This window comes from Triticum aestivum, chromosome 1A, assembly GCF_018294505.1.
Source record: "Triticum aestivum cultivar Chinese Spring chromosome 1A, IWGSC CS RefSeq v2.1, whole genome shotgun sequence".
Lineage (NCBI taxonomy): Eukaryota > Viridiplantae > Streptophyta > Magnoliopsida > Poales > Poaceae > Triticum > Triticum aestivum.
The window spans coordinates 441,539,917-441,612,005 of record NC_057794.1 but is presented as its reverse complement, the minus strand read 5'-3'; the positions used below and the strand labels follow the sequence as shown (position 1 = coordinate 441,612,005).

Genomic DNA, 72,089 nt, shown 5'->3' with positions numbered 1-72,089 from the left:
TGATGCTATCTTCGTCGTCATCGACAAGCTCATTAAAGTGGCTCATTTTCTTCCTATCAAAGAATCTATCATAGCAGCTCAGTTGGCAGAGCTATATACCTCCAGGATTGTCTCTTTGCACGGCATTCCGCAGTTGATATCTTCAAATCGTGGAAGCATCTTTACTTCTAAGTTCTGGGATTCCTTCCAGAAGGCTATGGGCACCAACATTCGCTTCAGCACAACCTTTCATCCTCAAACTAGTGGACAAGTCGAGTGAGTCAATCAAATTCTTGAAGATATGCTCAGGGCATGTGTCATTTCTTTCGGTACGAAGTGGGAAGATTGTCTTCCATATGTCGAGTTCTCCTACAACAACAGCTTCCAAGTGAGTTTGGGCAAGGCCCCATTCGAGATTCTCTATGGCAGAAAGTGTCGTACTCCTCTTAACTGGTCAGAGACTGGTGAATACCAACTTCTTGGCAATGACTTGATCACAGAGGCTGAAGAAATGTGCAAAGTCATTTGTGAAAATCTCAAAGCCGCGCAATCGCGCCAGAAGAGTTACTATGATAGCAAGCATCGTGACTTGGCTTTCGAGATCGGAGACCATGTCTACCTCCACGTCTCTCCAATGAAAGGTACTCGTCGCTTCGGTATCAAAGGGAAGCTTGCCCCTAGATACGTGGGTCCTTTCAAGATCATTGGCAAAAGAGGCGATCTCGCCTATCAACTTGAGCTTCCATCCAACTTTGCAAACGTGCACGACGTGTTTCACGTGTCTCAGCTTCGCAAGTGTTTCAAGACTCCTGACCGCACCATCAACTTCGAAGAGATTGATCTCCAAGAAGACCTGTCTTATCATGAGCATCCCGTTGCTATTCTTGAAGAAACTGAGCGCAAGACTCGCAACAAGTCTATCAAATTCCTGAAAGTGAAGTGGTCACATCATTCCGACCGTGAAGCCACCTGGGAACGCGAGGACCACCTCCGTTCCGAATATCCGGAGTTTTTCCAGTCCTAGATCTCGGGACGAGATCCTTTCGTAGCGGTGGAGTGTTGTAACGCCCCGTATGTAACTTGCCATATTTGTAGTCCAACTCTTGCCATTTTCGGCACTAAGTTATGATATTCCCTCGTGGTTGGGTTTTGTCTTCGTTTTGCATTTTGTCCATGTCATGCATCTCATATCATGTCATCATGTGCATCGCATTTGCATACGTGTTCGTCTCATGCATCCGAGCATTTTCCCCGTTGTCCGTTTTGCATTCCGGCACTCCTACGTCCTCCGGTGTCCCCTTTTGCCTCTTTTCGTGTGCGGGTGTTAAACGTTCTCGGATTGGACCGAGACTTGCCAAGCGGCCTTGGTTCACTACCGGTAGACCGCCTGTCAAGTTTCGTGCCATTTGGAGTTCGTTTGATACTCCAACGGTTAACCGAGGAACCGTAAAGGCCTCGTGTGTGTTGCAGCCCAACACCCCTCCAAAGTGGCCCAAAACCCATCCAAACCCCTCCATCCTCTCGGTCGTTCGATCATGATCGCGTGGCCGAAAACCGCACTCATTTGGACTCTCCTAGCTCCTCTAGTATAAATAGGCCTCCCCTCTCGAAATTCGATCCGAAACCCTAGCCCCCTCTCCGCCCGCCGGACACGTCTGCCGTTGGCCGAACGCGTCTGCCGCCCTCAGCAACCGTTTGCCGCCACATGGCTCCTCCCCGTTCCCGCGCCGCCGGCCCCGCTCGGCCCGCTCTCGGCCCCGCGGCATGGAGCCGCCGCCGCCGCCGGTCTCCGCGCGCTCAGCCCCGTCGCCTCACCTCGCCGCGCCGCCGCTCTCTCTCCTCCAGGCCGCCGTGCGCCTCCCCGCGCCTTGCCTCTTCCTCCCTCTGCCGCCTGAGTCCCCGGTGTCGGCCGTCGCCTCGTGGCGCCGCCCGCGCCTGCCTCCACCGGCGCCGGCCGCGCCTCCGCCGCCTGACCGCGCGCCGCCCGGCATCGCCAATGCCGGCGAGCCCGAGCTCGCTCTGGCCGCCCTCTGCTTCGTCTCCGGCGAGATCCACCGCGGCCTCGGTTCGTGCGCCAGATCTAAGAAACCCTAGGTCTATTTTCACTAAGTCCTCGTCCCTGTTCATTTTTTTATGCATTCTTCTTCATGCCATATCTCATCATCCATAGCTCCGTTTTGCGCGTGTGATACATCAATTTGTTCGTCTGGATGTGCTCTTCATTTCATTACATTGCATCATGATTGTTTGAGTCCATCTTGATGCCATAAATGCTATTGCAAGAGTGTATAAAATGTTAGTTTCTGTTTCTTAACAGATTATGGACATGTCATTTTTGCCATGTTTAATGTGTGCCTCCTATGAACTTGAGCCCTACATGTGTTTTGGGCTATGCCATGCCATCTTTACAGGGTGTATGCCATGTATTTTTGATTCATATGTGGTGACTAGCACAAGCATGCAAAGTAGCTCTCGTGATGTTGCTGATTTCAGGGACTTCGAATTCTTCCAAGTCATTTCCCTGATGTTATTTTTATGCCATGTATTCATGATGCTACAGAGTGATCCATGCCTCTTTTGAGCATGTTTAGTAAGGATGATTTTGAGATATTGTTATGTTCTATCCATCCATGTCTTTGTTTGCAATTATGGAGTACCCTAGCATGACTCAATCTTGCTCTACTTTTGCTATAAAATGTTCCTGGCAGATTGTTTACATGTTATTCAATTTTGCCAAGGTTGTTGTAGTTGATCCATGCATGCTATGAGATTGTTCTTGCCATGGTTAGCTTCTTGATCATGTCTTCTTGCTGGGTGTATGCTTAGTTTGTCATGCAATGCCTTGTGGTGAGTGCATCGAGCTCGCAAACATGCCTACGTAACTCTGTTTTTGCCATGTCCAGTTTTCTGCTAAGTCTGAATCTGTTAACGAAACTTGCTATGTTTACATGGGTGCCATCATATTTTCTGATCCTTTTTGGCTTATGGTCAGTAAGGGACTTTTGTTATATGCTTTGAGTAGTTTCATGCCATGCCTTGCTTTGCCATGATATGTTCCTGTAGCATGTTGTTATCTTGCTCTAAACATTGCTTCCTGATGTTAATTCCTGGCATGTTGTTATTTTCACCAAGTCTGTGAACCTGATATCTTTTGCACTTTTGCCATGCTTGTTTGAACCTGCTATTGTGTGATTTAGCCGTAGCTCAGTGTTCATCTTTTGTCAAGCATCTTGAGTGGATCACTGCCATGTGCTTTGTTGGTATGTTAGAGTGCAGTAGCTTAGTTTCTTGTTGCATTTTAGATGGCATCGTGCTGTTAATCGCAGAATAGTGCCATTATTGTTTTGCTTGCCATTTGCAAATCGTGCATCCGATTCCGGTGATCTTTATATCGATTTCGACCGAAATTGACTCATCTTTCCAGCGGCACTCTTGGTTTGCCAAGTTGAGGCCTGGTTCAATCTTTCCTTTCCGAAGCACGCATATGCATTGCATATTACATCCCGCATATCATGCCATGTTTTGCATCATGTTGCTTGCGCATTGCACCGTGGTTGATTGTGGTTCCCTTTGCTTGTGTTCTTGCTTTGGGTAGAGCCAGGAGACGAGTACGTGATCGAGGAACCCGTTGAGTACGCTTACGAGGATCAAGCTTACGTCAACTCGGAGAACTTTGCAGGCAAGATGACCATACCCTCGAAATCACTTCTATCTTTGCTTGCTAGTTGCTCGCTCTATTGCTATGCCTATGCCGCGATACCTACCACATGCTTTATCATGCCTCCCATATTGCCATGTCAAACCTCTAACCCACCTTGTCCTAGCAAACCGTTGTTTGGCTATGTTACCGCTTTGCTCAGCCCCTCTTATAGCATTGCTAGTTGCAGGTGAAGATTGGAGTTTATTCCTTGTTGGAACATGTTTATTGTTGGGATATCATTATTATATCTTGTTTACTTTAATGCACCTATACACTTGGTAAAGGGTGGAAGGCTCGGCCTTATGCCTGGTGTTTTGTTCCACTCTTGCCGCCCTAGTTTCCGTCATACCGGTGTTATGTTCCTTGATTTTGCGTTCCTTACGCGGTTGGGTTATAATGGGAACCCCTTGACAGTTCTCCTTGAATAAAACTCCTCCAGCAAGGCCCAACCTCGGTTTTACCATTTGCCACCTAAGCCTTTTCCCTTGGGTTCCGCGGACTCAAGGGTCATCTTTATTTTAAACCCCCCGGGCCAGTGCTCCTCTGAGTGTTGGTCCAACTGTCAGCCTGCCGGTGGCCACCAGGGGCAACTCTGGGTTGGCCTACCAGAAGTTTGGACAATCCGGTGTGCCCTGAGAACGAGATATGTGCAGCTCCTATCGGGATTTGTCGGCACATTCGGGTGGCTTTGCTGGTCTTGTTTTACCATTGTCGAGATGTCTTGTAACCGGGATTCCGAGTCTGATCGGGTCGTCCTGGGAGAAGGAATATCCTTCGTTGACCGTGAGAGCTTGTGATGGGCTAAGTTGGGACACCCCTGCAGGGATTTGAACTTTCGAAAGCCGTGCCCGCGGTTATGGGCAGATGGGAATTTGTTAATGTCCGGTTGTAGAAAACTTGTCACTTAACTTAATTAAAATGGATCAACAGCGTGTGTAGCCGTGATGGTCTCTTTTCGGCGGAGTCCGGGAAGAGAACACGGTCTCGTGTTATGCTTGAACGTAAGTAGTTCTAGGATCACTTCTTGATCATAGATTCTCGACCGTGCTTTGCCTTCTCTTCTCGCTCTCATTTGCGTAAGTTAGCCACCATATATGCTAGTGCTTGCTGCAGCTCCACCTCATACCTTTTCCTACCCATAAGCTTAAATAGTCTTGATCGCGAGGGTGTGAGATTGCTGAGTCCCCGTGACTCACAGATTACTTCCAAAACCAGATGCAGGTGTCGATGATGCCATTCCAGGAGATGCGACTGAACTCAAGTGGGAGTTAGATGAGGACTCAGGACGTTACTACGTTTCCTTTCCAGACGATCAGTAGTGGAGCCCAGTTGGGGCGATCGGGGATCTTTCACATTTGGGGTTGTCTTTATTTTGGTTCCGTAGTCGGACCTTGATTGTATCTCAATGATGTAATGCTATATTTATGTATTGTGTGAAGTGGCAATTGTAAGCCAACTCTGTACCTCTTTCTTATTCAGTACATGGGATGTGTGAAGATTACCCCTCTTGCGACATGCCTACAATGCGGTTATGCCTCTAAGTCATGCTCCGACACGTGGGAGATATAGCCGCATCGTGGGTGTTACACCTACGTACCCCGAAACCATCCAGGAGCACCACGAAAACCTAATTCCACCGCCACAACCTTCTGTACCCGTGAGATCCCATCTTGGGGCCTTTTCCGGAGCTCCACCGGAGGGGGCATCGAGCACGGAGGGCCTCTACATCAACTCCATGGCCTCTCCGATGATGTGTGAGTAGTTTACTTCAGACCTTCGGGTCCATAGTTATTAGCTAGATGGCTTCTTCTCTCTCTTTGGATCTCAATACAAAGTTCTCCTTGATTCTCTTGGAGATCTATTTGATGTAATCTTCTTTTGCGGTGTGTTTGTCGAGATTCGATGAATTGTGGGTTTATGATCAAGTTTATCTATGAACAATATTCGAATCTTCTCTGAATTCTTTTATGTATGATTGGTTATCTTTGCAAGTCTCTTCGAATTATCAGTTTGGTTTGGCCTACTAGATTGATCTTTCTTGCAATGGGAGAAGTGCTTAGCTTTGGGTTCAATATTGCGGTGCTCGATCCCAGTGATAGAAAGGGAAACTACACGTATTGTATTGTTGCCATCGAGGATAAAAAGATGGGGTTTATATCATATTGCATGAGTTTATCCCTCTACATCATGTCATCTTGCCTAATGCGTTACTCTGTTCTTATGAACTTAATACTCTAGATGCATGCTGGATAGTGGTCAATGTGTGGAGTAATAGTAGTAGATGCAGGTAGGAGTCGGTCTACTTGTCACGGACATGATGCCTATATACATGATCATACCTAGATATTCTCATAACTATACTCAATTCTATCAATTGCTCGACAGTAATTTGTTCACCCACCATAATACTTATGCTCTCGAGAGAAGCCACTAGTGAAACCTATGCCCCCCAGGTCTATTCTGCATCATATTAATCTACTGTTATTTCTATTACTGTTTATTTTACAATCTTTACTTTTTATCTTTATCATAAAAATACCAAAAATATTATCTTATCATATCTATCAGATCTCACTCTCGTAAGTAACCGTGAAGGGATTGACAACCCCTTTATCGCGTTGGTTGCGAGGTTCTTATTTGTTTGTGTAGGTACGAGGGACTTGCGTGTGGCCTCCTACTGGATCGATATACCTTGGTTCTCAAAAACTGAGGGAAATACTTACGCTACTTTGTTGCATCACCCTTTCCTCTTCAAGGGAAAACCAACGCAGTGCTCAAGAGGTAGCACTTAGTAGCTAAAGAATTTGGATGAAAAGATCTCAACTTCCTTGCATATTGCAAACCACTGATGATTGCAGTTAAAGCCAAGAACATTCTTTCTGTTCCTGGGCATTGGAGCATCAAACCTCACTCTAGCAGATTTCTTTCTTGCTTCTTCATCCTTGTCGAGCTTTAAAGTTACCCATATCCCTAGAACGCTTAATATAATTTTCCATTCTCTTTCTAAAAGGGCATTAAAAAATAGAGCGGTTACCAGTTGTGTTTATCTTTGCAACGAAGAATCAAGATGTAACTCAAAAAAGGCTTCTGAAGTCGTCAACCTCCCTAAGGGGAGGCTGTTATCTGTATATTGTTTGGGATTTTTAACAAAACATGCTAGCCCTTCCTGGAGGGATCCAGTTTGATAAAAAAGCTAATTGTGGCCAAGTCCAATGATACGAGGGCTTGCAAATTCTGTTGGCCGATGGAGTGTTGTAAAAACACCCAAAAGAAATAACATTAAAGCGAGTATATGACGAGAAGGGAAGCTCTGTGCCACAAGGGGATATGCTATTCACCTTTAACTCTGTCGTTAAGGCTTTGCTCCTGGCTTGGATCTGTCAATGATGGCTGCATGACCTCGATGCAGGAATGTCTCTATTGTCATTCCTCCCTTCTTCGGCTTGCAGAAGAGGTCAACATCACATGTCGGTGTCAGCCATTGCCAACTCCATCTCACGCATCGGCCATGCACATCTCGCTCGTCTGATCTTAACATGTTCGACAACTTGCCCCAATATTTACCAAAGTCTGTTCATGTTTACTAGCCTAGCTCCTCATAGATACATGTATATGACATAGGATTTATAATTTGAGTTGGTAGATTTTTTTGATGATTCATCATTATCTTCGGACAACTTCGATAATGATTTCTTGGATGATGAATAGTAGGAGATTTCGTTGATGGTTGTTCAATGAATTATGAGAACCATACGAAGAAGAAGTGTGCAGGATCACAAGCCCGTTATTCGATGTATCATCAAAATATAGTAAGCCCTGCAGAATCTTCATAGTTAAGACTATTTTATGTCGAATCCTACATAACTTGCTCATCCATTCAGGTGACGCTTCATCTTGTCACATCAACTTTTCATTGCATTGCTAAGAACATGGAAGCCAATGGAACCATGCTTCATGCAACGGATGAATATCGTCGATCTATTAGGTTTTCATTCTTGTCATAAGGTAACGCGACACTTTACATGATCATATATGACACTCATGCAGATATAACAACAACCAGGAATATACGAATGGCAGAAGATACAATCTTAGAATGCATGAAGGGTTTGACAATGTTGTGATAAGGATTTATGGAGCTTAATATCTCTGGACACCCAACATCGAGGGCACATCAAGGCTTTTGATGCAAGAGGTTGTCCAAGGATACTTGAGAGTGTTGAATGTATGCATTATAGGTTAATGAAGCGGTAAGTATACAACAGTATAGACATGTCTGCCTCCTTAATGTTAGTTTTAAAATCTTCACAAAAGTTGAGATGATTAGGCTAAAGTCAGGTGGTTGGCCATGTGGTTCGCCCTTCTCAGACTGCTTTCATGCAAGGTAGAAACATCCTAGATGGGGTGGTAATCCTTCATGAAACGGTTCACGGACTATTTCAGAAGAAGTTGAAAGGGGTAGTCCTCAAAATTGATTTTGAGGAAGGTAATGATAAAGTCAAGTGGTCTTTTACAGACTTTCAGAATGAAAGCTAGGCTTCTCTGCAGAGTGGCATGCTCTGATCCATAGCTTCATTTTTGGAGGTAGTGTGAGCATTAAAGTCAATGATGATGTTGGCCGCTACTTCCAAATGAAGAAAGGATTAAGACAAGGTGACTCATTATCGCCCATGCTATTTAATATAGTGGTTGATATGTTAGCTGTCATGATTGAGCTAAAGGAAATATGCCCTGGAGGCAATAATAAAGTTGTTATTTATATTTCCTTATATCATGATAAATGTTTATTATTCATGCTAGAATTGTATTAACCGGAAACTTAGTACATGTGTGAATACATAGATAAACAGAGTATCCCTAGTATGCCTCTACTTGACTAGCTCGTTAACCAAAGATGGTTAAGTTTCCTGACCGTAGACATGTGTTGTCATTTGATGAACGGGATCACATCATTAGAGAATGATGTGATGGACAAGACCCATCCGTTAGTTTAGCATTATGACCGTTCAGTTTTATTGCTATTGCTTTCTTCATGACTTATTCATATTCCTCTGACTATGAGATTATGCAACTCCCGAATACCGGAGGAACACTTTGTGTGCTATCAAACGTCACAATGTTACTGGGTGATTATAAAGATGCTCTACAGGTGTATCCAAAGGTGTTTGTTGAGTTGGCATAGATCAAGATTAGGATTTGTCACTCCGTGTATCGGAGAGGTATCTCTGGGCCCTCTCGGTAATGCTCATCACTAGAAGCCTTGCAAGCAATGTGACTAATGAGTTAGTTGCGGGATGATGCATTACGGAATGAGTAAAGAGACTTGCCAGTAATGAGATTGAACTAGGTATGAGGATACCAACGATCGAATCTCGGGCAAGTAACATACCGATGACAAAGGGAATGACGTGTGTTGTTATGCGGTTTGACCGATAAAGATCTTCACAGAATATGTAGGAGCCAATATGAGCATCCATGTTCCGCTATTGGTTATTGACCAGAGATGTGTCTCGGTCATGTCCACATAGTTCTCGAACCCGTAGGATCCACACACTTAATGTTCGATGATGATTTGTATTATGAGTTATGTGATTTGATGACCGAAGTTTGTTCAGAGTCCCAGATGAGATCACGGACATGACATGAGTATCAAAATGGCCGAGAGGTAAAGATTCATATATTGAAAGGTTATATTCAGACGTCGGAATGGTTCTAAGTGATCCGGGTATTTTTTAGGAGTACGGAGGGGTTACCGAAACCCCCGGGGAAGTTAATGGGCCTTGGTGGGCTTTAGTGGAGAGTGGGAATAAGGGCCACGAGGTGGCGTGCGCCTCCCCCTGCCCAAACCGAATTGGACAAGGGGTGGGGGGGCGGCCCCCTCCTTCCTTCTCCTTCTCCCCTCCTTCCTTTCCCTCCAGTGGAAGAAAGGAAAAGGGGGGAATCCTACTTGGACTAGGAGTCCAAGTAGGACTCCTCCCCTGACACGCCTCCTCCTAGGCTGGCCTCCTCCTCCCCCTCCTTTATATACATGGGCAGAGGGGCACCCAAAAGCACAACACACAATCTCTTAGCCGTGTGCGGTGCCCCCCTCCATAGTTTAACACCTCGGTCATATCGTCGTAGTTCTTAGGTGAAGCCTTGTGCCGGTAACTTCATCATCACCGTCGCCACACCGTCATGCTGACGGAACTCTCCCTCATCCTCAACTGGATCAAGAGCTCAAGGGACGTCATCGTGCTGAACGTGTGCTGAACATGGAGGTGCCGTGCGTTCGGTACTTGGATCGGTTCAATCATGAAGACGTTTGACTACATCAACCATGTTACTAAACGCTTCCGCTTTCGGTGTACGAGGGTACGTGGACACAGTCTCCCGTCTCGTTGCTATGCATCTCCTAGATAGATCTTGCGTGATCATAGGAAATTTTTGAAATACTGCGTTCCCCAACATGAGCGTGCAAATGTCGATGGTCATTGGCGGGGTAATTAATCATCTTGTTGATGGTGGACTTTCTATCATTCAATATGCCAACAATATGATTCTCTTTATGGACCATGACCTAGAGAAAGCGAGGAATCTGAAATTAATTTTATCAGCATTCGAGCACCTGCCGGGTCTTAAGATAAACTTTCATAAAAGTGAATTATTTTGTTTTGTCAAGGCCCAATGTCGTGGTTCTAACTCTGACAGTGATGTAGGGGGGTGAATATGGAGAGGCTAGATCTTAGCTATTGGGAAGTTGTTACACGCGAGGTTTACGAGTTCAGGCCCTTCTCGAAGGAAGTAATAGCCCTACGTCTCGGAGCCCGGAGGCGGTCGACTGGATTATGCGTGTATGGATTACAGGGGTGCGAACCCTTCATACTGAGGAGGGGGGTGGCTTATATAGAGTTCGACGGCCCCCTCCTGCCCTCAGTAATGCAAGGTTTAAGGTACATTTAAGATTGGGCGTTACTAGTAACGCTTCTAATAAAGTGCTATAGTGACCAGGAAGACTACTTAACAGCTGACCGTTTGCCTACGGAGTGACTGTAGGCCTCCTGGCAGTCGAGTGATTAGCTTCATGGTCGAGTGGTAGCTTCTTGGTCGAGTGGTAGTTTCTTGGTCGAGTGTCTTGAACCTGTCGAGTGGAACACCTCCAAGTCGATTGATAGGTGATTTCTTCTAGGGATGTCTTTGGGGAGGGCTCTTTGGACGGGTCCGTGCCCCTACCCTAGGTACATAGCTTCCCGAATGGATCGAGGTTAGAGTGGGGAAAGAGTTGGGGATCCTTTCCGACTGGTTCTTTGGGGCTGCATGAGTGCCTCGTTTAGGGTCAGTCGTCACGAATGACGCCATCAACCTCTTTCAGTCGCCTTGATCCATTCCAGGCCTTTCGTCGAGTGAATATCTTTGCTTGCGACATGCCGAGTGTTGGTGCGAGCGGGATACTCTGTTTTTGGCAAGTGGTTCTGTGGTCCGCGGATCTCACGGGATTCGGATTTTGGGAAGCGCGCGGGACGGGAGCAGCTGCAGTAATCGGAAGTGATAAAGCGGAAACTCCTCGATCCTCGTGTCGCCTTTTTCGCCACATATTGCGTGCGCGTCTGCTGCGGGATTTGACTGGACTGCCTGGGCCTACCAGTCAGCCACTCGGGAGTGGCCCCTTATAAGTTGCCGGCTCGGGGTTTCCAAGCCGCGCGCTTCTCTTCTTCTTCCTTCTTCCTCTCTCCCTTCGCCAGCCCTCCCGTGACCTTCAGCCGTACCCTAGCGCCGTTAGCCCGTGTGAGACCTCGCCGGCGACGATGGTGAAGGGCAAGACCACTGATTTGGAGCGCGCGAAGAAGGTGGCGGCGGCGGGGAAAGGAAAGAGGTCCGCACGAGGCGGATCTTCCTCCCGGACCGCCCTGCCCAAGGGTTGGATTCAGGGCGACTGGATGCCATCGGTGCTCTGGCTGGAAGATCTCGACGACATGGTCGAGGGAGGAGCCATTCCCCACGAGGCTGCGCGTCTCCCGGGGAGGGAGATCGAACCTCAACCCCGCGACGGTGAGTGCGTGCTCCTCGCCACCCACATCGACCGAGGGTTTTCTCTGCCTCCCCATCCATTCTTCTGGAGCTTCTTGAATTTCTTCGGAGCGCAGCTCCATCACTTTACCCCCAACTCCATAGTCTATCTTGTCGCGTTCATTTCCATGTGCGAGGCCTTCCTGGGTTGCCATCCGCATTGGGGGCTTTTCAAGCATATTTTTACTTGCCGCTCTCAGTCGGTTAAAAAGGCCAAGTCGAGTGATGAGAAGACGCAAGTGATCCAGCTGTGCGGGGGCCTGGCGATCCAGACAAGGGGGAAGAGCTGTTTCCCCTCTATCACCTTCCCGGAGTCGGTCCGCGGCTGGCAGTCGACCTAGTTCTACTGCCAGGACCAGGCGACCCCCGGACAGTCGACTGGTCTTCCTCCTTTTTCCCTCGACCGAGCCGAGAAACCTGTCTCTCTGAAAGTCACGCCGGAGGAAAGGGCCCAAGTCAAGATATTGGCGGGTCGAGTGGTTGAGCTTGTCCGTGAGGGGTGACTGGGATGGACCTATTAGAGGTCTTTCTCCAGAGGCGCATCCAACCGCTCCAGGTGCGAGACCACCCGATCTGGCTGTATTCTGGCCTTGACGACACCACTCGGATCCACCCGGAGGAGGTCACCGACGAGATGCTGGAGGGGTGGCTGTCAAGCATCACGGGGAACAAAGACAACCCCCGAGGAGCCAGAAGGGTAATTCCACTCGACAACTCATATGAAGTGGATCAGGTATGTCTTTGCGTCGGATATCTGACCTTCTGTATTGGTCTTCTTTGGGTAAGTCGACTGACTTTCGTCCTGTCTGTTGTCTTCCAGGCGACCACTGAGATGTACTCGATGCCCAACGGGGCACAAGGACCGACTGAGGAAGGTGAGGGGAGCAGAGGCGAGAGCGGGGACGACCAAGGCGAGTGGGAGTCCGACGGTGAGGGAGAGGAAGGCGACGACATCTTCTCCAGCGAAGAGGAGGAGGAGGCTGAACCCTCCCGCCCGGAGGGGCGATCCAAGCTCACCCACGATCCAGCGCAGGAACGTGGCAAGGCGACTGCTCCTGTTGGGTAGTCGTCGAAACGCCCTCGGACTTCTTCTCCTCCACCGACCGGGAAGGCTCCCAAGCACCCACGAGCGACGCCATCCAAGCCGCCCAAGGCCTTGCCCAAGATGAAGATAGTTGTTCCCACCATTTCCGGGTAACAATAACACTTGCTTTCCTTTGTCGACTGTGGACGGATCCTTGGTCGATTCACTGGGCCAACTGACTAACTTTCAAGATTTGCAGTGGTGCAACTTCTGAGGTCTCCGCCAGGAACAACGACCAAGAGATGGAGGACGCTGTCACCTCCAACCCTGGTACGATCACTGACGTCCTGCTTTCGAGTCGACTGAAACTTTATTGCGACTCTGGTCAATTGAATGTTTTCCTTGCAGCTCCTCCTCATGTTATTGACCTCCCGGACGATGACGACAACGAACCACTAAGGGTGAAGAGGAAGAAGAAGGCGTTGGCTGGCAAGACTCCGCAATCCACTCCGGCGCCTGAGGCCGTAGTTCGGGACGATGGCGAACCCACTCGGGCTTCCGTGACTTTCGCTGTTCCTCTGATGAGTGTGTGGCCTTCAGCGTCGACTGCGGATCCGTCTTTGCTTTTTGCTGCGTACCCCGTCCCTGAGGACCAAGCGGCTGCTGCGAAGGAGGCTGTACGCCAGGCTGGAATCATGATGGAATAGGTGAAAGTGGCTCGGGAGGCTTGCCAGGCGGCTTATGACGCAAGCTCGGCTCTTCAGAGCAATGTCCAGGTCAGTCGACTTCAACACTTGGTCTGTTTTGATGTCCTTTGAAAAATCTCTTTTCCGAAGATCTTAAGTTTGTACACCCACTGGGTGTGTTTGCCAATTCTTGGACGAGTGGGGGCACGCTAGGTGCACCCACTGGGTGTAGTCCCCGAGACTACGGTGGACTGCTGGCAGTCGACTGTAGTCTTTAGATTGAGTCGTTGTAGTTGAGTTTCTTCGCTCTGTCTGATCGGGTCACATCGAATGGAATGGTATCCTGTCGACTGCTGGCAGTCGACGTCTTTCTCTTTTTTTTTACTGTGGGGGCACGCTGAGTGCACCCACTGGGTGTAGTCCCCGAGGCTACTGTCGAATGTTTCGCTTCGGCTGTAGTCTTAGAAACTCCATTATTGTCTCTTAGCTGCTCGGAAGCAACTTGTCTTGTGCTCGACTTCAGGGGTCGGTCGGGTGGGATAGGAACCAGTGGGGGCACGCTAAGTGCACCCACTGGGTGTAGTCCCCGAGACTATGGTGGACTGCTGGCAGTCGACCGTAGTCTTAATATTTATTGCCTTTGTTGCTTTTTTTTACTGAAATTGTAACTCCTCCCCTTTGACTTCAAAGATCTTGTGATCTTGGAACCCGCTTGGCTGACTTGGAGAAGCAGCAAATTCAAATGAACCTTGATCTGGAGCTGGCCAGGACAGAGCTGCAGAAGGTCAGAGACGGCGCCGCAGGTAAGACGCCTTTGTCGACTGGTTAGTTTTTAGGCTTGAGTATCTTTTCGCTTTCTCCGACTCAATCATCATTTTTTTGCAGAAAAACTGAAAGAAGCTCTGGCGAAGAAGGATCAGGACTTGGCTGCTGCCAGTAAGGAGGCTGATGACAAGACTGCTCTGGCCACACAGAAGCTGGCTTCGATCGACCAATTGGAAAAAGAGAATACCAGGTTGCAGACCGCTCTGAATGAAGCCAACAGGTTGACTGCAAATTGGAAGAAGGAGAACCTCCTCTTGGGCGAGAAGATGGAAGGCATCGCTCGTAGGAGGGACGACCTGGAGGGCTACTTGAGGAGTTTTGCCAAGAAGTTGTACACCAAGCTCGAAGGTGCACATTCAGTTCCAACTGTTTTTTTTGTGTCGACTCAGTTTTACGAAATTTGACTTATCCTTGGGTCGTGTATGCAGAACTTTGCCAGAACTTTGAAGAGGAGAATGGGTGGATCGAAACAGGTTTGGATCCAATCAACTCTCCGGTGAAAGATGAAGCTGCCATGAACCTGCTCCGACTGGAATCTCGTGTTGACGGCGTCGTGGATTACTTGGCTCGACTGAAGGTTGCCATGACGCGGATCGACCCGACGCTTTGGCCAGAGTCTACGCTCCAGAATGATCTCGAGTCTCTGATGACTCGACTCAACGGAATCCCTGACCGAGTGCAGGAGTGGAAGAAGTCTTCAGCTCGGTGTGGCGCTGACATGGCTCTGTCTCTGGTCCGCGTCCATTGCAAGGAGGTGCGGGAGGAGAAGCTGGCCGCCATCCAAGTCGCCAACATGAGGAAGCACAACTTCCAGGACTTCATGGAGACATTTATTGCTGCTGCTACCCGTATCGCAGACGGGATCGACTTGGATGAGTTTGTCGCCCCTGCCAGTCCTCCTCCTCCTGAGGAATGAAAAAACATGCCTCGGAATGCCGAGTGTATTTTGTAATCCGTTAAACTCTGCATTAAATTTGCCTCGGGATGCCGAGTGGACTTGTAACAGTTGAACTTTGCCGAGCCACGGGCTCGAGTACTTTGAGGTCTGGGACCTTTTAGGCTTTATTCGAAATCGATTTCTCGTTGGGCATCTTCATGATTTGATTCGTCGAGTGAAACTTGATCTTCACTCGGAATGACCTTAGGTGAGCACTGGGCTGCAGCTAAGCCCCCGAGTGGGAGGTTTGCTCTCCACTTCGTAGGATTTTTAAACACTTATGCGAGTGCTGGACTGCAGCTAAGCCCCCGAGTGGGAGGTTTGCTCTCCACTCGGTAGGATTTTTAAACACTTAGGCGAGCACTGGGCTGCAGCTAAGCCCCCGAGTGAGAGGTTTGCTCTTCACTCGGTAGGATTTTTTCAAACTTAGGTGAGCGCCGGACTGCAGCTAAGTCTCTAGGTAAGAGGACTTAGGCGAGTGCTGGACTGCAGCTAAGCCTCCAAGTGGGAGGATCGCTCTCCACTCGGTAGGATTTTTAAACACTTAGGCGAGCACTGGGCTGCAGCTAAGCCCCCGAGCGGGAGGTTTGCTCTTCACTCGGTAGGATTTTTAAACACTTAGGCGAGCACTGGGCTGCAGCTAAGCCCCCCGAGTGGGAGGTTTGCTCCTCACTCGGTAGGATTTTTTCAAACTTAGGCGAGTGCCGGACCGCAGCTAAGTCTCTAAGTAAGAGGACTTAGGCGAGTGCTGGACTGCAGCTAAGCCTCCGAGTGGGAGGATCGCTCTCCACTCGGTAGGATTTTTAAACACTTAGGCGAGCACTGGGCTGCAGCTAAGCCTCCGAGTGGGAGGATCGCTCTCCACTCGGTAGGATTTTTAAACACTTAGGCGAGCACTAGGCTGCAGCTAAGCCCCCGAGTGGGAGGTTTGCTCTTCACTCGGTAGGATTTTTTCAAACTTAGGCGAGCGCCGGACTGCAGCTAAGTCTCTAAGTAAGAGGACTTAGGCGAGTGCTGGACTGCAGCTAAGCCTCCGAGTGGGAGGATCGCTCTCCACTCGGTAGGATTTTTAAACACTTAGGAGAGCACTGGGCTGCAGCTAAGCCCCCGAGTGGGAGGTTTGCTCTTCACTCGGTAGGATTTTTTCAAACTTAGGCGAGCGCCGGACTGCAGCTAAGTCTCTAAGTAAGAGGACTTAGGTGAGTGCTGGACTGTAGCTAAGCCTCCGAGTGGGAGGATCGCTCTCCACTCGGTAGGATTTTTTCAAACTTAGGCGAGCGCCGGACTGCAGCTAAGTCTCTAAGTAAGAGGACTTAGGCGAGTGCTGGACTGCAGCTAAGCCTCCGAGTGGGAGGATCGCTCTCCACTCGGTAGGATTTTTTCAAACTTAGGCGAGTGCCGGACTGCAGCTAAGTCTCTAAGTGAGAGAACTTAGGTGAGTGCTGGACTGTAGCTAAGCCCCCGAGTGGGAGGATCGCTCTCCCCTCAGTAGGATTTTTAAACACTTAGGCGAGCACTGGGCTGCAGCTAAGCCTCCGAGTGGGAGGTTTGCTCTTCACTCGGTAGGATTTTTTCAAACTTAGGCGAAACGGATTCACAGCTAAGTCACCCACTGGGGGATTTTGTATGTAAACAAAAGTGACAACAATTAATGGAACACTCTTGCCTTTGATAAAAACGAACTGCAAGAACTTTTCTTATTACAACTCGTCCAAGGGAGAGCTCAAGTGTAAAAGGGGCGGAGTAGTTCCGCATTCCAAGCTCGAGGCTCGTCGATCTGGCGATCAACGTTGTAGAGGTGATACGCTCCATTGTGGAGGACTCTGGTGATGATGAAGGGGCCTTCCCAAGTAGGAGCAAGCTTGTGTGGTTTCTGTTGATCCACTCGGAGGACCAAATCTCCTTCTTGGAAGGCTCGACTCTTCACATTCCGGGCGTGGAATCGACGCAAGTCTTGCTGATAAATGGTTGATCTGATCATGGCCATCTCCCTCTCTTCTTCTAGGAGGTCGAGTGCGTCTTGCCGGGCCCGTTCTGCTTCATCTTCGGTGTAAAGCTCGACTCGGGGCGCGTTGTGAAGAAGATCACTTGGCAGAACCGCTTCGGCTCCATAAACTAGAAAGAATGGAGTTCTTCCAGTCGACCGGTTAGGGGTGGTCCTCAATCCCCACAGAACTGACGGAAGCTCGTCGACCCAAGCACCTGCCGCGTGCTTGAGATCACGCATCAGCCGAGGCTTCAGTCCTTTGAGAATCAAACCATTTGCTCTTTCAGCTTGTCCATTCGACTGAGGATGCGCGACCGACGCGTAGTCGACTCGTGTGCCTTGAGAGGCGCAAAAAGCTCTGAACTAGTCCGAATCGAAGTTTGACCCATTGTCAGTGATGATGCTATGAGGGACTCCATATCTGAATGTTAGTCCTCTGACGAAACTGATAGCGGTGCCAGCGTCGAGGTTCTTGATAGGTTTGGCTTCAATCCATTTGGTGAACTTGTCGACTGCCACAAGCACATGCGTGAATCCGCTCCTGCCTGCTCTCAGTGGACCAACCATGTCTAGTCCCCGGACAGCAAAGGGCCAGACGAGTGGAATGGTCTTCAGGGCTGATGCAGGCTTGTGTGACATGTTGGAGTAGAACTGGCAGCCTCCACACTTGTCGACTATTTCTTTCGCCATCTCATTTGCTCTAGGCCAGTAAAATCCCGCTCGGTATGCTTTAGCCACAATGGTCCGAGAGGACGCGTGGTGGCCATAGGTCCCTGAGTGGATATCATCAAGGATCATCCGACCTTCTTCTGGTGTTATGCATTTCTGACCGATTCCAGTCGCGCTTTCTCTATACAACTGCCCCTTTATGACTGTGAAGGCCTTGGACCGGCGGATGATCTGTCGAGCCTCTTCTTCGTCCTCTGGGAGCTCTTTCCTTAGGATATATGCGATGTACGGTATCGTCCAGTCAGGAGTGATTGCCAAGACTTCCATGATCAGGTCGACCACAACAGGAACTTCGACTTTAGTCGGATCTGTAGCACTTTTCGGTTGTGGGGCTTCTTCTGTGAAAGGATCCTCCTGGACTGACGGTGAGCGGATGTGCTCCAGAAACACATTGCTGGGAATGGCTTCTCTCTTGGAGCCTATCTTTGCCAGATCATCAGCTGCTTGATTTTTCAGTCGGGGGATGTGATGAAGCTCTAACCCCTTGAATTTCTTTTCTAGCTTTCTCACTGCATTGCAATAACCAGTCATAGCCGGACTTCTGACGTCCCACTCCTTCATCACCTGATTAACCACCAAATCTGAGTCGCCATAGACCATGAGGCGACGAACGCCGAGTGAAATGGCCATGCGCAACCCATACAGAAGTGCTTCATACTCTGCTTCATTGTTGGAGGAATCGAAGTGAATCTGGAGAACGTATCTGAGCTTATCTCCTCGGAGGGAGACTAGAAATACCCCAGCACCGGAACCATTCAGCATCTTAGATCCATCGAAGAACATGGTCCAGTGCTCCGAGTGAACTTGAGTCGGAAGTTGCTGTTCAATCCACTCGGCGATGAAATCTGCAATTGCTTGGGACTTGATAGCCTTCTTTGCTTCAAACTTGATACCTAAGGGAAGGAGTTCAATCGCCCACTTGGCCACTCGACCGGTTGCATCTCTGTTATGCAGAATCTCTGACAATGGGGTGTCGCTGACGACTGTAATGGAGTGGTCAGAGAAGTAATGCGCAACCTTCTTCGTGGTCATGTAAATCCCATATACAAGCTTCTGGTAGTGAGGGTATCTTTGTTTTGAAGGGGTCAAAACTTCAGACAGATAATAGACTGGGCGCTGAACTCTGAAGGCCTTTCCTTCTTCTTCCCGCTCGACCGTGAGTACTGTACTGACAACTTGTTCCGTGGCCGCAATGTACAGCAGCAGAGGCTCTTTGTTGATTGGGGCAGCAAGCACCGGCTGGGTGGAGAGCAGAGCTTTGAGTTCTGCAAACGCTGCGTCAGCTTCTGGAGTCCACTCGAACTTATCAGACTTCTTCATCAGTCGGTAAAGAGGCAACGCTTTCTCACCAAGTCGAGAAATGAATCGACTTAGAGCGGCCAAGCAAGCTGTGAGCTTCTGGACATCGTGTATACGCACGGGGCGCTTCATCCGGAGTATGGTGCCAACTTTTTCGGGGTTAGCGTCGATTCCTCGTTCGGAAACGAGAAAACCGAGTAACTTTCCACCTGGAACTCCGAATGTGCATTTTGATGGATTGAGCTTGATATCATATCTCCTGAGGTTAGCAAAGGTTTCGGCAAGGTCAGTCAGTAGGTCGGAACCTTTCCGTGACTTAACCACAATATCATCCATATATGCTCCTACGTTCCAACTGATCTGAGTGAGCAAACACTTCCGAATCATCCTCATGAACGTGGCTCCAGCATTCTTGAGGCCGAAAGGCATGGTGACGAATCAGAAGCACCCAAATGGGGTGATGAAAGCCGTTTTGATCTCGTCAGGTCCATACATACGGATCTGATGGTACCCTAAATAAGCATCTAGAAAAGACAAACGCTCACATCCCGCGGTCGAGTCCACTATCTGGTCGATGCGGGGGAGAGGGAAATGATCTTTCGGGCAGGCCCGATTGATATGTTTGAAATCAATGCACATGCAAAGTGACTTGTCCTTTTTGGGGACCATGACTACATTGGCGAGCCACTCAGAGTGGTAAATCTCTCGGATGAACTCCGCTGCTAAGAATCGAGCCACCTCCTCGCCAATGGCTTTCCTCTTCCGGACGGCGGACCGTCGAAGAAATCCACTCGGCGATGAAATCTGCAATTGCTTGGGACTTGATAGCCTTCTTTGCTTCAAACTTGATATCTAAGGGAAGGAGTTCAATCGCCCACTTGGCCACTCGACCGGTTGCATCTCTGTTATGCAGAATCTCTGACAATGGGGTGTCGCTGACGACTGTAATGGAGTGGTCAGAGAAGTAATGCGCAACCTTCTTCGTGGTCATGTAAATCCCATATACAAGCTTCTGGTAGTGAGGGTATGTTTGTTTTGAAGGGGTCAAAACTTCAGACAGATAATAGACTGGGCGCTGAACTCTGAAGGCCTTTCCTTCTTCTTCCCGCTCGACCGTGAGTACTGTACTGACAACTTGTCCCGTGGCCGCAATGTACAGCAGCAGAGGCTCTTTGCTGATTGGGGCAGCAAGCATCGGCGAGTCCAAGCCTGACACTTGGCTCGAAGATTACCGAGTGGCCGTACAGATTGGCGGTGGCAATGATGAGGTGGCCATGAAGCATTTGCCTCTTATGTTGGAGGGCTCAGCCAGAGCATGGTTGAATCAGTTGGTGATGGGGTTATGTACCTAGGGTAGGGTCATGGACTTGATCCAAGTAACTTACCCTAGGACATCCTTAGAAGAGGTCGCCTTCCAGTCGACCAACGAGGATTCACTCGACTGGCCTGAAGGACTCGACCACGAAGACCCACTCGACCACCAGGAGGTCAAGAGGCACTCTGCACTGCAACAGCCTGTAATCAAGTAGACTTTATGATAGTAAAGGCCTTTATGTGGGGGCGTTACCAGTAACGCCCCAGACTTAACTCACCTTAAACCCTCTCCTACGTGGGCTGGCTGGGGTCCTGGCGCACTCTATATAAGCCACCCCCCTCCACAGGCAGAAGGGTTCGGCACCTTGTAGTTCATACACTCATAATCCACTCGACCGCCTCCGGGCTCCGAGACGTAGGGCTGTTACTTCTTCCGAGAAGGGCCTGAACTCGTACATCCTTTGTGCTTACAACCTCTCCATAGCTAGGACCTTGTCTCTCCATACCTACTCCCCACTCTACTGTCAGGCTTAGAACCATGACAGTTGGCGCCCACCTTGGGGCCGGTGTTTTAGCGATTTTGTGGAGAAGTTGCGATTCTTCCGAGTACTTTCATCATGGTGTCTGCTGGAGTTTTGGTCGAGGGTCAAGAGATCCGTCTCGGCACTCTCACCTTCATCGCGACGACTCCGCATGGCTCCAGGAGGCTCCACTCGACGTAGATGCGCTCCCCGTCCGCGGCGCGACGCATTTTCGCGCATGTGTCCGCGGCGTTCTGCTGCGGCAACCGTCGACCCAGTATCGGTTGGCTCCTCCATCGTCCACCCTCCCGGTCTCCCGCCAGCGCAAGCGCTCAGGCCGGTCGAGGCTTCAGCGATGGGTGAGTCACGCGGTGGCTCGCCAATCGGCCACTACCCAAGTTGCGGCAATCGAGCCCAACGAATCTCTCTACGGCTTGTTCGATCAGTCGACTGGCTCCGTAGAGACTGCATCCGAGTGCGGAAGCAGTGATCCAGCAGCGGAAATCTTGATGGTCGACGGGCCCCACAGCCCTCCTGGCTTCGCCCGTGGTGGTGGAGCAGGTGACGGCGGCGACCCTGCACGAGGCTACGAAGAGTACCAGCCCGAGCCACTCTACTCTCTGCAAAGAGAGGAACTTCGCCGCAGGAACGAGGATCCCCTGCGTATTCCCATCGCAGGAGAAACCCCCGAGGCTCGTGCCTTGGAGGAGGCGCGTCTGGCCAATTTGGCCGAGCGCACTCGACTGGAGAACCTTCAGCGAGCACTCGACGAGCGCGCGCGGCAACGAGTTCCCGACACCAGTCGACGTCAACTCTTCCCGCCGACTCAGGTATATCGAACCCCAATTCAGAATTTAGCAGCTGCGGCCCGTATAGCAGAGTCCATCCAGCCTTCGCAGTCGGAAGCTGGCAGAGGTTTGCTGCAGATCAGGGATCTGCTCCGGGCAGCAGGAGATCAGAATTCAGCCGTGTCTCAGTCGCGCAACAGAATTCACAGTCGATCCGTCACTGTGAATACGGTTCAGTCGGCTCACAGCCCCAGATCGCCTCCGCGGCACGAAGGGCGCGAGAATCGGCGAGATCAATATGGCGACAGATTCGACCGAGATGATAGGCGTCGAGTGCCCTATTCCCCTCCGAGGGGTGGGTCTTACGCTCCTCGGCAGCCAGATGATAGGTGTCAATACAGTACAGGACGTAGGGTTCCAGTTGACCCTAGAGAACCAGGCTTCGACGCGCGGTCCATTATCGTGCAAGGGTTGGTCGACCGGAACAGAGCCCATCGAGGCGCACTCGACAGAGATGTACCCACAAGCAGTCGAGTGCATGTTTCTGGTCCTGAATGTTTCAGCAGAGCTATCAGAGCCGCAGTTATCCCCCCCAATTTCAGGTTGGCAACAGGAGTCAGCAAGTTCACTGGTGAGTCTAAGCCTGAAACTTGGCTTGAAGACTACCGAGTGGCAGTTCAGATTGGTGGTGGGAACGACGAGGTGGCCATGAAGCATTTGCCCCTCATGTTGGAAGGTTCTGCCAGGGCATGGTTGACTCAATTACCTCCTAGCAGCATTTACACTTGGGAAGATCTGTCCCGAGTGTTCGTCAGAACGTTTGAAGGGACTTGCAAGCGACCAGCTGGATTGACAGAGTTGCAAGTCTGCATGCAGAAAGCTAATGAGACTCTCAGAGAGTATATTCAGAGGTGGATCACTTTGCACCACACTGTAGAGAATGTGTCCGATCATCAGGCAGTCTGCGCCTTCAAAGACGGCGTCAAGAACAGAGAACTGAGTTTGAAATTTGGTCGAACCGGTGACATGACCTTGAGTCGGATGATGGAGATTGCTACCAAGTACGCCAATGGCGAAGAAGAAGACCGACTCCGAAGCGGCAAGCACAAGCCGAGTCAGTCGGAAAAGGGAAACACCAGTCGGAAACAGAAGCGGAAGGCTGAACCGGCAGCTCCTGGAGAGGCTCTGGCCGTGACTCAAGGAAAGTTTAAGGGGAAACCAAAAGGATCCTGGAACCCCAAGAAGGTAAAGGATAAAGAAGGGAACGACGTGTTGGATATGCCATGTCACATTCACACGAAGAAAGACGAAGAGGGGAATATCATTTACCCAAAGCACACCACTCGCCAATGTCGACTCCTGATCCAGCAGTTTCAGGGAAAACAGTCTAAGGACAAGGAGAAGGAGTCGGACAAGGCCGAAGACAAAGAGGACAGTGAGGGAGGATATCCGCATATCAACTCCACTCTGATGATCTTTGCAGATGTGGAAAGCAGAAGTCGACTGAAAGTGATTAACCGAGAGGTGAACATGGTTGCCCCAGCAAAGGCAAATTATCTGAAGTGGTCTCAAACACCCATCACATTCGACCAATCTGATCACCCGACTCATATTGCCACCCCTGGGAGGCAAGCTTTGGTGGTCGATCCAGTTGTCGAAGGCACTCGACTGACAAAGGTGCTGATGGATGGTGGAAGTGGGCTGAATCTGTTATATGCAGACACATTGAAAGGTATGGGCATTCCGATGTCCCGACTGAGCACTAGTAACATGAGCTTTCATGGAGTTATACCAGGGAAGAAGGCCGAGTCACTCGGCCAGATAGCTTTGGACGTAGTGTTTGGTGATTCGAAGCATTTTCGCAAAGAAAAGTTGACGTTTGAGGTCGTGGATTTTCAAAGTGCACATCATGCCATTTTGGGGAGACCAGCCTATGCACGGTTCATGGCTCGACCATGTTACGTGTACCTCAAATTGAAGATGCCCGGTCCCAAAGGTGTGATCACTGTCACCGGTGATAGGAAAAAGGCAGAGGAGTGCTTTCAGAAGGGCTCCAAGATTGCTGATTCCCAAGTGACAGCGGTCGAGTTCGAAGAATACAAGCAAAACGCAGATTCGAGTGACTTGCTGCGATCCAAGAAGCCCGCCACAGAGTCTGCATTCCAGTCGTCCGGTGAGACGAAGCCTGTTCACATTCACCCGACCGACCCCGAAGCAGCTCCAACCCGCATCTCCACAACACTCGACCCAAAATAGGAAGAAGCGCTCATCCAGTTCCTCCGTGAGAACTGGGACATTTTTGCATGGAAGCCCGCTGACATGCCAGGTGTTCCCAAGGGACTGGCTGAGCATCGCCTAAGAGTCGACTCATCTGCAAAACCAGTCAAAGAGCATCTTCGGCGGTCCGCCGTCCAGAAGAGAAAGGCCATCGGTGAAGAAGTGGCTCGACTGTTGGCGGCAGGATTTATCCGAGAGATATACCACTCCGAGTGGCTCGCTAATGCCGTCATGGTTCCTAAGAAGGACAAGTCGCTCCGAATGTGCATTGATTTCAAGCACATCAACCGGGCCTGCCCGAAAGATCACTTTCCTCTCCCTCGCATAGATCAAATTGTTGACTCGACCGCGGGATGCGAGAGGTTGTCTTTTTTAGATGCTTACTCCGGGTACCACCAGATCCGTCTGTACGGGCCCGATGAGGTAAAAACAGCTTTCATCACTCCATTCGGGTGCTTCTGCTATATCACCATGCCATTCGGCCTCAAGAATGCCGGAGCCACATTTATGCGAATGATTCAGAAGTGTCTACTCACTCAAATCAGTCGGAATGTGGAAGCTTATATGGATGATATTGTTGTCAAGTCACGAAAAGGTTCCGACCTGCTCGCTGACCTCGCCGAAACATTTGCCAACCTCAGAAGGTATGATATCAAGCTCAATCCATCAAAGTGCACATTTGGAGTTCCTGGTGGCAAGTTACTCGGTTTTCTCGTTTCCGAACGGGGAATCGACGCTAACCCAGAGAAGATTGGCACTATTCTCCGAATGAAACACCCTGTGCGAGTGCACGATGTCCAGAAGCTTACTGGATGCTTGGCCACATTAAGTCGATTCATCTCACGACTCGGTGAAAAGGCACTGCCTCTTTACCGACTGATGAAGAAGGCTGACAAGTTCGAGTGGACTCCAGAAGCTGATGCAGCGTTTGCCGAGCTAAAAGCTCTGCTCTCCACCCAGCCGGTGCTTGCTGCTCCAATCAGCAAAGAGCCTCTGTTGCTCTACATCGCAGCCACAGGACAAGTCGTCAGTACTGTGCTAACGGTCGAGCGGGAAGAAGAAGGAAAAGCTCTCAAAGTTCAGCGCCCAGTGTATTATTTGTCTGAAGTCTTGACTCCATCCAAGCAGAGATATCCTCATTATCAGAAGCTTGTGTATGGAATATACATGACCACAAAGAAGGTTGCTCATTATTTCTCTGACCATTCCATCACAGTCGTCAGCGATGCTCCACTATCAGAGATTTTGCACAACAGAGATGCAACTGGTCGAGTGGCCAAATGGGCGATTGAACTTCTTCCCCTTGATATCAAGTTTGAGGCAAAGAAAGCCATTAAGTCCCAGGCGATAGCAGATTTCCTCGCCGAGTGGATTGAACAACAACAGCCGACTGAAGTTCACTCAGAGCATTGGACCATGTTTTTTGATGGCTCTAAGATGTTGAATGGTTCCGGTGCTGGGGTTGTCCTGGTTTCCCCCAGAGGAGATAAGCTCAGATATGTGCTCCAGATTCACTTTGATTCCTCCAACAATGAGGCAGAATATGAGGCCCTCCTATATGGGTTGTGCATGGCCATTTCACTCGGCGTCCGTCGCCTAATGGTCTATGGTGACTCGGATTTAGTGGTCAATCAGGTGATGAAAGAGTGGGACGTGAGAAGCCCAGCCATGACTAGATACTGCAGTGCAGTGAGGAAGCTGGAAAAGAAGTTCGAGGGGTTGGAGCTCCATCATATACCCCGACTGAAAAATCAAGCAGCTGATGATCTAGCAAAGATAGGTTCCAAGAGAGAAGCCATTCCGAGTGGTGTGTTCTTGGAGCATATACACACTCCGTCAGTCAAAGAAGATCCTTTCACCGAAGAAACTCCGCAGCCCAAGAGCGCCACAGATCCGACTGAAGTTGAAATCCCAGCGGTGGTCGACTTGATCATGGAGGTTTTGGTGGTCATTCCCGACTGGACGATTCCGTATGTCGCATATATCTTGAGGAAAGAGCTTCCGGAGGATGAGGAAGAGGCTCAACAGATCGTCCGTCGATCTAAGGCCTTTACCGTAATCAAAGGACAATTATACAGAGAAAGCGCGTCTGGAGTCGGTCAGAAGTGCATAACACCAGAAGAAGGTCCACTCATCCTCAATGATATTCACTCGGGGACCTGTGGTCATCATGCTTCCTCTCGGACCATCGTGGCCAAAGCATACCGAGCCGGATTTTACTGGCCCAAGGCGAATGAGATGGCAAAAGAGATAGTGGATAAGTGCGAGGGATGTCAGTTCTACTCGAATGTGTCGCACAAGCCTGCGTCAGCTTTGAAGACCATCCCACTCGTCTGGCCTTTTGCAGTTTGGGGGCTGGACATGGTCGGTCCTTTGAGAACAGGACGAAGCGGTTTCACGCATGTACTGGTGGCAGTCGACAAGTTCACCAAGTGGATCGAGGCTAAACCAAGCCTTGACACCGGTACTGCTGTTAGCTTCATCAGGGAACTAATATTCAGATATGGAGTCCCGCACAGCATCATTACGGATAATGGGTCGAACTTTGACTCAGAGGAATTCAGAGCTTTCTGCGACTCCCAGGGCACACGGGTCGACTACGCTTCAGTCGCCCATCCGCAGTCGAATGGACAAGCAGAACGAGCTAATGGACTGATTCTTAAGGGATTGAAGCCTCGACTGATGCGTGATCTCAAACACGCGGCTGGAGCTTGGGTCGATGAACTTCCCTCTGTACTCTGGGGACTGCGGACCACACCTAATCGGTCGACCGGAAGAACTCCATTCTTCTTGGTCTACGGAGCCGAAGCGGTCTTACCAAGTGATCTTCTGCATAATGCTCCCCGAGTCGAAATCTACAACGAAGCAGAAGCTGAACAAGCGTGGCAGGACGCAGTCGACCTTTTAGAGGAAGAAAGGGAGATGGCTCTGATTCGGTCGACCATCTACCAACAAGATCTGCGCCGTTTCCACGCCCGAAATGTGAGAGGTCGAGCCTTCCAGGAAGGAGATTTGGTTCTCCGAGTGGATCAGCACAAACCACACAAGCTTGCTCCTTCTTGGGAAGGCCCCTTCATAGTCACCAAGGTCCTCCACAATGGGGCGTACCGTCTTTACAATGTCGAGCATAATTTCGACGAGCCCCGAGCTTGGAACGCGGAGCTACTCCGCCCATTCTACACTTAAGTTTTATCATTCGGATGAGTTGCAATAAAGTACTTTTGTAGTTCATGGACCTCAAAATAATAGTGTCATAGTTCCTCCATAATATCTGTCACTTTTTATTTTTGTCCAATGAAATTCCCCTCAGTGGATGACTTAGCTGCGAATCCGTTTCGCCTAAGTTTGTAAAAATCCTACCGAGTGGTGAGCCAGACTCCCACTCGGAGGCTTAGCTGCGAATCCATTTCGCCTAAGTTATCAAAATCCTACCGAGTGGTAAGCCAGCCTTCCACTCGGAGGCTTAGCTGCAGCCTCGTGCTCGCCTAAGTTATAAAAATCCTACCGAGTGGTAAGCCAGCCTTCCACTCGGAGGCTTAGCTGCAGCCTCGTGCTCGCCTAAGTTATAAAAATCCTACCGAGTGAAGAGCAACCCTCTCACTCAGGGGCTTAGCTGCAGTCCAAGCACTCGCCTAAGTTATAAAAATCCTACCGAGTGAAGAGCAACCCTCTCACTCGGAGGCTTAGCTGCAGCCTCGTGCTCGCCTAAGTTATAAAAATCCTACCAAGTGAAGAGCAACCCTCTCACTCGGGGGCTTAGCTGCAGTCCAAGCACTCGCCTAAGTTATAAAAATCCTACCGAGTGAAGAGCAACCCTCTCACTCGGAGGCTTAGCTGCAGCCTCGTGCTCGCCTAAGTTATAAAAATCCTACCAAGTGAAGAGCAACCCTCTCACTCGGGGGCTTAGCTGCAGTCCAAGCACTCGCCTAAGTTATAAAAATCCTACCGAATGAAGAGCAACCCTCTCACTCGGAGGCTTAGCTGCAGCCTCGTGCTCGCCTAAGTTATCAAAATCCTACCGAATGAAGAGCAACCCTCTCACTCGGAGGCTTAGCTGCAGCCTCGTGCTCGCCTAAGTTATCAAAATCCTACCGAGTGAAGAGCAATCCTCTCACTCGGGGGCTTAGCTGCAGCCATGTGCTCGCCTAAGTTTATCAAAATCCTACCGAGTGGTAAGCCAACCCTCTCACTCGGAGGCTTAGCTGCAGCCCTGTGCTCGCCTAAGGTATAAAAATCCTACCGAGTGAAGAGCAACCCTCTCACTCGAGGGCTTAACTGTAGCCCAGTGCTCGCCTAAGTGGACTAAAGAATAAGTCGATTGCAGTACAGGCACCTTGCTTTGAACCTACAAAAGACATTCCGAGCCGAAGGCAATCGTATTCAAGCACCAAATCCAAGTTTGAATCGACATCGAAAGGAACCGAAAATGCTCAGGCGTCAAGCCTGTTAAGGTTTGTCGGTTACAATTCCACTCGGCATACCGAGGCAAATTTAAAGCGTCGAGCCAGAAGAAGTTTTTTACCCCTCCTGTGGAGGGCTGGAAGGTGCAACAAATTCATCAAGGTCAATCCCGTCGGCGATCCGAGTGGCAGCTGCAAGGAAAGTTTCCATAAAGGACCTGAAGTCGTGCTTCTTGGTATTGGCCACCCGAAGGGCCGCCAGCTTCTCTTCTCGCGCATCTTTGCAGTGGACTCGGGCCAGACACAGAGCGACATCTGCACCACATCGAGCCGAGGACTTCTTCCACTCCTGCACTCGACCAGGGATCGTGTTCAAGCGGGCCATCAGAGACTCAAGGTCATTCTGAAGTGTCTCCTCAGGCCAGAGCGTCGAGTCGATGCGAGATGTGGCGGCCTTCAACCTTGCGAGATAGTCCACGATAGCTGCAACACGAGACTCCAGTCGGAAAACATCCATGGCAACTTCGTCGTTCACCGGAGAATTGACGGGGTCGAGGTTTGGCTCCAGTCGGCTGGTTTCTTCTTCAAAGTTTTGACAAAATTCTGCAAGGATGATCACTAAGTCAAGGGGATAGTCGAATGGAAAAAGCCACAATTGGAAATATTTGCCAAACGTGGAGGTTTACCTTCAAGCATAAGAAACAGCTTCTTGGCAAGGCCACTCAGGAAGACCTCCAGTTCAGTTTTCTTCTCAGTCAATTTGCTGACTTGGTCGGTCAGGGCAGCTTTATCAGTTTTCAGTCGACTGACCTCCTTGTTGGCAATCCCAAGAGCAGCTTTCAGATTGGTATTGTCTTGTTCGAGCTTGGTGACTGAAGTTAACTTCTCATCAGCAAGCTTGATCTTCTCAGCTAGCTCAAGGTCTTTCTTCTGCTGGGCCTCCCTTACCTTACCTGTAAGTTACAGCAAGATCAGATTTTGAAACAAGCAAGGGGAAAAGCAGTCGTCAGGGTCTCACCAAACATACCTTCGATCTCCTCCTTTGCCTTTGTCAGTTTCTCTTGAACCAGCTTCAAGCTCAGCTCGACTTGAGTATGTTTTTGTTCCAGCTCTGAGTAGCGAGCCACAAGATCACAAGAGTTCTGCGAAGAACCAATCGACTAAATGTCAAAAATAATTCACTTCCGAGTGAAAAAGCGAAAAACACACGTTTCTAAGACTACAGCCGAATACAAGCATTCGACCGTAGTCTCGGGGACTACACCCAGTGGGTGCACTCAGCGTGCCCCCACTAATCCCGATGAAGACAAAGTCGACCAGTCGACCCCAAAAAAAAAGTGCGAGGTGCATTCTCTAAGACTGTGATCAACTGCAAGCAGTCGACCACAGTCTCGGGGACTACACCCAGTGGGTGCACTCAGCGTGCCCCCACCGGTTTGTGAAATCCAGTCGACCAGTCGACTGACAGAAAGATCGACATCATAAAGCCTAAGGCCGACTGCCAGCAGTCGACCTTAGCCTTGGGGACTACACCCAGCGGGTGCACTCAGCGTGCCCCCGCTAACACGGAGTTTATTCGACACACCCAGTGGGTGACTACTATGAATTCCGGAAAAGAAAAGTTTTCGGTAGCATATCCAACAGAACAAACAGCGGTCGACTGACCTGGACATTGCTTTGGAGGGCAGAACTGGCGTCATAAGCTGCCTGGCTCGCGTCCCGGATGGTCTTCAGCTGCTCCATCATGAGTCCCGCCTGGCGTATTGCCTCCTTCGCTGCGCCAGCTTGGTCCTCTGGGACGTGGTGCGTCGTGAAGAGAGAGGGCTGCTGGGCACTCGTCAGTGGATTTGCGAAGGACACCGTGTGTCAAGTGGTGTTCTCTTCCTCCACAGTCAGAATCTCAGGCGCCGTCACATCCTGAAGCACCTTACTGGCGGACGCTTTCCGACTCCTCCTGCGTGCCAGTGGTTCTTCATCCTCGTCGTCGTCAGGGAGATTGATAACAGTGTTGGGTGGAGCTGCGGAGAAGAATCAGGATCAGAGATCGCGAGTCAGTCGACTAAGAACGGTGTTAAGAATACAGTACCTGGGTTCGAAGTTGCTGCATCCTCCATCTCGTGGTCATCAGCCCGGGCCGAGGTCTCAGAAGTAGCAGCACTGCAACTCCAAAGGATCAGTTGACTAACTTCAGCGTCGACCAGAGATAAAGTTCACACAAAATGAGAAGACTCAAATGACACAATTACCCTGATATGGTGGGGATGGACACCTTCATCTTCGGCAGGAGCTTGGTCGGCTTTGGCGGAGCCCCCCTAGGCTGCTTTGGCGCCTTTTCAGTCGGCGCTGGAGAAGTGGTCCTAGGGCGCTTGGTCGACTGCGTCGCAACCCCCTTGCCACGTTCAGTCGAAGGGTCGTGGACGAGCTTCGACCGCCTTTCCGAGCGCGGTGGCACGACCTCCTCCTCTTCCTGCTCGTCTTCGGCGTCATCATCATCGCCGTCGTCATCATCATCGTCGTCGTCGTCCCCTGCAACGTCCGAGTCCCATTCCTCCTCGTCCTGGCTCTCGCCCCCACTCGCCTCACCCTCCTCAGTCGGAGTTTGTGCCCCATTGGGCATCGAGTACAGCTCGGTGAGGGCCTAGCAGATATCAAGACAATGATCAGTCGACCAGTCGGCAGAGTAGACAGAGATGAATGCGACAAGAATGCAGTGGAGAGCAGGGCAAGTGTACCTTATTTGGATCACTATTGTGGTCGAGTGGAGGAATCCTTCTGGCTCCGCGTGGGTTGTCCTTGTTTCCGGTGACGGCTGCCATCCATCTTTCCAGAGTGACATCGTCGACTGCTTCTGGATGGACTCTAGTCTCGTCTTCGGTCCCACAGTACAACCACATGCAGTGGCTCCGGAACTGGAGGGGATGGATGCGACGCCTGAGGAAGACCTCCAGGAGATCCATGCCCGTCACTCCCTCCCGAACCAACTGCACCACGCGCTCCATCAACATCTTCACATCAGCTTTCTCCTCCGGGATCAACTTCAGAGAGGAGGGCTTGTTCACTCGGTCCATGGTAAACTGTGGGAGTCCACTCGACTGTCCCAGCGTCGACTGGTCCCGGCAGTAGAACCAGGTCGACTGCCAGCCTCTGACTGACTCGGGAAAGGTCATGGGCGGAAAGGTGCTCTTGTTCCTCACCTGGATGCCCAAACCCCCACACATTTGGACGACTCGGGTCTTTTCGTCGCCTGGACTCGCCTTCTTCACGGTCTGAGAGCGACACGTGAATATATGCTTGAACAAACCCCAGTGCGGTCGACAGCCCAAGAAACCCTCACACATGGACACGAACGCAGCAAGATAGGCAATGGAGTTTGGGGTAAAATGGTGGAGCTGCGCTCCGAAGAAATTCAAGAAGCCACGAAAGAAAACACTCGGCGGCAAGGAAAACCCACGATCCACATGGGTGGCCAAAAGCACACACTCACCCTCTTCTGGCTGAGGCTGCCACTCCTTCCCCGGAAGCCTCGCAGCTCCGTGGGGGATCAAGCCCTCGTTGGCCATGTCGAGAATGTCATTCTCAGTGATGGTCGACTGGATCCAGTCTCCTTGGACCCAGCCTTTCGTCAGGCGGGATCTGGACGAGGACCCTCCGCGGCTGGTGGATCTCCCCTTCGCCTTCTCCGACGCCGACGCCTTCTTTGCACGCTCCAGCGCCGCCGTCTTTTCCTTGGCCATGGTCGCCGGCGAGATGCGCGAAGGGAAGTGGTGCGGGGGCGAGAGCGAGCACGCTGAGCAGGGAGGAAGGAAGCAGAGAGAGGGGGAGAATGCTAAGGCGCAGCACAGAAACCCTCGCCGGGCACATTTATAAGGTCCCTTCCGAGTGGATGACAGGTAGGCCCGGTCGATCTAATCATATCTGGAACAGTTATGCAGACGGGATACGTGGCGAAAAAGGCGGCGCGGAGATCGAGGCGTCCATGCCCCGTCCCATCCGAACGCCGCGGTCCGCCCCGCTTCGCGCGCGCCCCAAAATTTCGCATCCCGCGGAATCCGCGAGCAACAAATCAGTCTGTCAGGCGCGGTGTTTCCGGCGATCCGTCGCTCGGAGATCGTCGAAGCCTGAAAGATCACTCGACGCAAAAACAGAATGGATCAAGTCGACTGAAGGCAAGTTGTTTCCTGTCGACAAAGGGATTCTTTGGTCCAGAACAGCGCACAACCGGAGCGCAAAGGTTAATCGGAAACGACATCAACTCCTTCTTCACTCGAAGCCTCAATCCATTCGGGGGCTAATGATGGGGTTATGTACCTAGGGTAGGGTCATGGACTTGATCCAAGTAACTTACCCTAGGACATCCTTAGAAGAGGTCGCCTTCCAGTCGACCAACGAGGATTCACTCGACTGGCCTGAAGGACTCGACCACGAAGACCCACTCGACCACCAGGAGGTCAAGAGGCACTCTGCACTGCAACAGCCTGTAATCAAGTAGACTTTATGATAGTAAAGGCCTTTATGTGGGGCGTTACCAGTAACACCCCAGACTTAACTCACCTTAAACCCTCTCCTACGTGGGCTGGCTGGGGTCCTGGCGGACTCTATATAAGCCACCCCCCTCCACAGGCAGAAGGGTTCGGCACCTTGTAGTTCATACACTCATAATCCACTCGACCGCCTCCGGGCTCCGAGACGTAGGGCTGTTACTTCTTCCGAGAAGGGCCTGAACTCGTACATCCTTTGTGCTTACAACCTCTCCATAGCTAGGACCTTGTCTCTCCATACCTACCCCCCACTCTACTGTCAGGCTTAGAACCACGACAGTTGGCACCTAGCAGCATTTACACCTGGGAGGACCTCTCCCAAGTGTTTGTCACGACCTTTGAAGGAACATGCAAACGACCTGCAGGCCTCACAGAGTTACAGTCTTGCGTGCAGAAGCCGAATGAAACACTGAGGGATTACATCCAGAGGTGGATCACGCTGCACCACACAGTTGAGAACATGCCAGACCATCAAGCAGTTTGTGCTTTCAAAGAGGGCGTTAAATACAGAGAGTTGAATCTGAAGTTCGGTCGAACTGGAGAGATGTCTCTGAATCGGATGATGGAGATCACCACCAAGTACGCTAATGGTGAAGACGAAGACCGACTCCGAAGCGGCAAGCTCAAAGCAGTCGCCCAAGAAACTGGAGGAAACTCTACTCGGAAACAGAAGCGGAAGGCCGAGCCAGCTGCTCCCGGGGAGGCCCTGGCCGTTGCCCAGGGAAACTTCAAGGGGAAACCCAAGGGCACCTGGAAGCCCAAGAAGGTCAAAGATCAAGACGGGAATGATGTTTTGGACTTACCTTGTCACATCCACACCAAGAAAGACGAAGAGGGTAATATTATTTACCCAAAGCATACCACTCTACAGTGCCGGCTCCTGATCCAGCAGTTCCAGGGAAAGCAGCCCAAAGATAAGGAAAAAGAGCCAGACAGGATTGAAGACAAAGAAGACAGTGACGATGGATACCCCCAGATCAATTCCACCCTGATGATTTTTGCTGATGTTGAGAGCAAGAGTCGACTGAAAGTCATTAACCGTAAGGTGAACAAGGTTGCCCCGGCAACACCCAATTACCTGAAGTGGTCGCAGACTGCCATCACATTCGACCAGTCGGATCACCCGACGCACATTGCCACCCCTGGGAGGCAAGCCTTGGTGGTCGACCCAGTTGTTGAAGGCACTCGACTGACCAAAGTATTGATGGACGGCGGCAGTGGCCTGAACATACTGTACTCTGAGACTTTGAAAGGGATGGGCATTCCGATGTCCAGACTTAGTACCAGTAACATGAGTTTCCACGGAGTCATCCCTGGGAAGAAAGCCCAATCACTCGGCCAGATCGCTCTTGATGTGGTTTTCGGTGATTCAAAGAATTACCGCAAGGAAAAGTTGACATTCGAGGTTGTGGACTTCCAAAGTGCTTATCACGCCATTTTGGGCAGGCCAGCTTACGCACGCTTCATGGCCCGACCGTGTTACGTGTATCTCAAACTGAAGATGCCTGGACCCAAAGGGGTAATCACTGTTACAGGCAATCGGAAGAAGGCAGAAGAGTGCTTTCAGAAAGGCTCAAAGATTGCAGATGCTCAGATGGCAGTGGTCGAGCTGCAAGAGTACCAAAAGACTGCCGATCCGAGTGAATTGCTACGGGCCAAGAAGCCTGCTTCAGAGTCAGCTTTTCAGTCGACCGGTGAAACAAAGACGGCTCACATTCACCCGACCGACCCCGACGCCGCTCTGACTCACATCTCGACGACGCTCGACTCCAAATAGGGAGAAGCGCTCATCCAGTTCCTCCGTGAGAACTGGGACGTCTTCGCATGGAAGCCTTCTGACATGCCTGGAGTTCCCAGGGGGCTGGCTGAGCACCGTCTGCGAGTTGACCCAAAGTTCAAGCCTGTGAAAGAACATCTTCGACGGTCCGCCGTCCGGAAGAGGAAAGCCATTGGCGAGGAGGTGGCTCGACTCTTAGCAGCGGAGTTCATCCGAGAGATTTACCACTCTGAGTGGCTCGCCAATGTAGTCATGGTCCCCAAAAAGGACAAGTCACTTCGCATGTGCATTGATTTCAAACATATCAATCGGGCCTGCCAGAAAGATCATTTCCCTCTCCCCCGCATCGACCAGATAGTGGACTCGACCGCGGGATGTGAGCGTTTGTCTTTTCTAGATGCTTATTTAGGGTACCATCAGATCCGTCTGTATGGACCTGACGAGATCAAAACGGCTTTCATCACCCCATTTGGGTGCTTCTGATTCGTCACCATGCCTTTCGGCCTCAAGAATGCTGGAGCCACGTTCATGAGGATGATTCAGAAGTGTTTGCTCACTCAGATCAGTTGGAACGTAGGAGCATACATGGATGATATTGTCGTTAAGTCACGGAAAGGTTCCGACCTACTGCCTGACCTTGCTGAAACCTTTGCTAACCTCAGGAGATATGATATCAAGCTCAATCCATCAAAATGCACATTCGGAGTTCCAGGTGGAAAGTTACTCGGTTTTCTCGTTTCCGAACGAGGAATCGACGCTAACCTCGAAAAAGTTGGCACCATACTCCGGATGAAGCGCCCCGTGCGTATACACGATGTCCAGAAGCTCACAGCTTGCTTGGCCGCTCTAAGTCGATTCATTTCTCGACTTGGTGAGAAAGCGTTGCCTCTTTACCGACTGATGAAGAAGTCTGATAAGTTCGAGTGGACTCCAGAAGCTGACGCAGCGTTTGCAGAACTCAAAGCTCTGCTCTCCACCCAGCCGGTGCTTGCTGCCCCAATCAACAAAGAGCCTCTGCTGCTGTACATTGCGGCCACGGAACAAGTTGTCAGTACAGTACTCACGGTCGAGCGGGAAGAAGAAGGAAAGGCCTTCAGAGTTCAGCGCCCAGTCTATTATCTGTCTGAAGTTTTGACCCCTTCAAAACAAAGATACCCTCACTACCGGAAGCTTGTATATGGGATTTACATGACCACGAAGAAGGTTGCGCATTACTTCTCTGACCACTCCATTACAATCGTCAGCGACACCCCATTGTCAGAGATTCTGCATAACAGAGATGCAACCGGTCGAGTGGCCAAGTGGGCGATTGAACTCCTTCCCTTAGATATCAAGTTTGAAGCAAAGAAGGCTATCAAGTCCCAAGCAATTGCAGATTTCATCGCCGAGTGGATTGAACAGCAACTTCCGACTCAAGTTCACTCGGAGCACTGGACCATGTTCTTCGATGGATCTAAGATGCTGAATGGTTCCGGTGCTGGGGTAGTTCTAGTCTCCCGCCGAGGAGATAAGCTCAGATACGTTCTCCAGATTCACTTCGATTCCTCCAACAATGAAGCAGAGTATGAAGCACTTCTGTATGGGTTGCGCATGGCCATTTCACTCGGCGTTCGTCGCCTCATGGTCTATGGCGACTCAGATTTGGTGGTTAATCAGGTGATGAAGGAGTGGGACGTCAGAAGTCCGGCTATGACTGGTTATTGCAATGCAGTGAGAAAGCTAGAAAAGAAATTCGAGGGGTTAGAGCTTCATCACATCCCCCGACTGAAAAATCAAGCAGCTGATGATCTGGCAAAGATAGGCTCCAAGAGAGAAGCCATTCCCAGCAATGTGTTTCTGGAGCACATCCGCTCACCGTCAGTCCAGGAGGATCCTTTCACAGAAGAAGCCCCGCAACCGAAAAGTGCTACAGATCCGACTGAAGTCGAAGTTCCTGCTGTGGTCGACCTGATCATGGAAGTCTTGGCAATCACTCCCGACAGGACGATACCGTACATCGCGTATATCCTAAGGAAAGAGCTCCCAGAGGACAAAGAAGAGGCTCAACAGATCGTCCGCCGGTCCAAGGCCTTCACAGTCATAAAGGGGCAGTTGTATAGAGAAAGCGCGACTGGAATCGGTCAGAAATGCATAACACCAGAAGAAGGTCGGATGATCCTTGATGATATCCACTCGGGGACCTGTGGCCACCACGCGTCCTCTCGGACCATTGTGGCTAAAGCATACCGAGCGGGATTTTACTGGCCTAGAGCAAATGAGATGGCGAAAGAAATAGTCGACAAGTGTGGAGGCTGCCAGTTCTACTCCAACATGTCACACAAGCCTGCATCAGCCCTGAAGACCATTCCACTCGTCTAGCCCTTTGCTGTCTGGGGACTAGACATGGTTGGTCCACTGAGAGCAGGCAGGAGCGGATTCACGCATGTGCTTGTGGCAGTCGACAAGTTCACCAAATGGATTGAAGCCAAACCTATCAAGAACCTCGACGCTGGCACTGCTATCAGTTTCGTCAGAGGACTAACATTCAGATATGGAGTCCCTCATAGCATCATCACTGACAATGGGTCAAACTTCGATTCGGACCAGTTCAGAGCTTTTTGCGCCTCTCAAGGCACACGAGTCGACTACGCATCGGTCGCGCATCCTCAGTCGAATGGACAAGCTGAAAGAGCAAATGGTTTGATTCTCAAAGGACTGAAGCCTCGGCTGATGCGTGATCTCAAGCACGCGGCAGGTGCTTGGGTCGACGAGCTTCCGTCAGTTCTGTGGGGATTGAGGACCACCCCTAACCGGTCGACTGGAAGAACTCCATTCTTTCTGGTTTATGGAGCCGAAGCGGTTCTGCCAAGTGATCTTCTTCACAACGTGCCCCGAGTCGAGCTTTACACCGAAGATGAAGCAGAACGGGCCCGGCAAGACGCAGTCGACCTCCTAGAAGAAGAGAGGGAGATGGCCATGATCAGATCGACCATTTATCAGCAAGACTTGCGTCGATTCCATGCCCGGAATGTGAAGAGTCGAGCCTTCCAAGAAGGAGATTTGGTCCTCCGAGTGGATCAACAGAAACCACACAAGCTTGCTCCTACTTGGGAAGGCCCCTTCATCATCACCAGAGTCCTCCACAGTGGAGTGTATCACCTCTACAATGTTGATCGCCAGATCGACGAGCCTTGAGCTTGGAATGCGGAACTACTCCGCCCCTTTTACACTTGAGCTCTCCCTTGGACGAGTTGTAATAAGAAAAGTTCCTGCAGTTCGTTTTTATCAAAGGCAAGAGTGTTCCATTAATTGTTGTCACTTTTGTTTACATACAAAATCCCCCAGTGGGTGACTTAGCTGCGAATCCGTTTCACCTAAGTTTGAAAAAATCCTACCGAGTGAAGAGCAAACCTCCCACTCGGAGGCTTAGCTGCAGCCCAGTGCTCGCCTAAGTGTTTAAAAATCCTACTGAGGGGAGAGCGATCCTCCCACTCGGGGGCTTAGCTACAGTCCAGCACTCACCTAAGTTCTCTCACTTAGAGACTTAGCTGCAGTCCGGCACTCGCCTAAGTTTGAAAAAATCCTACCGAGTGGAGAGCGATCCTCCCACTCGGAGGCTTAGCTGCAGTCCAGCACTCGCCTAAGTCCTCTTACTTAGAGACTTAGCTGCAGTCCGGCGCTCACCTAAGTTTGAAAAAATCCTACCGAGTGAAGAGCAAACCTCCCACTCGGGGGCTTAGCTGCAGCCCAGTGCTCGCCTAAGTGTTTAAAAATCCTACCGAGTGGAGAGCAAACCTCCCACTCGGGGGCTTAGCTGCAGTCCAGCACTCGCATAAGTGTTTAAAAATCCTACAAAGTGGAGAGCAAACCTCCCACTCGGGGGCTTAGCTGCAGCCCAGTGCTCACCTAAGGTCATTCAGAGTGAAGATCAAGTTTCACTCGACGAATCAAATCATGAAGATGCCCAACGAGAAATCGATTTCGAATAAAGCCTAAAAGGTCCCAGACCTCAAAGTACTCGAGCCCGTGGCTCGGCAAAGTTCAACTGTTACAAGTCCACTCGGCATCCCGAGGCAAATTTAAGGCAGAGTTTAACGGATTACAAAATACACTCGGCATTCCGAGGCATGTTTTTTCATTCCTCAGGAGGAGGAGGACTGGCAGGGGCGACAAACTCATCCAAGTCGATCCCGTCTGCGATACGGGTAGCAGCAGCAATAAATGTCTCCATGAAGTCCTGGAAGTTGTGCTTCCTCGTGTTGGCGACTTGGATGGCGGCCAGCTTCTCCTCCCGCACCTCCTTGCAATGGACGCGGACCAGAGACAGAGCCATGTCAGCGCCACACCAAGCTGAAGACTTCTTCCACTCCTGCACTCGGTCAGGGATTCCGTTGAGTCAAGTCATCAGAGACTCGAGATCATTCTGGAGCGTAGACTCTGGCCAAAGCGTCGGGTCGATCCGCGTCATGGCAACCTTCAGTCGAGCCAAGTAATCCACAACGCCGTCAACACGAGATTCCAGTCGGAGCAGGTTCATGGCAGCTTCATCTTTCACCAGAGAGTTGATTGGATCCAAACCTGTTTCGATCCACCCATTCTCCTCTTCAAAGTTCTGGCAAAGTTCTGCATACACAACCCAAGGATAAGTCAAATTTCGTAAAACTGAGTCGACACAAAAAAAACAGTCGGAACTGAATGTGCACCTTCGAGCTTGGTGTACAACTTCTTGGCAAAACTCCTCAAGTAGCCCTCCAGGTCGTCCCTCCTACGAGCGATGCCTTCCATCTTCTCGCCCAAGAGGAGGTTCTCCTTCTTCCAATTTGCAGTCAACCTGTTGGCTTCATTCAGAGCGGTCTGCAACCTGGTATTCTCTTTTTCCAATTGGTCGACCGAAGCCAGCTTCTGTGTGGCCAGAGCAGTCTTGTCATCAGCCTCCTTACGGGCAGCAGCCAAGTCCTGATCCTTCTTCGCCAGAGCTTCTTTCAGTTTTTCTGCAAAAAAATGATGATTGAGTCGGAGAAAGCGAAAAGATACTCAAGCCTAAAAACTAACCAGTCAACAAAGGCGTCTTACCTGCGGCGCCGTCTCTGACCTTCTGCAGCTCTGTCCTGGCCAGCTCCAGATCAAGGTTCATTTGAATTTGCTGCTTCTCCAAGTCAGCCAAGCGGGTTCCAAGATCACAAGATCTCTGAAGTCAAAGGGGAGGAGTTACAATTTCAGTAAAAAAAGCAACAAAGGCAATAAATATTAAGACTACGGTCGACTGCCAGCAGTCCACCATAGTCTCGGGGACTACACCCAGTGGGTGCACTTAGCGTGCCCCCACCGGTTCCTATCCCACCCGACCGACCCCTGAAGTCGAGCACAAGACAAGTTGCTTCCGAGCAGCTAAGAGACAATAATGGAGTTTCTAAGACTACAGCCGAAGCGAAACATTCGACAGTAGCCTCGGGGACTACACCCAGTGGGTGCACTCAGCGTGCCCCCACAGTAAAAAAAAAGAGAAAGACGTCGACTGCCAGCAGTCGACATGATACCGTTCCATTTGATGTGACCCGATCAGACAGAGCGAAGAAACTCAACTACAACGACTCAATCTAAAGACTACAGTCGACTGCCAGCAGTCCACCGTAGTCTCGGGGACTACACCCAGTGGGTGCACCTAGCGTGCCCCCACTCGTCCAAGAATTGGCAAACACACCCAGTGGGTGTACAAACTTAAAGATCTTCGGAAAAGAGATTCTTCAAAGGACATATCGAAACAGACCAAGTGTTGAAGTCGACTGACCTGGACATTGCTCTGAAGAGCTGAGCTTGCGTCATAAGCCGCCTGGCAAGCCTCCCGAGCCACTTTCACCTGTTCCATCATGATTCCAGCCTGGCGTACAGCCTCCTTCGCAGCAGCCGCTTGGTCCTTAGGGACGGGGTACGCAGCAAAAAGCGAAGACGGATCCGCAGTCGACGCTGAAGGCCGCACACTCGTCAGAGGAACAGCGAAAGTCACGGAAGCCCGAGTGGGTTCGCCATCGTCCCGAACTACGGCCTCAGGCGCTGGAGTGGATTGCGGAGTCTTGCCAGCCAACGCCTTCTTCTTCCTCTTCACCCTTAGTGGTTCGTTGTCGTCATCGTCCGGGAGGTCAATAACATGAGGAGGAGCTGCAAGGAAAACATTCAATCGACCAGAGTCGCAATAAAGTTTCAGTCGACTCGAAAGCAGGACGTCAGTGATCGTACCAGGGTTGGAGGTGACAGCGTCCTCCATCTCTTGGTCGTCGTTCCTGGCGAAGACCTCAGAAGTTGCACCACTGCAAATCTTGAAAGTTAGTCAGTTGGCCCAGTGAATCGACCAAGGATCCGTCCACAGTCGACAAAGGAAAGCAAGTGTTATTGTTACCCGGAAATGGTGGGAACAGCTATCTTCATCTTGGGCAAGGCCTTGGGCGGCTTGGATGGCGTCGCTCGTGGGTGCTTGGGAGCCTTCCCGGTCGGTGGAGGAGAAGAACTCCGAGGGCGTTTCGACGACTGCCCAACAGGAGCAGTCGCCTTGCCACGTTCCTGCGCTGGATCGTGGGTGAGCTTGGATCGCCCCTCCGGGCGGGAGGGTTTAGCCTCCTCCTCCTCTTCGCTGGAGAAGATGTCGTCGCCTTCCTCTCCCTCACCGTCGGACTCCCACTCGCCCTGGTCGTCCCCGCTCCTGCCTCCGCTCCCCTCACCTTCCTCAGTCGGTCCTTGTGCCCCGTTGGGCGTCGAGTACATCTCGGTGGTCGCTTGGAAGACAACAGATAGGACGAAAGTCATTCGACTTACCCAAAGAAGACCAATACAGAAGGTCAGATATCCGACGCAAAGACATACCTGATCCACTTCATATGAGTTGTCGAGTGGAATTACCCTTCTGGCTCCTCGGGGGTTGTCTTTGTTCCCCGTGATGCTTGACAGCCACCCCTCCAGCATCTCGTCGATGACCTCCTCCGGGTGGATCCGAGTGGTGTCGTCAAGGCCAGAATACAGCCACATCGGGTGGTCTCGCGCCTGGAGCGGTTGGATGCGCCTCTGGAGAAAGACCTCTAACAGGTCCATCCCAGTCACCCCCTCATGGACAAGCTCAACCACTCGACCCGCCAATATCTTGACTTGGGCCCTTTCCTCCGGCGTGACTTTCAGAGAGACAGGTTTCTCGGCTCGGTCGAGGGAAAAAGGAGGAAGACCAGTCGACTGTCCGGTGGTCGCCTGGTCCTGGCAGTAGAACCAGGTCGACTGCTAGCCGCGGACCGACTCCGAGAAGGTGATAGAGGGGAAACAGCTCTTCTCCCTTGTCTGGATCGCCAGGCCCCCGCACAGCTGGATCACTTGCGTCTTCTCATCACTCGACTTGGCCTTTTTAACCGACTGAGAGCAACAAGTAAAAATATGCTTGAAAAGCCCCCAATGCGGACGGCAACCCAGGAAGGCCTTGCACATGGAAATGAACGCGGCAAGATAGACTATGGAGTTGGGGGTAAAGTGATGGAGCTGCGCTCCGAAGAAATTCAAGAAGCTCCGGAAGAATGGATGGGGAGGCAGAGAAAACCCTCGGTCGATGTGGGCGGCAAGGAGCATGCACTCACCGTCGCGGGGTTGAGGTTCGATCTCCCTCCCCGGGAGACACGCAGCCTCGTGGGGAATGGCTCCTCCCTCGACCATGTCGTCGAGATCTTCCTGCCGGAGCACCGATGGCATCCAGTCGCCCTGAATCCAACCCTTGGGCAGGGCGGTCCGGGAGGAATATCCGCCTCGTGCGGACCTCTTTCCTTTCCCCGCCGCCGCCACCTTCTTCGCGCGCTCCAAATCAGTGGTCTTGCCCTTCACCATCATCGCCGGCGAGGTCTCACACGGGCTAAAGGCGCTAGGGTACGGCCGAAGGTCACGGGAGGGCTGGCGAAGGGAGAGAGGAAGAAGGAAGAAGAAGAGAAGCGCGCGGCTTGGAAACCCCGAGCCGGCAACTTATAAGGGGCCACTCCCGAGTGGCTGACTGGTAGGCCCAGGCAGTCCAGTCAAATCCCGCAGCAGACGCGCGTGCAGTACGTGGCGAAAAAGGCGACGTGAGGATCGAGGAGTTTCCGCTTTATCACTTCCGATTACTGCGGCTGCTCCCGTCCCGTGCGCTTCCCAAAATCCGAATCCCGTGAGATCCGCGGACCACAGAACCACTTGCCAAAAACAGAGTATCCCGCTCGCACCAACGCTTGGCATGTCGCAAGCAAAGATATTCACTCGACGAAAGGCCTGGAATGGATCAAGGCGACTGAAAGAGGTTGATGGCGTCATCCGTGACGACTAACCCTAAACGAGGCACTCATGCAGCCCCAAAGAACCAGTCGAAAAGGATCCCCAATTCTTTCCCCACTCTAACCTCGATCCATTCAGGAAGCTATGTACCTAGGGTAGGGGCACGGACCCGTCCAAAGAGCCCTACCCAAAGACATCCCTAGAAGAAATCACCTATCAATCGACTTGGAGGTGTTCCACTCGACAGGTTCAAGACACTCGACCAAGAAACTACCACTCGACCAAGAAGCTACCACTCGACCATGAAGCTAATCACTCGACTGCCAGGAGGCCTACAGTCACTCCATAGGCAAACGGTCAGCTGTTAAGTAGTCTTCCTGGTCATTATAGCACTTTATTAGAGGCGTTACCAGTAACGCCCAATCTTAAATGTACCTTAAACCTTGCATTACCGAGGGCGGGAGGGGGCCGGCGAACTCTATATAAGCCACCCCCCTCCTCAGTATGAAGGGTTCGCACCTCTGTAATCCATACACGCATAATCCAGTCAACCGCCTCCGGGCTTCGAGACGTAGGGCTATTACTTCCTCCGAGAAGGGCCTGAACTCGTAAACCTCGCATGTAACAACTTCCCAATAGCTAAGATCTAGCCTCTCCATACTCACCCCCCTACATCACTGTCAGAGTTAGAACCACGACATTGGGCCTCGACAAAACAAAATAATTCACTTTTATGAAAGTTTATCTTAAGACCTGAGAGGTGCTCGAATGCTGATAAAATTAATTTCAGATTCCTCTCTTTCTCTAGGTCATGGTCCATAAAGAGAATCATATTGTTGGCATATTGAATGATAGAAAGTCCACCATCAACAAGATGATTAATTACCCCGTCAATGACCATCGATAAAATTAATAGCAATAAAACTGAACGATCATAATGCTAAACTAATGGATGGTCATTGACGATGTAATTAATCATCTTGTTGATGGTGGACTTTCTATCATTCAATATGCCAACAATATGATTCTCTTTATGGACCATGACCTAGAGAAAGCGAGGAATCTGAAATTAATTTTATCAGCATTCGAGCACCTCTCAGGTCTTAAGATAAACTTTCATAAAAGTGAATTATTTTGTTTTGTCGAGGCCCAATGTCGTGGTTCTAACTCTGACAGTGATGTAGGGGGTGAGTATGGAGAGGCTAGATCTTAGCTATTGGGAAGTTGTTACACGCGAGGTTTACGAGTTCAGGCCCTTCTCGAAGGAAGTAATAGCCCTACATCTCGGAGCCCGGAGGCGGTCGACTGGATTATGTGTGTATGGATTACAGGGGTGCGAACCCTTCATACTGAGGAGGGCGGTGGCTTATATAGAGTTCGCCGGCCCCCTCCTGCCCTGAGTAATGCAAGGTTTAAGGTACATTTAAGATTGGGCGTTACTGGTAACGCCTCTAATAAAGTGCTATAATGACCAGGAAGACTACTTAACAGCTGGCCGTTTGCCTACGGAGTGACTGTACGCCTCCTGGCAGTCGAGTGATTAGCTTCATGGTCGAGTGGTAGCTTCTTGGTCGAGTGGTAGTTTCTTGGTCGAGTGTCTTGAACCTGTCGAGTGGAACACCTCCAAGTCGATTGATAGGTGATTTCTTCTAGGGATGTCTTTGGGTAGGGCTCTTTGGACGGGTCCGTGCCCCTACCCTAGGTAAATAGCTTCGTCACCCAAGACGAGGCCCACCTACCTATATGCTGAATTGTTTCGCTGCGGGTTAGGCCAGTTTCCGATCAGTTATTTGGGGATATCGATACATTATCAGAGACTCACAAATGCTAAATGGAAACACGTCAAGAAGAGACTACAAAAAGGTTAAGTAGTTGAAAAGGTAAACTATTATCTCTAGATGGAAGATTGGTCCTCATAAATTCAGTGTTTAGTAATATGATACTACATATGATTTCATTCTTCCAATTGCCTAAAGAAGTCTTACATAGATTGGACTATTTCCGACCAATATTCTTTTGGCAAGGAGACAGTGAGAAAAATAAATATCAGCTGGCTAAATGAAGTGTGGTTTGCCGTCCAAAGACCAAGGAGGGCTTGGTATTTCATGACCCTTAACCAAGTTTGTCGGCAATACTCCAAAACCAACAAAGGGTGGCACTAGATGCACCTACAAATACTTAAACCTTTTAACTAATAAAGCGCCATTTATCGAAAAATGCATTATAGGTGGAATAATTGCCCAGCAGCATGGAACATCCAATTCTTTTTTTTTTTTTTTGCGGGTGAACATCCAATTCACTCGGCATTCCCATGATTCAACTATATTTTGGAAGCGATTTCTTTAAAAGATTACTGGATTTGGCATTGTTACTTTGTCTTGTCCAGCTCTTGCAATGACATCAATGTCTTGCAGATAGCTCATATTTTTGTTAGGCTAGTAGGTGATGATGCTCCGACATGCAACTTCAAGGTGTACGTCCATCAGTATGGCAAGGCTACTATCTAGCCTACGACTCTATTCATCCAGATCAACGATTTGTGAAGACAAATTCTAATCCTCATGACAAGAAAACAAACAATCAACAAAGTACCAATAAACAACGAGGAAGGACATTTCTAGGACAATGATACCTCCACAAAGATCCCATCCCATGCAATATACCATTGAAAATGGGAGGGGTACAGTGTTGGACTACAAGTACGCCTATCTTTTTCCGAAAAGACAAGAATGACTCTGTTACCCGAAGCGTGACGACTTGTAGGAACCCATGCCGCATTCATGCATTTATTAAGGCGTAGCGGAAGGTTGGAGACCGGACCTCCCATGACCAGACACGTGAAGATCATATTGAGCATTAGGGCATCTCCAGCCGTTCGGCCCCCAGGGCGCCTAAATAGAGCGGCCTGGGGCGTGCCGGCGCTAGTTCGGCCCCTGGGGGCGACCTAGCTCCCAGTCACGCCCCCAAGCGCCGGCCCTAGGATGCGGGAAATTTGAACTAGGTCATTCCCGCTCACAAAAGACGCCACAAATCCGGCGATCGGACGTAGTCTGGCGTTATAAAAATAGAGCGCGCACGCCGCAAAGCGCAACGAATCACTCGGCGGGGTCGGCTCCAGGCGTTGGCGGAGTCGGCGTGCGCAGGCTTGGCGGTGTCGGAGCTGCTTCGGTGCTGGGCTGCGTTGGCGCGGTTTCGGTACTGCTGGGCGGCGATGTAGAGGCGTTGTTCGGGCTTGGCGTCCGTGTGGCCGTGGGCGCGGGAGCTGGCGTCATCGGCGTCGTCGGCGTTGCCGTCTGCATCTGGTTTAGGATGAGGCCGCGCTCCGCCATGTACCATGCCCTGAGCTGCTCGTCGTTGCTCTGGAGCATGTCCGCACCGCCCATCAAAAAAGCCATGTCGGTGTTCCTCTTCTTCGCGGCGACGTTGGTCCGGAGCAGGTCGAGCTTGATGGCGCTGTTCGTCATCAGCGACGACCACCGCGCCTCGGTCTTCTCTTCACGTAGGACGGCCCGGGCCTGGGCGTCGGCGAGGCAATGCTCGATGGACTCCTGCACTCGCGCGGTTGCCGCGTCGGCGTTTCTCCCCTTCTTTGCCAATTTGTGGCCGTCCGGCCGCCCCTCTGACGCGCCCGGAGTCGTCGCGTCCGGCTTGTATGTCTCCTTGGCCTTGTCGAGGGTACGTCGGACTTCCGCCCACTTCTCGCACTTGTCAATGCGCTTGTAGACGTGGGGGAACTTGAAGTCGGCGTCGAGGTTGTCGCACCGATACATGGTGAACATGCGCAGCAACTGCGCGGAGGAACAAACAGTTGGCGGGCGGCGGGCGTAGACGACGAAGAGATGCGGGCGAACGGCGTGCGTACCTGATCCTCAACGCTGGCGCCGCTCTCCGGGCGAGCCGCGACCTCCTCGACGATTCCATGCCATTTGTTGCACGCCCCCTGGATAGGCCCCCAATGGTTCGCCATCGCCTTGGAGCCGCGCTGCATGTAGACGCCTTTGAAGTAGGGGTCGACGAGCTTCCGCTCGTCGAACTCGGTCTTGATGCGGTCCCAGTATGTCTCGAAGCTCTGGTTCGTGCCGGTGGTCGGGTCGAGGCAAACGACTTTCCATGCTTCGGCGAGGCATTCCTCCTCCTTGGACGTCCACTTGATGCGCGGTTCGCCTGGCCTAGCCACCCGCTTCTTCTTCTGGCGCCCCTTCGTCGGATCAGGAGCCGGCTCCTCCTCCTCGTCCTCCTCCTCCTCCTCGGGTTCCTGCGCTTCGTGCGCGTCCTCGCCGTAGACATAGCCGAGCTCGGCCTCCATGTCGCCGCTGAGATCCACTACCTCGTCCTGGGTGGCAAACCCGGGAGACGCGGCGGCCGCGGTCGATCCTGTCGCGATGATGTCGTCCATGTCGGCTCCTGTGTCGTCGGCGTCGCCGAGGTGCGAGAACGGCAGCGGTCCACGGCGGAGATGGGGCGTCAGTGTGGACGCGTAGGCGGGCGGCGAGTAGTTGTATGGAGGGTACTGCACGCCGACGAAGGCGGGCGAGGGTGTGCGCGTCGCGAGGTGGCCATGGGGGAAGGTCACGTTTGGGTTGAACCCACCGTGCGCGTCGCCGTCGGCGTAACCGGGCGACGACGATCCCCATGGAGATCCGACGCCTTGCTGTCCCCAGGGCGCCTACTGGGCGTGGCTGACGACGGGTGGGTTCATCATCCCCGCGTGGTCAACCGATGAGGAGGACGCCGCCGCGAGCGCCGCTTTGTCGCGGGCCTTCTTGGCGATGGCCCTGTTCCGCCGGTCGGCGGTGACTGCGTCGCGCCGCTGAACTTCCACCCTCCACTCGGTGTTCGACATGCCCGGTGGCTTCAATGGCGGCGCCCTCGGCTTCCTCTGCTTCGGCTGGGCCACGGTGCCAGTCGTGGTTGCCGCCGCGCGCGGCATGACGTACTTCTTCGGCGGCATGGCGGCGACTGGAAGGCGAGCGGGAGGGGGTTTGGCGGGAGGAAGAGAGGAAATGGCGGGAGGAAGGCGAGCGAGCGGGAGGGATGCGAGGGAAAAGCGTCAAGAAACGGCGGGAAAAAGCCCTCGGGTCGCCGCCAGGGCGGACCCACGCGCCTTTTTCGCTTGTGCCGGCTCCGCAAGCGCCCCCAGGACGCCGGGTTCGGCCTGGGTCCGCCGGCACCAGTTTTGGCCCGAGCCGGCGAAAAACGGGCTTCTGGGGGCGCGACTGGGCCGTTTTTTTGGCGCCGGCGCGGCAAAAAACGCCTGGGAAAGGCCTGTTGGGGGCGCGGCTGGAGATGAACTACATGGGCGAGAGTATGTTTACATTTTAGATATTCATTACTATGTCTTTCCTTGGACTATGTGTTCTATTGAACTATTTATTACATTTTTCTCGCGAAAGGAATTATTTACTACATTCAAATTATTTGTTTGTTTAAGTAAGCTAGATGAGCTTTGTTTTATGTTGTGATGTTTGAATTATGCTAGCAAAAAAAAACCTTCGTTTTGGAGGCAACGAATTATGGAACACACCGTAATACCGTGACATTTTGGAGGCAACGAATAGGACGATTCTTCTGGAATTCTTTGATATTATCCTGTCATCGATCAATTGTGCTCTAGTCTGCAGCTCTGAGCTAAGTGATGGCCAACTCCAAACGAGCAGGACGAGAAGGGAATTAAGCGCCGTGCCGCTGCCGCGAGGGGACTCGTCACCTTTCACCGTGCCGGGAAAGGAGTGTAGGATTGGCCCCATCATCGGCCACGCTGGAATCTGGATCACCTTCCCTTTGCAATCTGGAGGCGGAGCCGTTCCATCGTTCGATCTCCAGTCCAAACAGATATCTGTTCCGTTCGGGTCAGAGTAGTTATCCTTCCACAAAACTGAAAACCGCTCGGGTCAGAGCTGCCTTGCTCTCGCCCGGGACACCCGCACCGGCGCACAACGCATCCCCGCCGTCCGCTGAGAATCCTGGCGCCGAACGCGACCCAAGAGCTCCCAGATCCAACGGCCCCCGCCCCCCCGCGCGCGCGCGCCTCGTCGTCGTCTGCAGCAGCCCGCGTCGCGTGCCACCCCCGAACCACATCGCGGCAAAACAGAACCGACGAGGAATCGCTCTCCTGCTCGGATTAAAGCCGGGCCCCTCTCCCAAGATCGCCCGCCCCATCAAATCCCTCTTCCCAAAGCCCCCCAGCAGAGCAGCCAGCGCCCGCCCCGAGACCCCGGCCAACCAATCCTCCCAGCCACCACGGGCGCCTCTCCGTCTTTCCCCGCCGGCAACGGCATGGACCCAAGCCGCAAGCACGGCGCCACGGGCGCCTCCTCCTCGTCGTCATCCGCCGACGGCACGCACACTAGCTGCAAGTTCGAGGTCCGCCCGCCGCCCCCTCGTGACCTAGGATCGCTTTTGCATGTTCGGTCTGGATACGAGTTCGATCCTAACGAGTTCTATGGTCCTTCGCGCAGGAGGAGGCGAGGATGACGGGGGACGCGCTCCTCGTCCTGGACGGCCTCGTGCAGGTGTTCCCGCAGGTGAGCCCGTGACCGCAAGCACGCGATTGATCTTTTCTTTTCTGCAAGAAACCTCGTAATCGACGCCCGTTGGATTGGTTGTACTTGTAAGCCGATGATTTTTTTACAGTAAAAAAATAATACTGCTGACGAGTTCGTCGGTTTAGTTTCACACATTGCTACGCTGCTGATCGTGTGTGTTTGTGTGTGTGTATGCCTGAGTTTTTCGTGAATACATAGGGCTGCTCTGCGTTGACACACAGATGCTTAATAATTATTGCAATGCACAGCGTATGGTGTTCTTTTCTTAGTTTGCAGGACATATGTATGTGAACCACTGGCTTTGGTTGATCTGCTTTCACCTTAATTTCATGCCGTACGCATGACACGGAGAAGTGATCTGTTTTTCTCAAACACTAGAGAATTTGATTGAAGTACGCATGCATTTCAATTCTTTCTGCAATTTTGTTCTCTAGTCTTGGTGAGAGTTTTTCTGGGTCCGTGATTTTTGTAGTAAAGCCTAGGCAAAACTAATTTTCATTAACCAATTAAGAAAACCCAAGTAATGAATGGAATAGTTGTAGATCTTACCACATTTTTTCTATAGAATTGATGATACTTAAGCAAGTTTGATTTAGGACAAACCTAGAACTTCAATTATTTTGGAATGAAGGGGGTAGTATGGAACGGATGGAGTTACTGTATGAAATTGTGGATGCATTTGTTGTTAAAAAATTAATATAGACCTGGTACGCCACTTACTAACACACACTACCACATCCCCACTTTTAACTATGCAGGTTAACTTCTCAACACTGATAGAAGTTTCCATCTCATTCAATGGAGATGCTGATGCAGCAGCAGATTATGTTATCCATAATGTCCTTCCAAATAGTACCGCAGATGACAATAATGCAAGCACGAATGATGATTCAGATATTCATGGTAAGATTTCTTTCTTCCTCATTACTTCCTGTTTTCATCTCAAAACACTTCTTTGTGTTGACAAAATCCTTTCTCAGGGCAACATCAGGTATTTAGTGACACAAACACTAGTTTCACGATCCCGCCAGTGGATGATGGTACCATTCCAAAATCTGTACAGTTTGACGCTATCAATGAAAATTCTGCTGAACATGGAGAAAACTCCATGGGAGAACAATTGATGCAGTCACCTGCTGCAGCATCAACATCTGGTCAGGACGGTCTACCTGAAGAAATTGATTCTGATTCTGTGCTAGCTGGTGCGCAGAACTCAGTTGTTGATCATGAAGTAGCTCATTCTGAAAACGAGCAGAAAGAAATGAATTATCTGGACCCCGCTACTGAAGATCACCGTGATGAACAAATACACTCATCTTCTGAGGAAAACCAGGCCGAGCCAACTTCTGAAGATATTTCTACGCTGCATGGTGATGATTCACCTGATATGAACGTGCGATCAAACTATTCTGTTAGCCCTGAGTCCATTGATGATGCAATCTCTGCTGAAAACTGCAAGAAGGTAAAAGTGTTTCCTTTTCATTAAATTCATGAAACATCACTTTTACTTGTCAAAAGTACTAGTAACAACTCAAAATAATTGTGATAGTAGCTGTACAATAGTAGAATCAACATCACTTTCATATGAAAAATTGAGGATTAAAATATGCCCACCTTCCTCCTGCAAATCTCAATATTCCCTCACCAAATTACTAATCATTTTGACTAATCCGAGTGTCACATTTGGGTTACATTGTGTGCTTCTTAGGTTGGATTCATTGAAAACTTCCTAATACATTGTTCTCCGAAATTTTACATGTTTCCAATTTCTCTTAATGTATGAATGTGTGTTGCAGAATACTTTGCTGTCAAATGTGGCAGCGATAAGTGAAATGCTAGAGGAGGTTGAGGTTAGTGAGGCAGAAACAAAACATGTTGTATCCGAAGCAAGTCAAGCTGGCAATGATATTCTTGTAAAGGCGGCGAAGCTAAAAGAAATGTCTACACTTGCAGCGGAAGAGAACAACAAGGTTTTACTCAAAGAATTTACTTTTCGTACTTTATTTTCTGCCAATTGACTTGCAGCAAGACCCTTTAAGAACTTCCGTAAAAAAAGAACAAGATCCTTAATAATGGAAATTGTGTAGGTTGCAGCAGAGGTTTTTGCTGAGAAATCTATTCTAGCCTCAGAAGCGCAGGGGCTCCAGTCCTGGTTGTTTGACATTTCTGAAGAACGAAAACACTTCATATCAGTCATTGACGAGGTAAGTTATAACCTTATACTGTTGCACTCTTTTGTTGTCTATTGAAATATAAGTACGATTCGGGCTTACAGTGTAGTGTACACTAGCCAGCATCAAGTACAGGTTCAATACTCACGGCCAAATAAAGTGTGTTGCCTTTTTATAGGAAAAAGTAAATTTGTGTTACAGTTGCACTTTGCTTTGTGTTAGTTGCTCCTATGTCTGGCTGCTCTGCTGTAAATCCTTGATTCATACAGGCAGCTTACTGTATTTCTAGGACATTTAGCCTATTTTGAGTAGATGCTAGCTATGTGTCAGAAAGTTCTGTTGCTGTTTTTATTTTGCACTATATGTTGATAATACTAATTTTTATGCTGCATTGGTTATTACTATTTCAACATGAAATATAATTTAGTTTCTTACAACTTTTATCATGTACAATTGTGAAGATGCACCAAACTCTTCAAAGAAGGCTCGATTTAGCAGAAGCAGAAAGGGCAGCCGCTGAGATGGAAATGATTGAAAGGGAAAAAATGGCTCAAGAAATGCTAAAAGAACAGGAAGTCCTACTTGATGCTGCCAAGGAAGAGTCTAAGAAGCTGGAGCAACAGGCAGAGGAGAATGTAAAGGTAGCAAATGAGCTACTGTACTTGGGTGACATACCGATATTATTCCTGGCCGTGATTCTAAGAAAGGAGGGCTAACATGCAATCTCTTGATACAGCTGCGGGAGCTACTGATGGACAGGGGCCATGTTGTGGATGCATTGCAGTAAGTATTTAACTCACGAATCGTTTGAACTGACATTTGGAAAATATTTAACTCACGAGTCTACATATATGCGCCTTTATTATTTCAGTGGAGAAATGCTTGGAATCTTCGGCAACATTGTACAGCTCCAACGCAGAGTTGATATGGGAGTTCCTGCCGATGAACAACGGCAACTAGCTTCATCGATCCTGTCCAGCTCAGTCGAGTCAGCAGCTGGCGAATTCCCTGCTGAAGAACCACCGCAGCTCGCTCCAATGAGCTTTCCCAGCCCGGTCCAATCAGCACATTCTGGACTAATCTACGTTGATGAGCCACTGGAACTAGCTTCATCGAGCTTAGCGGGCTCAGTCGTATCAGCGCCTTCAAAACTACTTCCTGTTGGTGAATCGCTGGACCAAAGTTCATCGAGCTTGGTCGGCTCCGTCGTATCGGCGCCTTCCAAACTGTTCTCTGTCTGTGAGCCACTTCAGCTAGCTTCATCGAGCTTGTCTAGCTCTATCAGATCGGCCACTTCCGGGAGCAGCTGGTCTTCTGCCACGGAGTCCAATTCGGGTTTCAATGACGAGGAGGAGATCGCCGTTGCTTCTCCCCGTGACAATTTTGCTCTGGACGACACCTGGGATGTAGTTGAAGACGAGGAATGCGTGTGCTAACCTTGGGCATGATTCTCGTGATGCTCTAATCCATGCTTCATTTTTTTATCTGGCAAGAGTGATTAGCAGTTGCCTCTACGGGCCGGAACTTGTTCCAGATCCACGCATGTTTTTTTGTTGAGTTTGAGAGATTTACGCATGGTGATAACGTGCTTTCATGTTGGTAGTTTTCCTTTGTAGCCGGGACAGGCTCATATGAGGGTCATCAGAAAAGGTGACAATTTATTTAGTAGTGATATTATTTGACAGTCACTGCATGTTCTACACAACCTTCTACTTGCTATTTGGTGAAAATATTTGGTCGTCGCTGATGGCTCAGTTTTTTTTCATCGAAATTTTGTTTTTCGTTCGAGTCCAATCACTTATGCTTTAGTCATATACCTCTTACATCGTTGGGCCTGCAGCTCCATGTGCCTTGTAGCTTAAATCTCAAATTTAACACTCTCATATCTCCTTAATATCAGTTATTTGGCGTTTCTGACTCCCACTGATATGTAACTTGAAGTTTCATGCCTATATTATAGGTAAATGCTTGTAGCCGGCCGATCAGCAAAATGCTCGGCCGGCCGCACGGGCACCCTCTTTAGTGCGATTCATGCTGAATCACCCCCCGCGCTATGCCATGTGGCTGCTAGGGCCACACACGCCCCCCACATGTACATACCTTATCTACGGACGCAGCTTCGGTGCCTTAAAAGCACCTGTCTTTGGGTCACTGACGTGTGGGCCAACCACCTGTTGGGCCCACATGCCATAGACACAAAGGCAGATGCCTTAAGGCACCGAAGCATAGTCTCTTATCTACCCGCGTGCGCTCCTTCACTCGTTCCATCACTCTCTTCGTCCCTTCTTCCAAACTCCATCGAATGCCATCACTGTGGGATGCCCTGGCCACCACCACAATCTTATAGCCACGCCCATTTCCCCTTCTTCCATGCTCGTCGCCTGAGATGCCCCAACCACCACCAAAGTCTCACGGCCATGTATGTTCCCCCTTCTTCAACCTGCCACCATTTTTTTCCACGGCGAGCATCGACTGCACATCCGGCGAGGTCGATTTGCTGCAAACGGAAAAAGAAAAGCTAGTACCGGACATCGCAAATGATGCAACCAGCTGCGGTGTTGGAGCCGGCCACCGCAAATGCTGCATCCAAGAAAGGGAGAGCTGGATCTAGCTAGCAGCGAAGCTGGAACTAACCACCGCAAAATGATGCAACTAGATGTGGTGCTGGAGCCGGCCGCTGCAATTGCTACAACCAGCACATGCTTTTGATGTAACCAAGGATGGAGGGAGCTAGCGACGGCCGCGCCATGGATTCAACGATTGCGGAAATGCTTGAACCAACATTTTTTTTGCTGGAACCAGTGATGAAAGATGGAAAGGCGTTGAAAATGCGACTGACGAGAAAAAGCTGCATCCGACGTTTGCCGGAGCTGCAACCGTCACCGAAGAAAGTTGCATCCATTGTCGGAGGCAGTGCTGGGACCATGAACAGAGAAGCTGCAACCGTTCCAAAGTGGTGTTGCTACCTGCGGCGAGTTGGGGGCCCAGGCGGCGTTGACAGTGCGGTGACTTCGAGGCGAGGGGAAGGGGGGGTGGCTTTTCTGCAAATGCGACAATCGCTCATGGCCGCGCTGTCACCGACGACGAGGTGGCTGCAGGGCGTCGACGACGAGGCGACCTCGATGACGGATGTGACGCTTTCGTCCGCGCACGCTCACACAATTTGAGGGTCAGTGAGATGAAAGAGATGCTTTTATCGGGCGGCTACGAATCGTGGCATCAAAGGTTAGGATGCGACCGGCCGAAAGTTTGGGCCGGCGCGCCGGTGCCTATCAGCACCCTTATAAACAGGCACCAGCGAGTGGGAAAATATCTGGTGCACCGGAGCTTATGGTGCTACCGGTGCACATAACTCATATTGTGTTTTTAAAATGTTCAAAAAATATGAAAAAAAATTAGCACACTCACACAACATCAATGTAGGTTATCACAAAATTTCATGTCAAAATTTAAAATATAACTCAAAAAACAAAAACAACAAATTCAACACCGAATGGTACATAACATAACCTGTGCTCTAGATTTGGCACATTATCACACTGATGTCAAATTTATCATTTTTGTATCTCAAAAAATAATTTCTTCACTGAACTACTCGAACTTTTTGTTCGAAAAAGCGGAAATAGCTCAATTCTGAGAGGGTTGAGCTTCATTGGTTAGTGTGTTCCCGTCCTACAAATTGAAACTTTTCTAGCTTGATATTGCGATAATGTCAAATCATCCAACGGAGTATGGAAACTATTTCGGTGGTGGTAATGGCCTTCAGTAGTTTTCTATGGAACCATAACACTATGGTCATCTATATGATTAGACCGTGCTGCTTCACTAGACTTTTTAAATTTTTATACGGAATTTTATGACATCATATATTGATGTTGTGTTAACGTGCTAGAATTTTTTCAGATTTTTCAAAATATTCTGTAGCATCCGCTGCATCGGTAGCACTGGATACATTCCCGGCGAGTACTCAACGGGACAGACCACTCTCTGTTCGGTCTGAATCATCAACCTGCAGAACAGGCACGCGATGTGCACACCCATGATAGGCTGGAGGTTTACAAATAAAATAAGACGGCCAATAAGTTGTGCACACCGGGGCATGAACATGTACCTCGACATGGACAGTGGAGGTGTGGCGGCGGGCCAGGTGTGAGCGGCGGGAGGCCTCCGATGATGCCTGCGGTCAGGAGTTGAACAACGTTGCCGACGCCGACTCCACACTTCTATAGTCTATGGACTGTACTAGGGTAGTCACGGCGGGGCCAGCGTGGACGCAGTGGCACCCACTTGCGCTTTTCCCCCAAGGAATATGTTCTTTTTAATGAAAACCTCGATGCTAGAAGTAACACAACTCAAAATCCTGTCCACCAAAACTACCAAGCAGCGCTATGCAAGGTCAGTATTATGCCATGTCACAAGGCGTCCTTTTTTTTAGGAATTTGATTGAAAGCCTTCTGGGTCTCGTGCTACAACGTTGATCATTTGATTTGTGGATTAAATCCTATATAAAAATTTCCTAAGGATTCCCTGGTACTACACGGCATCGAAATTTTAGCATATATACTACATGAAACTCTTGAAAACAATCATTAATTTGTTCATTTGTTCTTCTGTGAAGCAATCAAACAAACCACAATCTTGTAGGATCCATATGGCAATAACATTGTAATCCTATGTTTTTTCTATTTATGTGTTTTCGGAAATCTAGGAATCAAGGAGGTCCTTTCGAAATAGGCTTTCGTACCGCTTATAAATAAAGCAACGATCTATGCAACCAACATTCAAACTTCGAAACAAGAACGATAACCGGGCAGGAACACAATCACGCCAAAAAAACAGAAGATAAATAGGAAAAAACCACCTAGTGGCTGTTGTCGGGCGGTCCTATGACGACGATAAACGACGCGCTATAGTCAGAAGCGCACTAGCATGGGGCCGAGACGATCACGGCCGTGCTGCTGAGAGAGTGGGTGCCAATACCAAAAGGAACCAGACACATATCGCAGAAAGACCCGCTCAATCACCAATTTATTATTATCGTCCAATGTCCATAAGGTCCACGACATCACCGCAAAGATATCAAAATGACCCTCATTAGTTCATTGTTTAGCATGAAGGAGTAAGTAGAAAAAAGTTATCCATTGTTGATAGGCAAGAGGAGAATTATTCGTACCCGCAAAAAGAGAGGATAATTATTCGAAGCCAAATTCACTAGTCTGGACGGCATGAGAGCTGATTGAGCTGACAGTGCAAAGGCCTACTCCTCAGACGCATGTCAATTATGTCAAATATTCTTAACTTTCGTCAAATTCAGTCATTTAACGAAATGATGTCAACTTTATCGAAAATGTGCGGCTAGTTGCACCGTCCTGCTCATGCGTCATATCGGATACACCCATAGTGAAAATGGGTCCAAGTAGTCTGCCTAGTCAACTGTTTTGTCATCGTGACGTATGAGTCACCGTGGCAGGTTGGGGCAAATAATAAGAAGAGGCCGAGCTGCTGGGCCATGGATATGCTGCTGGGCCATGGACTTGAGTCGGGTGCGGCGACAGTCGTGGGCTCTCTAGGCTCGGGCGAGGCCCAGCCAGAAGCCCAAGCCTCACTTGATCCAAAATCTACGTACGTGCATGTATCAACGGTGCCCGACGTTCCCGTGATAGCGTCTAGGGTTTCTGCTCCGGGCTTTCCGACTTTGGGCACAGGACGGGCGAGGAGGATCTCCTGCGCCAACAACATGGCGGGATGTGGGCCACCACCCATCAAGCGAGGGCCGCCGCCCGCCGTTGGCGCCGCTGTTGCCGGCGGTGCCGCCCGTGGCGCCTCGTCTGCCGTTGGGGTTGGCGGTGCCGGACGTGGCGGTCTACCTCCACAACGGTCGCTGGCCGCAGGCTAGAGCCGAGGCCGGCCGGGGTGCTCAACCAACCGTGCGGCAAGGCCCGTTGGCTGATGCCTCGAGCTTCCAGGCGTCGGCGCATGCAGCTCGACCAAGCGCGCGCAAGCCGGAGGAACTGGCACAGCCGCCGGTGGCCAAGGCGCCGACCCTTGGAAGGGGTCGCGGTGCTCCCAATGGATGGGAGGGTCAAGGTCGTGGTGGATACAGCAGAGATGGTCTCAGGTTCAATCGTTACGGGTAATGGGGAGATGACGGGTATGATGCATGTGGTGAGGGGCTGCATCATGGATCATCCTCTGGTGGCGGCCGTGGGTACAACTGGTACAATGGTGACGGTCCAGGACATTTTCAGGACCCATCCGGTAACTTTGTTGAAGGCATTGCCGGCCCCAATGATCGTTCCGGGGAGGATATTGGCGGGGCGGGAGAGGGAGATGCCCACCTCCACCGCGACAGTCTCCGCCACCACCACCGCCCGCTGAGGACACGGCTCCGAGGGAGGAGTTCGAGCAATCTGCAGACATGGCAGGTGAAGAAAATATGCCCTAGAGGCAATAATAAAGTTGTTATTTATATTTCCTTATATCATGATAAATGTTTATTATTCATGCTAGAATTGTATTAACCGGAAACTTAGTACATGTGTGAATACATAGACAAACCGAGTGTCACTAGTTTGCCTCTACTTGACTAGTTCGTTGAATCAATGATGGTTATGTTTCCTAACCATAGACATGAGTTGTCATTTGATTAACGGGATCATGTCATTATAAAATGATGTGATTGACTTGACCCATCCGTTAGCTTAGCACGATGATCGTTTAGTTTGTTGCTTTTGCTTTCTCCATAACTATACATGTTCCTATGACTATGAGATCATGCAACTCCCGAATACCGGAGGAATACTTTGTGTGCTACCAAACGTCACAACGTAACTGGGTGATTATAAAGATGCTCTACAGGTGTCTCCGATGGTGTTTGTTGAGTTGGCATGGCTCGAGATTAGGATTTGTCACTCCGATTGTCGGAGAGGTATCTCTGGGCCCTCTCGGTAATGCACATCACTATAAGCCTTGCAAGTAATGTGATTAATGAGTTAGTTACGGGATGTTGCATTACAGAACGAGTAAAGAGACTTGCTAGTAACGAGATTGAACTAGGTATTGAGGTACCAACGATCGAATCTCGGGCAAGTAATATACCGATGACAAATGGAACAAAGTATACCTTTATGCGGTTTGACCGATAAAGATCTTCATAGAATATGCAGAGCATCCAAGTTCCGCTATTGGTTATTGACTGGAGATGAGTCTCGGTCATGTCTACATAGTTCTTGAATCCATAGGGTCCGCACGCTTAACATTCGGTGATGATCAGTATTATGAGTTCATGTGTTTTGATGTACCGAAGGTAGTTCGGAGTCCCGGATGAGATCGGAGACATGACGAGGAGTCTCGAAATGGTCGAGACATAAGGATCGATATATTGGATAACTATATTCGGACATCGGAAAGGTTCCGAGTGATTCAGGTATTTTTCGGAGTACCGGAGAGTTACGAGAATTCGCCGGGGGGTATATGGGCCTTATTGGGCTTTAGGGGAAAGAGAGAGGGGAGGCTGCGCGCCCCCCAAGGCCTAGTCTGAATTGGACTAGGGGGAGGGGCGGCGCCCCTTCCTTCCTTCTCTTCTCTTTTCCCTTTCCTTCTCTCCTACTCCTACTACATGGAAGGGGGGAATCCTACTCCCGGTGGGAGTAGGACTCCCCAGGGCGCGCCATAGTAGAGGGCTGGCCCTCCCCCTCCTCCACTCCTTTATATACGGGGGAGGGGGCACCCCATGGACACACAAGTTGATCATTGATCCCTTAGCCGTGTGCGGTGCCCCCCTCCACCATAATCCACCTCGGTCATATCGTAGCGGTACTTAGGCGAAGCCCTGTTCCGGTAGCATCATCACGCCGTCATGCTGACGAAGCTCTCCCTCGACACTCAACTGGATCGAGATTTCGTGGGACGTCACCGAGCTGAACATGTGCAAATCACGAAGGTGTCGTACTTTCGGTACTAGGATCGGTCGGATGATGAAGACGTACGACTACATCAACCGCGTTATCATAACGCTTCCACTTACGGTCTACGAGGGTATGTGGACAACACTCTTCCCCTCTCGTTGCTATGCATCACCATGATAGATCTTGAGTGTGCGTAGGAAATTTTTGAAATTACTGCGTTCCCCAACAGTGGCATCCGAGGCAGGTTTATGCGTAGATGTTATATGCACGAGTAGAACACAAAGGAGTTGTGGGTGTGGGTATATACATATTGATTGCCGTCACTAGTTGATTCTTGATTCATCAGCATTGTTGGATGAAGCGGCCCAGACAGACATTACGCGTACGCTTACGCGAGACTGGTTCTACCGACGTGCTTCGCACACAGGTGGCTAGTGGGTGTCTGTTTCTCCAGCTTTAGTTGAATCGGATTCAATGAACAGGGTTCTTTTTGAAGATCAAAAAGCAATCACTATACCGCGTTGTGGTTTTTGATGCGTAGGTAAGAACGGTTCTTGCTCAGCCTGTAACAGCCACGTAAAACTTGCAACAACAAAGTAGATGACGTCTAACTTCTTTTCGCAGGGCATGTTGTGATGTGATATGGTCAAGACATGATGCTAAATTTTATTGTATGAGATGATCATGTTTTGTAACACAGTTATCGGGAACTGGCATGAGCCATATGATTGTCGCTTTATTATATGAAATTCAATCGCCATGTAATTGCTTTACTTTATCACTAAGCGGTAGCGATAGTCGTGGAGGCAATAGTTGGCGTGACGACAACGATGCTTCGATGGAGATCAATGTGTCAAGCCAGTGACGATGATGATCATGACGGTGCTTTGGAGATGGAGATCAAAGGCACAAGATGATGATGGCCATATCATATCACTTATATTGATTGCATGTGATGTTTATCCTTTATGCATCTTATTTTGCTTAGTTCGACGGTAGCATTATAAGATGATCTCTCACTAAATTTCAAGGTATAAGTGTTCTCCCAGAGTATGCATAGTTACTACAGTTCGTCGTGCCGAGACACCACGTGATGATCGGGTGTGATAAGCTCTATGTTCACATACAACGGGTGCAAGCCAGTTTTTCACACGCAGAATACTCGGGTTAAACTTGACGAGCCTAGCATATGCAGATATGGCCTCGGAACACTGGAGACCGAAAGGTCGAGCGTGAATCATATAGTAGATATGATCAACATAGTGATGTTCACCATTGAAAACTACTCCATCTCACGTGATGATCGGACATGGTTTAGTTTATATGGGTCACGTGATCACTTAGATGACTGGAGAGATATCTATCTAAGTGGGAGTTCTTAAGTAATTTGATTAATTGAACTTTAATTTATCATGAACTTAGTACCTGATAGTATTTTGCATGTCTAAGTTGTTGTAGATAGATGGCCCATGCTGTTGTTCCGTTGAATTTTAATGTATTCCTAGAGAAAGCTAAGTTGAAAGATGATGGTAGCAATTACACGGACTGGGTCCGTAACTTGAGGATTATCCTCATTGCTGCACAGAAGAATTACGTCTTGGAATCACTGCTAGGTGATAAACCCACTGCAGGAGCAACACCGGATGTTATGAACACCTGGCAGAGCAAATCTGATGACTACTCGATAGTTCAGTGTGCCATGCTTTACGGCTTAGAACCGGGACTTCAATGACATTTTGAACGTCATGGAGCATATGAGATGTTCCAGGAGTTGAAGTTAATATTTCAAGCAAATGCCCAGATTGAGAGATATGAAGTCTCCAATAAGTTCTATAGCTGCAAGATGGAGGAGAATAGTTCTGTCAGTGAACATATACTCAAAATGTCTGGGTACCACAACCACTTGACTCAACTGGGAGTTAATCTTGCTGATGATAGTGTCATTGAAAGAGTTCTTCAATCACTGCCACCAAGCTACAAGAGCTTCGTGATGAACTATAATATGCAAGGGATGGATAGGACGATTCCCGAGCTCTTCGCAATGCTAAAGGCTGCGGAGGTAGAAATCAAAAAGGAGAATCAAGTGTTGATGGTCAACAAGACCACCAGTTTCAAGAAAAAAGGTAAAGGGAAGAAGGGGAACTTCGAGAAGAACAGCAAGCCAGTTGCTGCTCAAGTGAAGAAACCCAAGTCTAGACCTAAGCCTGAGACTGAGTGCTTCTGCTGCAAAGGAACTAGTCATTGGAAGCGGAACTGCCCCAAGTATTTGGCGGAGAAGAAGGATGGCAAAGTGAAAGGTATATTTGATATACATGTTATTGATGTGTACCTTACTAATGCTCGCAGTAGTGCCTGAGTATTTGATACTGGTTCAGTTGCTAACATTTGCAACTCGAAACAGGGGCTACGGATTAAGAGAAAATTGGCTAAGGACGAGGTGACGATGCGCGTGGCAAATGGTTCCAAAGTCGATGTGATCGCCGTCGGCATGCTACCTCTACATCTACCTTCGAGATTAGTTTTAGACCTGAATAATTGTTATCTGGTTCCAGCGTTGAGCATGAACATTATATCTGGATCTTGTTTGATGCGAAACGGTTATTCATTTAAATCAGAGAATAATGGTTGTTCTATTTATATGAATAATATCTTTTATGGTCATTCACCCTTGATGAGTGGTCTATGTTTACTAAATCTTGATAGTAGTGATACACATGTTCATAGTATTGAAGCCAAAATATGCAGAGTTAATAATGATAGCGCAACTTATTTGTGGCACTGTTGTTTAGGTCATATTGGTGTAAAGCGCATGAAGAAACTCCATTCTGATGGATTTTTGAAATCACTTCATTATGAATCACTTGGTACTTGCGAACCATGCCTCATGGGCAAGATGACTAAAACTCCATTCTCCGGAACAATGGAGCGAGCAACAGAGTTATTGGAAATCATACATACTCATGTGTGTGGTCCAATGAACATTGAAGCTCGTGGCGGATATCGTTATTTTCTCACCTTCGCAGATGATTTGAGCAGATATGGGTATGTCTACTTAATGAAACATAAGTCTGAAACATTTGAAAAGTTCAAAGAATTTCAGAGTGAAGTGGAAAATCATCGTAACAAGAAAATCAAGTTTCTACGATCTGATCGTGGAGGCGAATATTTGAGTTATGAGTTTGGACTTCATTTGAAACAATGCGGAATAGTTTCGCAACTCATGGCACCTGGAACACCACAGCTTAATGGTGTGTCCGAACGTCGTAATCGTACTTTACTAGATATGATGCGATCTATGATGTCTCTCACAGTTTTACCGCTATCGTTTTGGGGTTACGCTTTAGAGACAACTACATTCACGTTAAATAGGTCACCATCTAAATCCGTTGAGACGACACCTTATGAACTGTGGTTTGGCAAGAAACCCAAGTTGTCGTTTCTTAAAGTTTGGGGCTGCGATGCTTATGTGAAAAAAATTCAACCTGATAAGCTTGAACCCAAATCAGAGAAATGTGTCTTCATAGGATAGCCAAAGGAGACTGTTGGATACACCTTCTATCACAGATACGAAGGCAAGCTATTCATTGCTAAGAATGGATCCTTTCTAGAGAAGGAGTTTCTCTCGAAAGAAGTGAGTGGGAGGAAAGTAGAACTTGATGAGGTAATTGTACCTTCTCCCTTATTGGAAAGTAGTTCATCACTGAAATCAGTTCCAGTGATTCCTACACCAGTAAGTGAGGAAGCTAACGATGATGATCATGAAACTTCTGATCAAGTTACTACCGAACCTCGCAGGTCAACCAGAGTAAGATCCGCACCAGAGTGGTACGGTAATCCTGTTCTGGAAGTCATGTTACTTGACCATGACGAGCCTACGAACTATGAGGAAGCGATGATGAGCCCAGATTCCGCAAAATGGCTTGAAGCCATGAAATCTGAGATGGGATCCATGTATGAGAACAAAGTGTGGACTTTGGTTGACTTGCCCAATGATCGGCAAGCCATAGAGAATAAATGGATCTTCAAGAAGAAGACTTACGCTGACGGTAATGTTACTGTCTACAAAGCTCGACTTGTTGCGAAAGGTTTTCGACAAGTTCAAGGAGTTGACTACAATGAGACTTTCTCACCCATAGCGATGCTTAAGTCCGTCCGAATCATGTTAGCAATTGCCGCATTTTATGATTATGTAATTTGGCAAATGGATGTCAAAACCGCATTCCTTAATGAATATCTTAAGAAGAGTTGTATATGATGCAACCAGAAGGTTTTGTTGATCCAAAAGGTGCTAACAAAGTGTGCAAGCTCCAGCGATCCATTTATGGACTGGTTCAAGCCTCTCGGAGTTGGAATATACGCTTTGATAGTGTGATCAAAGCATATGGTTTTATACAGACTTTTGGAGAAGCCTGTATTTACAAGAAAATGAGTGGGAGCTCTGTAGCATTTCTGATATTATATGTAGATGACATATTATTGATCGGAAATGATACTGAATTTCTGAATAGCATAAAAGGATACTTGAATAAGAATTTTTCAATGAAAGACCTCGAAGAAGCTGCTTATATATTGGGCATCAAGATCTATAGAGATAGATAAAGACGCTTGATTGGAATTTTACAAAGCACATACCTTGGTAAAGTTTTGAAAAGGTTCAAAATGGATCAGGCAAAGAAAGGGTTCTTGCCTGTGTTACAAGGTGTGAAGTTGAGTTAGACTCAATGCCCGACCACTGCAGAAGATGGAGAGAAAGTGAAAGGCGTTCCCTATGCTTCAGCCATAGGCTATTGTTGGGGAACGTAGTTATTTCAAAAAAATTCCTACGCACACGCAAGATCATGTGATGCATAGCAACGAGAGGGGGAGTATGATCTACATACCTAGTAGATCGACAACGAAAGCGTTTGGTTGATGTAGTCGTACGTCTTCACGATCCGACCGATCAAGCACCGAAACTACGGCACCTCCGAGTTATAGCACACGTTCAGCTCGATGACGATCCCCGGACTCCGATCCAGCAAAGTGTCGGGGAAGAGTTCCGTCAGCATGACGGCATGGTGACGATCTTGACGTACTACTGCTGCAGGGCTTCGCCTAAGCACCGCTACAATATTATCGAGGACTATGGTGGCTGGGGCGCCGCACACGGCTAAGGAATAGATCACGTGGATCAACTTGTGTGTCTCTAGGGTGCCTCTGCCTCAGTATATAAAGGACCAAAGGGGGGAGGCTGGCCGGCCACATAGGGCGCGCCAGGAGAGTCTTACTCCCTCTGGGAGTAGGATTCCCCCCAATCCTAGTTGGAATAGGACTTGTGGAGGGGGGAAAAGATAGAGAGGGGCCGGCCCCCTCTCCTTGTCCAATTTGGACCAAGGGAGGGGAGGGGCGCGCGGCCCATGTAGGGCTGCCTCTTCTCTTTTCCACTAAGGCCCATCATGGCCCATTTAGCTCCCGCGGGGTTCCGGTAACCTCCCGGTACTCCGGTAAAATCCCGATTTCACCCGGAACACTTCCGGTATCCAAACATAGGCTTCCAATATATCAATCTTTATGTCTCGACCATTTCGAGACTCCTCGTCATGTTCGTGATCACATCCGGGACTCTGAACAACCTTCGGTACATCAAAATGCATAAACTCATAATATAACAGTCATCGTAACCTTAAGCGTGCGGACCCTACGGGTTCGAGAACAATGCAGACATGACCGAGACATGTCTCCGGTCAATAACCAATAGCGGGACCTGGATGCCCATATTGGCTCCTACATATTCTACGAAGATCTTTATCGGTCAGACCGCATAACAACATACGTTGTTCCCTTTGTCATCGGTATGTTACTTGCCCGAGATTCGATCGTCGGTATTCCAATACCTAGTTCAATCTCGTTACCGGCAAGTCTCTTTACTCGTTCTGTAATACATCATCCCGCAACTAACTCATTTAGTTGCAATGCTTGCAAGGCTTAAGTGATGTGCATTACCGAGAGGGCCCAGAGATACCTCTCCGACAATCAGAGTGACAAAACCTAATCTCGAAATACGCCAACCCAACATGTACCTTTGGAGACACCTGTAGTACTCCTTTATAATCACCTAGTTACGTTGTGACGTTTGGTAGTACCCAAAGTGTTCCTCCGGTAAACGGGAGTTTCATAATCTCATAGTTATAGGAACATGTATAAGTCATGAAGAAAGCAATAGCAACATACTAAACGATCGGGTGCTAAGCTAATGGAATGGGTCATGTCAATCAGATCATTCTCTCAATGATGTGATCCCGTTAATCAAATAACAACTCATTGTTCATGGTTAGGAAACATAACCATCTTTGATTAACGAGCTAGTCAAGTAGAGGCATACTAGTGACACTTTGTTTGTCTATGTATTCACACATGTATTATGTTTCCGGTTAATACAATTCTAGCATGAATAATAAACATTTATCATGATTATAAGGAAATAAATAATAACTTTATTATTGCCACTAGGGCATATTTCCTTCAGCTATATCATGTATGCAATGTTGTGTACCAGACCTGATGTGTGCCTTGCTATAAGTTTAGCAAGGAGGTACCAAAGTAATCCAAGAGTGGATCACTGGACAGCGGTCAAGAACATCCTGAAATACCTGAAAGGACTAACGATATGTTTCTTGTATATGGAGGTGACAAAGAGCTCGTCGTAAACGGTTACATCGATGCAAGCTTTGACACTGATCCGGATGAACCTGAGTCATAGACCGGATACGTGTTTTTATTAAATGGTGGAGCTGTCAGTTGGTGCAGTTCCAAGCAGAGCGTCGCGGAGGGATCTACGTGTGAAGCGAAATACATATGGATCTGAATGTTGCAGACCCGTTGACTAAGCCTCTCTCATGAGCAAAACATGATCAGCACCAAGACTCCATGGGTGTTAGAATCACTATAATGTAATCTAGATTATTGACTCTAGTGCAAGTGGGAGACTGAAGGAAATATGCCCTAGAGGCAATAATAAAGTTGTTATTTATATTTCCTTATATCATGATAAATGTTTATTATTCATGCTAGAATTATATTAACCAGAAACTTAGTACATGTGTGAATACATAGACAAACAGAGTGTCACTAGTTTGCCTCTACTTGACTAGTTCGTTGAATCAATGATGGTTATGTTTCCAAACCATAGGCATGAGTTGTCATTTGATTAACGGGATCACATCATTAGAGAATGATGTGATTGACTTGACCCATCCGTTAGCTTAGCACTGAGATCATGCAACTCCCGAATACCGGAGGAACACTTTGTGTGCTACCAAACGTCACAACGTAACTAGGTGATTATAAAGGTGCTCTATAGGTGTCTCCGATGGTGTTTGTTGAGTTGGCATGGATCGAGATTAGGATTTGTCACTCCGATTGTCGGAGAGGTATCTCTGGGCCCTCTCGGTAATGCACATCACTATAAGCCTTGCAAGCAATGTGACTAATGAGTTAGTTACGAGATGTTGCATTACAAAACGAGTAAAGAGACTTGCCGGTAACGAGATTGAGCTAGGTATTGAGGTACCGACGATCGAATCTCAGGTAAGTAACATACCAATGACAAAGGGAACAAAGTATACTGTTATGCGGTTTGACCGATAAAGATCTTCGTAGAATATGTAGGAGCCAATATGAGCATCCAGGTTACGCTATTGGTTATTCACCGGAGATGAGTCTCGGTCATGTCTACATAGTTCTCGAACCCGTAGGGTCCGCACGCTTAACGTTCGGTGACGATCGGTATTATGAGTTTATGTGTTTTGATGTACCGAAGGTAGTTCAGAGTACCGGATGAGATCGGGGACATGATGAGAAGTCTCGAAATGGTCGAGACGTAAAGATCGATATATTGGACGACTATATTCGGACATCGGAAAGGTTCCGAGTGATTCAGGTATTTTTCGGAGTACCGGAGAGTTACGGGAATTCGCCGGGGAGTATATGGGCCTTATTGGGCTTTAGGGGAAAGAGAGAGGGGAGGCTGCGCGCCTCCCAAGGCCTAGTCCAAATTGGACTAGGGGAGGGGCGGCGCCCCCTCCTTCCTTCTCTTCTCTTTTCCCTTTTCTTCACTCCTACTCCTACTACATGGAAGGGGGGGATACTACTGCCGGTGGGAGTAGGACTCCCCAGGGCGCGCCATAGTAGAGGGCCGGCCCTCCCCTCCTCCACTCCTTTATATACGGGGGAGGGGGCACCCCATGGACACACAAGTTGATCATTGATCCCTTAGCCGTGTGCGGTACCCCCTCCACCATAATCCACCTCGGTCATATCGTAGCGGTGCTTAGGCGAAGCCCTGTTCCGGTAGCATCATCATCACCGTCATCACGCCGTCGTGCTGACGAAGCTCTCCCTCGACACTCAGCTGGATGGAGAGTTCGTGGGACGTCACCGAGCTGAACGTGTGCAGATTGCGGAGGTGCCGTACTTTCGGTACTAGGATCGGTCGGATCGTGAAGACGTACGACTACATCAACCGCGTTGTCATAACGCTTCCGCTTACGGTCTACGAGGGTACGTGTACAACACTATTCCCCTCTCGTTGCTATGCATCACCATGATAGATCTTGCGTGTGCGTAGGATTTTTTTTTGAAATTACCGCGTTCCCCAATAGCAGGGGTCTCCCCCATGTTGCCCGCGGTTGCGGTTGACGCGGTCCGGGCTCTGGCAGCAGTGACCGAGTGATATGTCTCCAACGTATCTATAATTTTTTATTGCTCCATGCTATTATATTATCTGTTTTGGATGTTTATGGGCTTTATTAGACACTTTTATATTATTTTTGGGACTAACCTATTAACCCAGAGCCTAGTGCCAGTTTCTGTTTTTACCTTGTTTTAGGGTTTCGAAGAAATGGAAAATCAAACGGAGTCCAATTGACCTGAAACTTCACGGAACTCATTTTTGGAAGGAAAGAAGCCCAGAAGACTTGAAGTGCATGTAAGGGAAGCTTCGAGGAGGCCAAGAGGTAGGGGGGCGCGCCCTCCACCCTCGCGGGCCCCTCGTGGCCCCCCTGACATACTTCTTCCGCCTATATATCTCCATATACCCTAAAACGATCGGGGAGCACAATAAATCGGGAGTTCCGCCGCCAGAAGCCTCCGTAGCCACCGAAAACCAATCTAGACCCGTCCCGCCACCCTGCCGGAGGTGGAATCCCTCTCCGGTGGCCATCTTCATCATCCCGGTGCTCTCCGTGACGAGGAGGGAGTAGTTCTCCCTCGGGGCTGAGGGTATGTACCAGTAGCTATGTGTTTGATCTCTCTCTCTCTCTCATGTTCTTGAGGTGGTATGATCTTGATGTATCGCGAGCTTTGCTATTATAGTTGGATCTTATGATGTTTTCTCCCCCCCCCCTCTACTCTCTTGTAATGGATTGAGTTTCCCCTTTGAAGTTATCTTATCGGATTGAGTCTTTAAAGATTTGAGAACACTTGATGTATGTCTTGCCGTGCGTATCTGTGGTGACAATGGGATATCACGTGATTCACTTGATGTATGTTTTGGTGATCAACTTGCGGGTTCCGCCCATGAACCTATGCATAGGGGTTGGCACACGTTTTCGTCGTGATTCTCCGGTAGGAACTTTGGGGCACTCTTTGAGGTTCTATATGTTGGTTGAATAGATGAATCTGAGATTGTGTGATGCATATCGTATAATCATACCCACGGATACTTGAGGTGACATTGGAGTATCTAGGTGACATTAGGGTTTTGGTTGATTTGTGTCTTAAGGTGTTATTCTAGTACGAACTCTAGGGTTGTTTGTGACACTTATAGGAATAGCCCAACGGATTGATTGGAAAGAATAACTTTGAGGTGGTTTCGTACCCTACCACAATCTCTTCATTCGTTCTCCGCTATTAGTGACTTTGGAGTGACTCTTTGTTACATGTTGAGGGATAGTTATGTGATCCAATTATGTTATTATTGTTGAGGGAACTTACACTAGCGAAAGTATGAACCCTAGGCCTTGTTTACTATCATTGCAATACCGTTTATGCTCACTTTTATCACTTGCTACCTTGTTGTTTTTATAATTTCAGATTACAAATACATTTATCTACTATCCATATACCACTTGTATCACCATCTCTTCGCCGAACTAGTGCACCTATACAATTTACCATTGTATTGGGTGTGTTGGGGACACAAGAGACTCTTTGTTATTTGGTTGCAGGGTTGCTTGAGAGAGACCATCTTCATCCTACGCCTCCTATGGATTGATAAACCTTAGGTCATCCACTTGAGGGAAATTTGCTACTGTCCTACAAACCTCTGCACTTGGAGGCCCAACAGCGTCTACAAGAAGAAGGTTGTGTAGTAGACATCAAGCTCTTTTCTGGCGCCGTTGCCGGGGAGGTGAGTGCTTGAAGGTATATCTTTAGATCTTGCAATCGAGTCTTTTAGTTTCTTGTTTTATCACTAGTTTAGTTTATAAAAGAAAATTACAAAAAATGGAATTAAGGTTACCTCATATGCTTCATCTTTTTAATATCTATCATGAAAATAAGGATTTCGATAATTGTGCTCAAGTGCTAGAAGAAGAATGCATTAGAATGTTTGGCACTAAATATTTGAATGATGAGCATGATTGCAATGTTGTTAGTATGAATTCCTTAAATATCCATGATGCTAATGATATGCAAATCCACAAGCTTGGGGAATCTATGTTTGATGAAGATGATATTTTTTGTCCCCCAAGTTTTGATGAGCAAATTTATTATGATGAAAGCATGCCTCCTATCTATGATGATTATTGTGATGACACGTATGCTTTAAAGAATAATGATAACCATGAAACTTGTCATCTTGATCTTAATTTTCAATCACATGATAGTTATTTTGTTGAGTTTGCTCCCACTACTATTCTTGAGAAGAAATTTGCTTATGTGGAGAGTAATAAAAATTCTATGCTTGTAGATCATGAAAAGAATGCTTTAGGTGCTGGTTATATTGTTGAATTCATTCATGATGCTACTGAAAATTATTATAAGGGAGGAACTTATGCTTGTAGGAATTGCAATAATATCAAGTTTCCTCTCTATGTGCTTAAAGTTTTGAAGTTATGCTTGTTTTGCCCTCCTATGCTAGTTGATTATTGTTCCCACAGGTTGTTTGCTCACAAAATACCTATGCATAGGAAGTGGGTTAGACTTAAATGTGCTAGTCATATTCTTCATGATGCTCTCTTTATGTTCAATTCTTATCTTTTATGTGAGCATCATTGAAATCATCATGCCTAGCTAGGGGCGTTAAACAATAGCGTTTGTTGGGAGGCAACCCAACTTTATTTTTGTTACTTAATTTTTGCTCCTATTTAGTAATAAATAATTTATCTAGCCTCTGTTATGATTGAGTTTTTATGTTTTAATTAGTGTTTGTGCCAAGTAGAACCGTTGGGAAGACTTGGGGAAAGTCTTGTTGATCATGCTGTCAAAATCAGAAACTTTAGCGCTCACGAGAATTGCTGCCATTTTTTTATAGGAGAGTGCTATTTAGTTAATTCTTTTTTAATATTATTAATAGATAAATTATTCAGGTCCAGCAAGTTATTTTAGAATTTTTAGGGTTCCAGAAGTTTGCGTTAGTTACAGATTACTACAGACTGTTCTGTTTTTGACAGATTCTGTTTTTCGTGTGTTGTTTGCTTATTTTGATGAATCTATGGCTAGTAAAATAGTTTATAAAGCATAGAGAAGTTGGAATACAGTAGGTTTAACACCAATATAAATTAAGAATGATTTCATTACAGTACCTTGAAGTGGTGATTTATTTTCTTATACTAACGGAGCTCACAAGTTTTCTACTTTAAGTTTTGTGTTGTGAAGTTTTCGAGTTTTGGGTAAACATTCGATGGACTATGGAATAAGGAGTGGCAAGAGCCTAAGCTTAGGGATGCCCAATGCACCCCAAGGTAATATTCAAGGACAACGAAAAGCCTAAGCTTGGGGATGCCCCGGAAGGCATCCCCTCTTTCGTCTACTTCCATCGGTAACTTTACTTGGAGCTATATTTTTATTTACCACATGATATGTGTTTTGCTTGGAGCGTCAATTTATTTGGTTAGGATTTACTTGCTTTTATTTAGAACATTGTTTTTCATCTTTTATTTCAATAAAAGTGGCATTGATAGCCTTTACTATGCCTATTTTACAAGTCTTCATGTTGCTGTTTGAAAACAGAAAGTTTACCGCTGTTGCAATAATTACCTAGAAAATTCAGAATGTGATAAAATGTTGAAACCTTTTGCATATTAAGGTCTGATTAATTTAATACAGTGGGAGTTTTCTTTCATATTTTTTGGAGCTAGGGAAGTATGTATGTTGCTGCATTCTTTACAGACTGTCCTGTTTAGGCAGATTGC

The 72,089-nt window shown here is 49.0% G+C and overlaps 1 protein-coding gene across 1 annotated transcript; it reads left to right on the top strand.

Annotated features, from left to right (window-relative positions):
* The first annotated feature begins 49,013 nt into the window (after window positions 1-49,013).
* Window positions 49,014-53,478, top strand: LOC123054703 (uncharacterized). Its single transcript, XM_044478537.1, has 9 exons — window positions 49,014-49,437; window positions 49,533-49,598; window positions 50,378-50,522; window positions 50,600-51,081; window positions 51,416-51,589; window positions 51,707-51,823; window positions 52,252-52,431; window positions 52,527-52,573; window positions 52,662-53,478. Exons 1-9 carry the CDS (start codon window positions 49,351-49,353, stop codon window positions 53,224-53,226), a joined length of 1,863 nt encoding a protein of 620 aa, XP_044334472.1. The 5' UTR covers window positions 49,014-49,350; the 3' UTR covers window positions 53,227-53,478.
* Window positions 53,479-72,089: the final 18,611 nt, after the last annotated feature.

Excerpts from the sequence above, each read along its gene's own strand:
- LOC123054703 (XM_044478537.1), top strand. The coding sequence starts at position 49,351 with ATGGACCCAAGCCGCAAGCACGGCGCCACGGGCGCCTCCTCCTCGTCG. Across the intron at positions 49,438-49,532 it reads ACACTAGCTGCAAGTTCGAG|GAGGAGGCGAGGATGACGGG; the intron begins GTCCGCCCGCCG and ends TCCTTCGCGCAG. Across the intron at positions 52,574-52,661 it reads CATGTTGTGGATGCATTGCA|TGGAGAAATGCTTGGAATCT; the intron begins GTAAGTATTTAA and ends TTATTATTTCAG.